At 47.9% G+C, this 56755-nt stretch overlaps 2 protein-coding genes across 2 annotated transcripts; both read right to left on the bottom strand.

Annotated features, from left to right (window-relative positions):
• Positions 1-39923: 39923 nt before the first annotated feature.
• LOC124697274 lies at positions 39924-40539 on the bottom strand. Its single transcript, XM_047229889.1, has one exon. The coding sequence runs from the start codon at positions 40537-40539 to the stop codon at positions 39985-39987; it is 555 nt and encodes a 184-aa protein (XP_047085845.1). The 3' UTR covers positions 39924-39984.
• A 6070-nt stretch (positions 40540-46609) lies between these two features.
• On the bottom strand, positions 46610-48019 carry LOC124697273 (UDP-glycosyltransferase 73C7-like). Its single transcript, XM_047229888.1, has one exon. It carries the CDS (start codon positions 48017-48019, stop codon positions 46610-46612), a length of 1410 nt encoding a protein of 469 aa, XP_047085844.1.
• Positions 48020-56755: the final 8736 nt, after the last annotated feature.

Genomic DNA, 56755 nt, shown 5'->3' with positions numbered 1-56755 from the left:
AGAATAATCAAAAGCGAGAAATCCGAAATGCGAGCTTTCTCCTTAGACCTTTGTACAGGCGGCATGGAGGTACCCCATTGTGACACTTGGTTAAAACATGTGCATTGCAAAGATCCGGTAGTCCAAGCTAATTAGGACAAGGTGCGGGCACTATTAGTATACTATGCATGAGGCTTGCAACTTGTAAGATATAACTTTCATAACTCATATGCTTTATTACTACCGTTGACAAAATTGTTTCATGTTTTCAAAATAAAAGCTCTAGCACAAATATAGCAATCGATGCTTTCCTCTTTGAAGGACCATTCTTTTTTACTTTTATGTTGAGTCAGTTCACCTATCTCTCTCCACCTCAAGAAGCAAACACTTGTGTGAACTGTGCATTGATTCCTACATACTTGCATATTGCACTTGTTATATTACTCTATGTTGACAAATATCCATGAGATATACATGTTATAAGTTGAAAGCAACCGCTGAAACTTCATCTTCCTTTGTGTTGCTTCAATACCTCTACTTTGAATTATTGCTTTATGAGTTAACTCTTATGCAAGACTTATTGATGCTTGTCTTGAAAGTACTATTCATGAAAAGTCTTTGCTTTATGATTCACTTGTTTACTCATGTCATTACCATTGTTTTGATCGCTGCATTCATTACATATGTTTACAATATAGATCAAGTTTATGATGGCATGTCACTTCAGAAATTATCTTTGTTATCGTTTTACCTGCTCGGGACGAGCAGAACTAAGCTTGGGGATGCTGATACGTCTCCGACGTATCGATAATTTCTTGTGTTCCATGCCATATTATTGATGATACCTACATGTTTTATGCACACTTTATGTCATATTCGTGCATTTTACGGAACTAACCTATTAACAAGATGCCGAAGTGCCGGTTCATGTTTTCTCGCTGTTTTTGGTTTCAGAAATCCTAGTAACGAAATATTCTCGGAATCGGACGAAATCAAGACCCGGGTTCCTATTTTCACCGGAAGCATCCGGAACACCGGGAAGGACCGGAGGGGGGCCACGGGCCCCCGGACCATAGGCCGGCGCGGCCCGAGGCCCTGGCCGCGCCGCCATATGGTGTGGCCACCCCTTCGACCCTCTCGCGCCGCCTCTTCGCCTATATAAAGCCTCCGTCGCGAAAACCACGATGCGAAGAACCACGATACGGAAAACCTTCCGGAGCCGCCGCCATCGCGAAGCCAAGATCCGGGGGACAGGAGTCTCTGTTCCGGCCCCTGTCGGAGCGGGGAAGGTGCCCCGGAAGGCTTCTCCATCGACACCGCTGCCATCTCCACCGCCATCTTCATCACCGCTCGCTGCTCCCATGAGGAGGGAGTAGTTCTCCATCGAGGCTCGGGGCTGTACCGGTAGCTATGTGGTTCATCTCTCTCCTATGTACTTCAATACAATAATCTCATGAGCTGCCTTACATGATTGAGATTCATATGATGATGCTTGTAATCTAGATGTCATTATGCTAGTCAAGTGAGTTTTACTTATGTGATCTCCGGAGACTCCTTGTCCCACGTGTGTAAAGGTGACAGTGTGTGCACCGTGTGGGTCTCTGTTGACCGCCAAAACCCACCGCCGGGCAGCGACAGTCAGCACTAGTAGAGCCGGGAAGAGCCTAGAGCTGCGGCTGGCTGAGACCCCTCCGAGCGACGGCCCGCAATGCTCTTCTGGTCACACGCGGCGATGCGAAGTGCAAGGGCGTGCCACCTGACCTATACCTGGTCGGGAAGGTGATGGGGAATGCCTCGCTTAGTTCCCGCATGGCATACACGTAAACGTTAAATACGAGCCTCGATCGGCTCTCGGGTTATCCCGTGAATCGGCTCAAAGAGCCGATCCACCCATGATCCGTGCGGGGTGCACGAATACTTGGTGATCTCGCTTGATCAAGATAAAGCTAATGAGATCTACGACGATTTAGGGTTTTCACCGCATAATCGGATCATCCTACTCCAGGTTGGGCCTCGCGACCACGCACGGTGCTCATAAGCCGATCCTAAACAAGGCCAAAGAACCAACAATGTAGTTGATCCACGGAACATCCTGTTTAGGACTTGCGAACGCCACCCTACGCGCCACTGGATCCTCCCCCTTTGTAGGGCCTAACTATTGCGAGATATTAAACTAATCCTTGCAGAGCAAGGAGCAATCGTAACGGATCAGATCTACTAAACGATGAACAAGCGGGGTGCCGCCCCCATGCACGAGATAGGCATGAGGACGGCTAGATATGCAAGGGTTGCACTACGTAAGCATGTTTATACGAAGAACAATGCTAACCCTAACACATCTATGATAACTACGTTGCCCGCCATCAAAGACGCTTCGATGCGGGCAACGCATGAACAACGTGGAGCTTGTCTTGCCTAGATCGCAAGATGCGATCTAGGCAGCATGTCGCTTACCTGATTGAAACCCTCGAGACGAAGGAGTTGGCGATGCGCCGAGATTGGTTTGTTTTGGGGTGAACGTTGTGTTGTTGTTATTCCATAAACCCTAGGTACATATTTATAGTCCGGGGGACTTTCTAAAGAGGGCGTGCACTAAATCGTGCACGAGTAAGATTCTATCTCTAAACTAAAACACGACCTAATATGTTACAGATACACGGGCAATCAAGCCCAACTTGGTAAAAAGGCCGATTCATGTAATTCTCCACATATATTTCCTTAAGCCCATCTTGACTGCGGCCCACCTCCGACGCGGTCAAATCTTGGTGATAACACATGCCCCCCTGGTTTTGGAATTGGTAATTCCAAAATCACTCTGCTTTCCTTCGTCGGGTCATGTCGTGGCAGAACCGTCGCAGTATCCCTTATGATGATGCCTTGCCTTCTCAACTTCTCCGCGTGACCTGGCAGTTTTTTTTCTTTTTAGGCACCACTTCCTCGGACAACTGCTGTGGCATTGAATTTCCACTATATCCTCCTTTGATTTAACCGCTCCGAACAGTTCTTCTTTGTATCTCCCCCGCATTAGCACTCCAAAAACCCTCCCAGCCACCATGTCTTCCTCCTCCTCTGACCCATCGGATCTTGCCAGCCAATCCTCCACGTCCCGTGAGCCGACGTCGGAGTACGACGCGGCGGCGGTCCACGCGGCCAAAACCCGCCACGCCATTGCGGCGGGGGAGGAATCAGACCACGATTTCTCCATCTGGTCCGAGGACGACCAGTCCTTGACGGACGGGGAGAGCGACCTGCGCTTCCTCGCCGTTGGGGAAACAGAAGAGGAGAGTGACGACGACAGCTTCTCCTGCGACTTCACCTCTTCCGGGAGGAGGAGGAACGAGGAAGGGGAGAAGGAGGACGACGACGAGAGCTCCTCCGACGAGCCGCCGGCCAAGCGGTTCTGCCCTTGGCCGGGCAATCTTAGCGACTTCGACAGCGATGATGACGACGCTGATGAAGAAGATGAAGGCAACGAGGGCCCGGTCGGCGGCCATTGGAGCGACGACGAGCCCGCCGGGAGCAGCGCCGATAGTGGCGACGACGGCGACGACGAGGGCAGTGATGGCCCATAGATAGGACCTCTAGAACAGGGCCAGTAGTAGTAGATGGGGCCGTGGATCCCCTAGTATTTCCCTTTTGAGAGCAATTAGCTCTTTATGTAAGAAATCTCATGAAGAATCTTTCCTCAATCTTGATTTTGCCGATTCCTTTTAATTGAGCCGATTCTCTCTTCTACTGACCTTGCCGATTCGTTCCCTTCGCCAATGCGTGATGAACCGATCGCACCGCATCGGTCCTTTGAAACTCACCCTTCTCTTCTTCAGCTGATGATTCTCTAAATCTGGTGGAAAACGCCGGATTCTCAGGAAAATCTTCGAACTTTTCCAACCAAACCCAATAATCCTTTTCAGTGCCCATCATCGTGAAAAAGGTTGCAATGAAGGATCAGCCGATGGTATCCTCATCGGCTCTTTAAACAGAGTATCCACTAGGCCTGCTGCCCCCCGAGCCTTATTCGAGGCGAGAATGTCAGAGAGAATGCGCCACAGCCGATCTTCTTTCTTCCTCCGACAGCCGATAATCCCCTGTTTCAGCCGAACTAGCCCCCCAAAGATTGGAAATCCTTGACGGAAAAAGGTTCAGGAACCCGGCTCGGCTCGAAGCAACTGGGGAAGTTCTCATTGTTTTTACTCCCTTGAGGCAATAGAAGGCACCGCCGTCGGACTGGATTTGGTGGAGACTCGATAAACATTGCGTAATTCCACTGAAGTCGATGGTTGCGCATCGGCTGTTATATCCTTAAGTCGATGCCTGCTGCATCGGCTATGCTTGAAAATTTTCGAATTTTCACTTTTTGTTTTTACGGCCGACCTGTGCATCGGCCCCCCATATTCCAATACCCATCACCAGAAGATGAGATGCTTCCGTTGCATATCCTCGTATTTTCATATACCTGGGTGCCCCCCGAGCCGATTCTGTCAAGAGAATTGATGGTATCGGCTCGTGTCGGATAACATGTTTGAAACCGAGGCGAGAATGGTGGTTGAGGATAATTTTGGCCGATTGCTTGCAATCGGCCTCCACGCTGCTTGCTCGTTGAAGGTTTTGTAAGTTCCCTTCCTAAGTTTTTTGGGGCCGATCACAAGGATCAGCCTCTCCTGGTTTGCTCATTGGTTTGATCTTGCTACTTGGTCGGGCTGGATAAAACCAACCCGACTTCGACTTGATGCGCTTGCTGTCGTCCACCTTGAGTGCTCCGTAGAGTCGTGGAGCGCTACGCTCCGTCGGCAAGACGAGTACCATGTTTGTGCCAGCCGATGTCTCATCATCGGCTTTCCTCTGTTTAGGGCGCCACTCCATTTTCACGTGGACGACCCTCTTCATCCGGGGTTCGCTGGACCTTTGCGGCCGGATCGGGCCGTGCTTTCCTTAGCGTATGCAGGTACAACCTCTCGGCTTCCTCTAGGCCGCGCAATCGCTGAACCCTGCGCTTTTGAGAACGGCTGAGTCCGTCAGGGCACCACCTTGGCCGGTGGTACCTATCTTCTTCCACTTCTCCCTCGTCTTCTAAATCTTCAAGATCTGCCCAACGAGGTGACTCAGCGCGTTTGCTTTGTGGCGGGAGAGGCCCTAGGCGCTCGAACACGGACACGTTGGCTGCCCCCTTCTTTTTCTGATTGCATTCTGGGCAATTGCCGATTGTGGGCAATCGGCTCATTCCTGAATCCCAGCAGTGTCTGAAGAAGGGGCAGTCCCAATGCCTGGCGTTGTCCTCTTGCTCCCTTGATGCTTCCGTGGCACAGCGCTCGTGCTCCTCCTCATCGCGATCCTGCCGACGATGTCTTCTGGCTTCTCTAGCCAAACGATCTCCTTCATCATCATAGTTGGACCGTCGGCGTTGGTCATACTGACTCACATATTTGTTGAGGAGGTGGTCAGAGAGAGGTCGTTGATATCTTATATTCTTCACTTCTCCCTCTGTGACGTAGCGCTTGCCATCATGATGGAGCCGATCGCGTGGAGCGGCCTCCTCTGTATCTTTGCTATGAGAGCAGCTGCCCTCATCTCCATCTTTGCCAGAGTGGTTCCCAGGTCCTACCATGTTGATGCTGAACGTGGGACCTGGCTGGCAGCCCTCGGGGTAGATGACTTCTACCATGTTAACGGCGGGAAAGGGCTGGGTGTCTACCTTCATGGCGTACTTGGTTGAAAATTAAACGCCCCTTCTCTATCGCCGCTTGGATGTGTTGACGCCACACCCTGCGGTCGTTGGTGGCATGGGAAAGCGAATTGTGGAATTTACGGTACGGCTTTCCGTTTAGCTCTTGCGCCGTGGGGAACTTGAGACCTTCGGGAATCGTCAAGCTGTTTCTCCTTGAGCGGGAGGTCGAAGATTTGTTCGGTCTTGGTCACGTCAAAATCAAATCCCACGGGCGGCCCTGGTGGCTTTACCCATTTGCGGGACACGGGGTTCCTCCCCGAGTCCACTCAGCCACTTGCTACTTCTTGGTCTCCCGCGGGCACTTCACTTTCCTCCGTATCGACCATGACTACTGCACGCTTGAACTTGTCTTGGTACGGATGCGGGTGGCGCTTGTTCATATGCTGATAGTTTCGAACCATGTGCGCCGGCGAGGATAATCTGCTTGGGAGGCCATGTCCTTGAGCTGTGTTGCAAGGCCGGCTACGCCAACTCGATCGCTTCCTTTTCGGTTATACGAACCGAATAACATCGGTTCCTAAGGTTCCTGAAGCGCTGGATGTACTATGTCACCGTTTCTCCGCGCTTCTGACGTAGTTGTGCTAGATCGGCAATGCTAGAATCGGAAGCTTCTGAATGATATTGCATATGGAACTGTTCTTCCAATTGCTTCCAAGACTGGGATGGAGTTTGCTGGCAAAGAGGTATACCATCCAAAAGCCGATCCCGTGAGGGACTGTGAAAAGAGCCTCACGCGTAGTTGATCCGACACCGAAGCCGGTCCTAGTTGCGCCAAATATCGGCCGATGTGCTCGATGGAGCTGGAGCCATCCGATCCACTGAATTTGGAGAAATAGGGAGCCGATATTTAGGTGGCAGCGGGATCATCTCGTACTCATCGGGGTACGGCTTGGAATAGCCGATTGCCCTCCTTTTCGGCATAATGCCGAACTGGTCTCTCAGTATGGTACTGATCTGATCCGCTGTGCTGGCTGCAGGAGATGCGCTCCGAAGATTCGCCGGGGTGGCGTACTTAGCCAGCCATGTTTGCTTTTCCAGCTACGAGCCAAGCTGCGGGAGCTGGGCTCGGGAGTTTCGTCGGGGTGGCGTACTTAGCTAGCCACGTCCGCTTCTCAAGCTCCGTCGGCTGACGTTCCTCCTGTTTGCGCCGGAGTCCACGACGTTGTGGCCTGGTTTGAGAGTGCCCGAGTTGCCACAATCCGGCACATACGTGCACGCGTATCCTTGAGGGATCTCCTTAGGCGCCTCAACCAAGAAGCTGGTAGTCATTAGGGTCACCACCGATCTTGTAGACGACGAATGCCGGTGTAGCCGGCACTTCAGCTGGTGCTGCCAACGCATATGGCAGCGGTGGACGGGACTGGAGTGGCAACTCTCCTTGGTGCGTCCCGAGGGCTGGTCCGGACGGCGAGTGCCGGTGGCTCATGATCTCCTGGATCACGCGCGAGCGAGACGCTCCAACACGTTGACCAAGTTTTCGAGTGGCGGTGTAGCGAGTGAGCCACCAAGTAGTTAATCTCCTGCCGCAGGGCCATGGTGCGTTCGTCCGACGGGGCGGAGAGATCTATCCCATCGAGTGCACCTTGTGGTGAGAATCCCTTCCATCTGATGCCATGGGTACGGGTTCTCTGAAAAGAGCCGATGAGGTCGGCTTCGAGGGTGGCCTTGATCTCGTCATGTTTCTTCTTGAGCTCAGCGGGCAGCTCCTCGTAGGTGACTGGCGTGCCGTCCGTCGCCATCTCAGATGTAGATGGCGATGTGGTTGATGTGATCGTCCCACCGAGCGTGCCAGAATGTGTTGACCGCCAAAACCCACCGCCGGGCGGCGACAGATCAGCACTAGTAGAGCCGGGAAGAGCCTAGAGCTGCGGCTGGCCGAGACCCCTCCGAGCGACGGCCCGCAATGCTCTTCCGGTCACACGCGGCGATGCGAAGTGCAAGGGCGTGCCACCTGACCTATACCTGGTCAGGAAGGTGATGGGGAATGCCTCGCTTAGTTCCTGCATGGCATACACGTAAACGTTAAATACGAGCCTCGATCGGCTCTCAGGTTATCCTGTGAATCGGCTCAAAGAGCCGATCCACCCATGATCCGTGCGGGGTGCACGAATACTTGGTGATCCTGCTTGATCAAGATAAAGCTAATGAGATCTACGACGATTTAGGGTTTTCACCGCATAATCGGATCATCCTACTCCAAGTTGGGCCTCGCGACCACGCACGGTGCTCATAAGCCGATCCTAAACAAGGCCAAAGAACCAACAATGTAGTTGATCCACGGAACATCCTGTTTAGGACTTGCGAACGCCACCCTACGCGCCACTGGATCCTCCCCCCCTTTGTAGGGCCTAACTATTGCGAGATATTAAACTAATCCTTGCGAGCAAGGAGCAATCGTAACGGATCAGATCTACTAAACGATGAACAAGCAGGTGCCGCCCCCATGCACGAGATAGGCATGAGGACGGCTAGATATGCAAGGGTTGCACTACGTAAGCATGTTTATACGAAGAACAATGCTAACCCTAACACATCTATGATAACTACGTTGCCCGCCATCAAAGACGCTTCGGTACGGGCAACGCATGAACAACGTGGAGCTTGTGCTTGCCTAGATCGCAAGATGCGATCTAGGCAGCATGTCGCTACCTGATTGAAACCCTCGAGACGAAGGAGTTGGCGATGCGCCGAGATTGGTTTGTTTTGGGGTGAACGTTGTGTTGTTGTTATTCCATAAACCCTAGGTACATATTTATAGTCCGGGGGACTTTCTAAAGAGGGCGTGCACTAAATCGTGCACGAGTAAGATTCTATCTCTAAACTAAAACACGACCTAATATGTTACAGATACACGGGCAATCAAGCCCAACTTGGTAAAAAGGCCGATTCATGTAATTCTCCACATATATTTCCTTAAGCCCATCTTGACTGCGGCCCACCTCCGACGCGGTCAAATCTTGGTGATAACAGTCTCTTAGGCTATATTTCACAGAATACTTATTCACTGTTGAATGGCATAGTGAGGTGCTTATTTATATCTCTTTATGATTGCAATGTGTTTGTATCACAATTTATCTATGTGCTACTCTAGCAATGTTATTAAAGTAGTTTTATTCCTCCCGCACGTGTGCAAAGGTGACAAGTGTGTGCACCGTGTTAGTACTTGGTTTATGCTATGATCATGATCTCTTGTAGATTGCGAAGTTAACTATTGCTATGATAATATTGATGTGATCTATTCCTCCTACATATGCATGAAGGTGACAGTGTGCATGCTATGCTAGTACTTGGTTTAGTCTTTTGATCTATCTTACACTAAAGGTTACTAAAATATGAGCATTATTGTGGAGCTTGTTAACTCCGGCATTGAGGGTTCGTGTAATCCTACGCAATGTGTTCATCATCCAACAAAAGTGTAGAGTATGCATTTATCTATTCTGTTATGTGATCAATGTTGAGAGTGTCCACTAGTGAAAGTGTAATCCCTAGGCCTTGTTCCTAGATATCGCTATCGCTGTTTGTTTACCGTTTTACTCGCGTTACTACCGTCTGCGTTACTACTGCTTGTTTACTCGTCCCGGGCAAAGCACTTTTCCGGGTGCCGTTGCTACTTGCTTATTCATACCACCTGTATTTCACTATCTCTTCGCCGAACTAGTGCACCTATTAGGTGTGTTGGGGACACAAGAGACTTCTTGCTTTGTGGTTGCGGGGTTGCATGAGAGGGATATCTTTGACCTCTTCCTCCCTGAGATCGATAAACCTTGGGTGATCCACTTAAGGGAAACTTGCTGCTGTTCTACAAACCTCTGCTCTTGGAGGCCCAACACTGTCTACAAGAATAGAAGCTCCCTTAGACATCACTCACCACCATCTATGGGCCACGCGGGCTTGCCGGATCTAGGCCATGCCGTTGATATACCCACAAAGTATACCCACAACAGTAGCCCCCGAAGTTCTCCGAGATTCATCATTCCTCCGACTTCATTCAGCTCGGATCCGAAGAGAATCTTGAAGAGCTTCAAAACTTTTACTTGATTCCGGAGATCCTTCTCCTTCAGATTAGGTATCGCAACGGAGATTCCACTTTTCCCGCGCACAACCTCCTGTTTTCCCGCGCTAATTTTTCGCAGATGCAAATCTTTAACCGGAAATTTCGGAAGCGCATGGTTAAGTTACCTCTACGTCGTTTTACCGCACTTGACCTAAGACACGTGCCATCCATCCAACGGTGCGACCGTTCCGTTTCCACCATCGGATCCGAATCCCGAATCTCCGCGCGTGGCCTATAAATACCCCGCGGCTCGGTAACTCTTCATTCTTTCACCGCTCCTCACCACTTCATCTTCTTCCTCGCGCCGTGCCGCCCGACAGATCTCAACTCCGGCGAGCCTTCCGCGCGGGAGCTTCACGTACCGCCGCCTCAAGCCCCTCCTCCAACCAAGATCGCTATGGTTGACCAGGAAATCAACTCCGCTGCTGATTCATGGTCATCGGAGGCTCGAAGCCGCCAGTTTGTTGACCTCTACTTCGCCGGAACTTCGCCGGACCGTCGCGCCATTGCCGGTACGTGCACCGGACTTGTAGAAGAAGAAGTAGCTGTAGTGTAGATTTTCCGGTTACTCAACTTAGCTCGCATGGGTGCAGCCGGAAGCATGCCTCACGGTTCTCCTCACTGTACTGGTAGTTCTCCGAGTAACCCGGATCCCAGTGCCGTGGAACCGATTTGCCCGGATCCCATTGCGTACCTACCACCATATGTTTCCGACGTTAGACTTGCTCAACCGTTCTCCGCCTCTTCCAGTACTTTACTAGGCCGGATCCCAACAGCCCAAGAGCTCGAAGAGGAGCTACAAGGCCAAGCTAGAATGGCAGCCAAGGTACAAGAGGTGGAAAACAAAAAGGCTTCCAAGGCCCGGAGCCGTGAAGGGGTGCGGGGTCAATGGTGGCCCTGCGAGACAACAGACGCGGAGCTCCGGGAACTCCAAAATGAGGGCATGATCTCCGAACATTGGAGTTTCACGCGCGACTCCGACGTTCTCAAGCCCGACGCGGATGAACGTGTCATGACAAAGGCGTGGGTCGAGCGCGGATTATCGCTCCCCTGCTCGGAATTCTTCCTTTCCGTCCTCGACACGTACGGACTTCAGCCCCACAACATCTGCCCCAACTCCTACCTTCTGCTCTCAAACTTCGCAACTCTTTGCGAGGGGCATCTCGGAATTCGTCCCGACATCAAACTATGGCAATTCTTTTTCCGCGTGAAGAAGGAGACGAAGGACAAGGCCATGCTAAACTGCGGAAGTATGACGTTCATGCTTCGCTCTGGTCGGATGTATCCTCCTCACGACTCCCACGAATCCGTCCGGTATTGGAACGCCGGATGGTTTTATGTGAAGAACGCGCCAGTTCTAGGCGTCCACGACGGACTCCCGCCCTTCAGCAACACGCCTCCGGAAGAATTGGCGAGTTGGAGCTTCATCCCCACACTTGCCCATACACCCATATTGGAGAAGGCCGCGCGGAGGATTTCCTGGTTAGTTCATGATGGACTAACCGGAGCCCAGCTCACCCTCAGCTGGTTCACGCGGAGGATCCAACCTTTGCGCTACAACGCACGTCTGATGTGCGCGTACACTGGGGCTGACGATCTCCTCCGAGTCACCCGTCACGATCTTCCGGCTGACTCCCTCAAGAGGAGGTTCAAAACGTTGGTGAAGATTGCTAGAGGCCAACAGGTCCCGGAACTGGTCAAGGATATCAACACACATGATAAATGTCCTCCGGTAAGCGCTTATACCTTTCGCATTCCTTTATCCTTTCACAATTTTCTAAGTGTTTAACTTGTTTTGCTCACTCTTTTCGCAGCTTGACTCTCTGGCGGAGGAAAACCTGCGCACCATACTCCGAGTTCCCGTTAGCGGTGGATCGGCGGAAGAGGATCCGGAGGACCCTGAAGAGGAAGAGGAACAAGCACCTCGAAAGGCTGCTCCTCGACCTACAAAGCGTTCCCGCGCCAAAGTCTCCGGCTCCGACGCTGGAGGCAGCGGCGAGGCTTCCGCCAAGAAACCCAGAGTGGTTAAACCACCTCCGCTTGATTCCAGGAAGGCGGAACGCCAACGCCTGAAGATGCTTTCGACAGCAGGAAAACCTTCACGCCCCTGCATTCCGGGTGCAACGTAAGTTTCCGAGTAATGTGCGTTATCTATATTGGTGAGCTGTGTTATGCATATTTTCCTTTTACTTGCTCACAGGAATCCGAACCCTACCACCACGCGGACCAACGTTCAGGAGCATATCACTAAGTATATGCAGAAGAAGTCTCCCGCCGTTGGTCCTTTGACGCCAACTCCGCCGAGCGCTCCACAAGCCCCCCTGCAGCCTTCTCCTCCTCCCGCGGACCAGTCTCCAGCTCCTGCCGCTCCCACTCCACCGAAAGTAATTCCGGTCAGCAGCGACAGAGCGGGCGGAGATGATTCCGGCGGCAAGGGTCCCATCAATGATGAATTTGAAGGACGAAGCCAAGGGGAAGCAGAAGAAATCTCCTCCGGCAAAGCTGAAGACACCACGGGCGATATGGTCGTTTTTCCCAAGAACTTTGGAGATCCGGCTGACCTTACCTCCACCCCAAAAGCCTATGCCACAAAGTTTTTTAACAAACTAACGGAGGCAGAGAAATGGGAGCTGGAGCAAGATTTGCTCAATGCTATGCTGAACAACGCCTGGGGCAAACCGGACGTTGAAACGTCGGAGATCCAGGACGCCAAGAAAAACATTGGCCAGTTCTTCGACAAGCTTGTTTGCAAGCAAAAGGTAACTCCCCAGTAGCCCCCAAGTATTTAGGCGGAAACTTTATTAGTTAGCGTCCGAATACTTTTAGAGAACTTAATCTGAAAGGAAATTTTAAAAGTCGTGGTAGCCCCCAAGCATGATGGCGGAAAAAATTTCCAGCCGCCATGCTTTAGAAAGACTTAAACCATGATGGTGGAACTTACTCCGTTTTCTGGCTGTGTTTACAGGAGCAAAAAGCCTTGCACTACGAGTTGCATAAAAATATTGCGCTGCAACGCCGTGTGACCATTAGCCAGGCGGAGAAGATCCAGCGCTTCCAAGCAGAGAATGCGGATTTGAAGAAACAACTGTCAGAAGCCCAAGGTTGGTTTCCGATTACTGACGATTGTGGGTTGTTCCGCATTTTTCCGGACTTGATACTTCATGTAATTATGAGCAGGTGCCTCCTCTTCTCTCGCTGCAGCTTCCTCTGAGTTGGAAACCCTGCGTGCTTCACAGAAAAATCTTGAAGCGAAGCTCGCAGAGGCAGAACAGAAAATTTCTGAGAAGAACTCGGAGCTTGCTCGTAAAGCTGGTGAGTTTGAGCTGAAAAGACAGACTGACAGCGACATCATCCAGAAGCAGCAAAAAGAAATTGGAGGTCTTCGCAAATATATGAAGACAGCAGAGAGCTGCTGGGACTTGCTCAATTCCGACGTCATGGGTGCGTCCTTGAAACTCATATGGCAGCAGACGTGTAACTTGCTGTTTTTAACAAAACTTGTATTTTCCAGATCCGCTTGGATATGATGAGGACCGTCGGAGCCAGTTCTCGCGCGATGACCTGCTACAACTGGCCGGAGAAGACTGCAAGGATCTCATCTCCGCCTCCAGGAAAATCTGTCACAACCTCAACATCAAGAAGAGCCGAACCTGCGAAGTGCGTAAGCTCATCAAGAGGATGGATTTGCTTCCGGAGCTGGTTGTGGATCTGCAATCTTCTTCGGCACGGGGCGCAGCTACCATGTCCTTGGCTATGTGCTTAGCGCATAATCCGAGTTTGGACCTAGACCGGGTGACTTCTGGCGTTCCTCCGGAAGCTGATGTCAATGCACTGCTTGACGCGGTTAGCGGCTATGATACACGCATCGCTCGGAGGATCCACCACGATGAATTCTATGAGAAGGTGGTTCTTCCTGCTGACGAGCCTCTCGAAGCTGAGCTTTTAAAGGATCGTGAAGCGGAAACTAGGCCTGCCCAATCCGGAAGCCAGTATACTTGGACGAGCTCAAAGAACCAAGGTGGCGCTGCTTCTCCGGCTGCAACTGGAGCGGAAGATGATGAAGATGTCTCTTCGCCCGCCAAAGACGCGGAGAAGGAAACTCCAACTGATGCCGGAGGAGCTGATGCCAATGTGGAAACTTCTCCGGCTAAGGAGAAGTAAAAACTTAGTCCTGCGGAAAAAACAATGCATCATTTTGGCCCCAGCGAGGGTTTGTAATAAGACTTTAAATTCTTAAGTAGCTAGGGACGAAACAACTATGCATGGGCGGAAACAACTTATCCTGCTATCCCTTAATATTATTCTGCATGTTTCGTTTTTGTTGGAAAGCAAGTGCTGATGTTGATGTTTTCCGGCTTACTCGCTTGACCTTTCGCGAGCCGGAAGACCTTTAGCCGGAAACACTCGCCTACGGCGACGAAGCCCAACGGCAATCCGTCAATAACCGCGGAAACAAGCCCCCAGCCGAGGTGCCGGAAATCGCTACTAGGAATCCACGAATTCGCAACGAAAACATTTCGACCGTAAAACTTAAGCTTACGTCCCGAGGGACGATTTTTGAAAATCACAACTTTCATACACGCCTAGGCGGAAATATCCAGCTCTGCGGTTTTAGTCGGAAAACATACACGATCTAAAAATGAACAAGTAAAGGAGGTAAATGACTCATAGAGTGAACCAAAAGCTTTATTTCATTGATCATGTATAGTATTGTTACAGGGTATGCAATTCTATGCTAAGTGTGGAAAGGACGTAGGCTGTGCGATGTTCCAGGGCGATCTGTTTCGTCGTAGATGTCCTCCGGATCCTCACGCTTGCGTTTCCGGCGCCAGCTAGCGTGTCATGTCCCTCAGCTCTCGGAAATCAACAAGGTAGTACGATCCATTATGAAGCACTTTGCTAACGACGAAGGGTCCTTCCCATGGAGATTGCAACTTGTGATCTTTCACCTGGCGAAGGCGGAGAACCGGGTCTCCGGCCATGAACGAGCGATTCCGGACTCGACGACTGTGATATCGTCGGAGCTTCTGCTGGTAGATGGCGGAGCGCTGGTTAGCTAAATTCCGAGCTTCTTCGATCAGGTCCACAGAAAGCTGTCTGGCCTCATCAGCTGTTTCTTCATTATAGGCGGAAACTCGCGGCGAATCGTGGATGATGTCGGAGGGAATCACGGCTTCGGATCCGTATACCAGGAAGAATGGGGTAAACCCTGTTGACCTGTTAGGGGTAGTTCGCAAACTCCACAAGACAGCGTCCAGCTCGTCAGCCCAAGCTCCGGCTGCTCGTCGCAGCGGTTCCTCGAGGCGTGGTTTGATTCCTGATAATATTAGACTGTTAGCCCTTTCAACTTGACCATTGGATTGTGGGGGAGCCACAGATGCGAGGTCCAATCGAATCCCCATTGTCTCACAATAATCCTTCAATTCTCCCTGAGCGAAGTTTGTGCCATTATCTGTGATTATGCTGTGTGGGATGCCGAATCTCATCACGAGGCTGCAGACAAATTTTAGTGTCGTAGCACCGTCGGCTTTTCTCACCGGCTTTGCCTCGATCCACTTGCTGAATTTGTCAACAGCGACCAATAGGTATTCAAAACCGCCGGGAGATGATCTTTTTAACTTACCAACCATATCGAGCCCCCGCACCGCAAATGGCCAGGTGATAGGTATGGTCTTCAGCTCTTGGGCTGGAGCGTTTGTTTGAGTAGCGTAGTACTGACAACCTCGGCAGGTCTTGACTATTTTGTCAGCATCTTCTTTAGCTGTGAGCCAGTAAAAGCCTAGACGAAAAGCTTTTGCAACGAGTGACCTGGGAGCGGCATGGTGCCCGCAATCCCCTGCGTGGATTTCTCTGAGGATTTCAATGCCATCTTGATTAGAGACGCATTTGAGAAACACCCCTGTTGCGCTTCGTTTGTAGATCTGCCCATCAACAATTGTGTAGGATCTTGCTCGTCTGATGATCTAGCGCGCGAGGACCTCGTCCTCCGGCAGCTTCTGATCGATGAGGTAGTCCAGGAAAGGCTGCGTCCAAGCCGGAATGATAGCCAACACCTCTTTGGCCGGAGACACTGCCACCTCTGGGTTTTCCGGGTTAGCGCCCTTCACCGAGGGTATCCGTAAATGCTCCAGGAAAATTCCAGGCGGAATTGGCTTCCTGCCGGATCCGAGCTTGGATAGCATATCTGCCGCTGCATTGTCGTCTCTCCGGACATACTTGACTTCGTATCCTAGAAAGCATTTGGCGATCTCGTCAACTTCGTCTCTGTAAGCCGCCATGACGGAATTTCTGGCGTTCCAGGTTCCGGCTACTTGCTGTGCCACCAGGTCAGAGTCTCCGCAACAGATGATGTGCTTGATCCCTATTTCCTTAGCGATGCGCAGTCCGTGTAGTAGAGCCTCGTACTCTGCCATGTTGTTTGTAGCTTCGAAGTGTATCTGCAAAACGTACTGCAGTTCTTCTCCGGTAGGGGACTTCAGGGTGACTCCGGCTCCTGAGCCTTGATGCTGCTTGGATCCATCGAAGTGCATAACCCATGTCTCTGGTTCCGGCTCCAGATTAGCATCCGGAGCTTCTGTCCAATCTGCAATGAAATCCGCCAAGACGTGTGATTTGACCGCAGTCCTGGCTTTGTAGCTGATATCGAAGGCGGATATATCAATGCCCCATTTTGCTATGTGTCCTGTTGCGTCAGCGTTGTTGAGAATCGTTGACAACGGAGCCTTGCTCACGACTGTTACTGGATGTTCTTGCAAGTAGTGTCTCAGCTTCCTACTGCCCAGGAATACTCCGTAGGCTAACTTCTGAAAGTGAGGGTAGCGCTGTTTGGATTCCGTAAGGACCTCGCTGATATAGTAGACTGGCCTTTGGACTCCATATTCGTGACCTTCTTCCTGTCGTTCCACCACGATGACGAGGCTGATGACCCCGTTGGTGGCTGCCGGGTAAAGGAGCATAGGCTCGACTCTCCTGGAGCTGCTAGGATAGGTGGGGAGGTAAGTATCTCCTTCAAACCTTGTAGTGCTGCATCTGCTGCCTCGTCCCAGACAAACTTGTATGTTTTCTTCAATAGCCTGTACAGGGGAAGTGCCTTCTCGCCAAGACGGCTAACAAACCTGCTGATTGCTGCGACACAACCAGTGAGCCGTTGCACATCTTTGAGACAAGTTGGCCTTTTTATGCACAAAATTGCCTTGATCTTTTCCGGGTTCACTTCGATGCCCCTGTTAGAGACAATGAAGCCAAGGAGTTTTCCGGCTGGTACGCCGAAGACACACTTCAGCGGATTCAACATCATCTTGTACCGACGGAGATTCTCAAAGGTTTCTGTGAGGTCGCTGATCAAGTCGGATCCTTTCCGGGTCATGACCGCGAAGTCGTCGACGTAGGCGTGTACGTTCCGGCCGATCTGGTCCTTCAAGCACCGCTGCATCGTACGTTGGTAGGTGGCACCTGCGTTTTTCAAGCCAAAGGGCATAGTAACATAGCAGTAAGTGCCAAACGGGGTGATGAATGAGGTCGCCTTTTGGTCAGACTCCTTCATCCGGATCTGGTGATACCCGGAATACGCATCAAGAAAACACAGAAGTTCCGCCCCTGCTGTCGAATCAATGACTTGGTCAATGCGCGGCAGGGGAAACGGATCCTTCGGGCAATGTTTGTTCAAGCCAGAGTAATCGATGCACATTCTTAGTATTTCAGTGTTCTTTTTGGGTACAAGGGCGGGATTTGCGACCCAATCAGTATGGATTACTTCTATTACAAAACCTGCCTCTAGTAACTTTGCTAATTCCATTCCTATGGCGCGGCGCTTCTTATCTCCAAAGCGTCGCATAGCTTGCTTCACCGGTTTAGCCCCCGGGTTTATGTTGAGGTAGTGCTCGGCGAGTTCCCTTGGTACTCCGGACATGTCGAAGGTTGCCATGCGAAGATATCCATGTTAGCGCGGAGAAACTCGACGAGCGCGTCTTCCTATTTGGGGTCCATGTTGGCTCCGATTGAGACTTGCTTGGTAGCATCATCTTCCTTGAAGTTGACCTTCTTGGTCTCTATCGCGGCCCTGAAGGAGTTTTTCTGTTCGGAGATCTGCTTCTTGGTGGTCTGCATCTCAGTCGGATCCACCGCGGCTCTGTAGCCTTTCAGCTCTTCTCCGGAAATGACAGACTCTGCGAAGGCGGCTTCGCCCAACTCGCACTCGTGAGCCTTTTTGTAGTCTCCGGTTATGGTGATCATACCGTTAGGACCCGGAATTTTGAGCTTGTTGTAGATGTAGCACGCTCTTGCGTGGAACTTGTGGTAGGTGGGCCTGCCGAAGATGACATGGTAGGAGCTCTTGAAGGGAACAACTTCAAACGTGATCTTTTCTTCGCGGAAATTGTGAACATCGCCGAAGGCCACGGGAAGTGTGATGCTGCCGAGGGAGTTCGCCTTCTTACCCGGAACCACGCCGTGAAACTCAGTGTTACTGTGTTTGAGCTATTCCTTGGTGAGGTTCATCCGCTCCAGAGTCTCCAGGTACATGATGTTCAAGCTGGCTCCACCATCCATGAGGCACTTGGAGAAGTCATACCCGTCTATGCGGGGACTTACAACCAAGGCGTAGTATTCTTTTGGCACAATGGCGGGATGATCCTCCCTCGTCAAATGTGCACGGAACTTCCGACCACTCGATATATCGCGGCACAGCCGGAACTCGTGGCGTTAGGATCCGGGTAGCCGACTTTGTAGCGCGGATCGTTGGGGTTCCGAGGAAGGTGTGGTAAGCCCCCACGCTCTTTTTCTCGAAGGGGTTGGATTTACTCGTGGATCCGGCTTTGGGATCCGGCGAGTTATCATCCTCGTCCATCGCCTCGGAACTCGTCCTCCTCCTTGTCTTTGTTCTTGCCCTTGCCTCCTTTGCCACGAGGGCGGTGCTTCCGGCTCGCTTGTATCCTCGCTTCCGGGTCGTTCTTTAGATCGTTGACCCACTTGCAGTTGCGGTTGGTGTGAGTGGACTTCCCTGTAGCCGGATCCAAGTGGGCCAGGCAGGGCATGTCTCTATACTCTTCGTAGGTTTGCGGGGCGCGGGATCCGCCAGCTGTGACCTCAGTGCCATGCTGCTGACCCCTGCCGGCTCCGCCTCCACGGCCGCGCCCTCTTCCGCCTCCTGAACCTCCACGTTGGAACGCCATGGCGACCATGTCGGATCCGCCACTCTTCTGGTCATCAGGGTTTTTGCGTTTATGGCCGCTATTGTTGCCGTTATCACGGTTCTTCTTTTGTTGGTGTAGGGGGATTGCTGTAGCTGCGATATCACCGCTGCGTCATCATCGGCGGCAGTATGGTCGCTGGCAATGGAGATCATCTCATCCAAAGTCAGTTTATTTGCGTTAGCCAAACAAGTGAGCTTATGCCTCAGCAATCCTCCTCTCTGCAGTCCACCAATGAAGGCGTACATGGCAGTGGTGTGGTCGACGTTTTCGCACTCGTTTCTGCATGCCAACCATCGTGTGAGGAAGTTTCTTGAGGATTCTCCCTTCTTCTGGATACAAGCTTGCAAGTCGCTTGCCGTGGCAGGTCTTTTATAGGTGCCCCTGAAGTGTTTCTCGAAAGCGGTCTTCAGGTCAAACCAGCAAAAGATGGAGTTCTTCTCGAGGTCGCTGAGCCAGATCCGGGCTGGACCTACAAGGTACAACTGGAGCATGCGGCAGGCGATATTAGGGGTTCCTCCGGCAAAGGTTACTGCATTATAGTACTCCTCAATCCAGGTATCCGGCCTTTCGGTGCCATCATAATGCTTCAGGTTTCCGGGTAACTTGAGGGAGCTCCTTGGCTTTGGTTCCTCTCGAATCATCCTGCAAAAGCACTTCGGTCCGATGTAGTCGGTTCTGTATTCGTTGAGGCGTTCCCGCGCGTCGCGCGAGCCGTGGCGGGGGGATTGTGAGCGAGAGCGAGATCTCCGGCCGCCGCCTCCGCCTCCACCTCCGCCGCCACCGCTAGGTGGTGGTGAGGGAGATCTGCGAGGGGGCCAATCCGACCTCTTGCTTCCGCCTTCAGATTCTCCCCGGCCCTCCCGGTGCTAGCTTCGGCTTCGGTGGCTGCCTTCGCCGTGGCGCTGGCTGCCCTGGTCGTTCCGGCTCCGGCGGGGCTCCGGGTCACGCTCCTCATTCCGGCTCCTCCTAGGCTCGGGCTCACGATCGTTGTTCTGATTCCGGCGAGGTTCCGGCGTGCGCTCCCTGTTTCTGTTTCTTGAGGGCAGCACGTTGTCGCGGATAACGATTCCACCATGCCCTGAGGCCTGGTGTTTCCGGCTGGACTACGGCGGCGAGGGGGACGCGGGTAACCATTAGGCGGAGGAGAGGGGTTGCGGTACTTGTCCCGTCCAGAGTACATTGCATCCTTTCCCTTTCTCGGATCCGACGGAGGCGTCTTTGATGGTACGGGGATCGGATTTGGGTGTTCTCTGGCTTGCCTTCGCGTTCCGAAGATCCGGTTCGCGATTCGTCATCTCGATGGCGATTGTCGTGGGCGTCCTTCTGCGCAGTGGAGACGCAATGCTCCGGGTTAGATTCCAACTTGCGCGAAGTGTCTGCCTTGCTCTGCTGCATCATTGCTGAAGCAACGAGCGTGCGAACGTAGTCAATGTCGATCTCCTCGTTCTTTTTCTTCAAGATCTCTGCAGCCTTCGTCATATTGTCCTTTGGGGTTGCTAACGGCTGCTGCTCTGTTGGAGTTGCGAAGGTGATCCTGCGAGGAGCTATCAACTCCCACCGGGCCTTTTCGACCTCATGATGAGCTTCCACGACCTTGTCCTCCCAATGCTTTCGGAGTTCCTTGACCTTTGCCAGTCCTTCGTCCACCTCGCGCTCGCGCTGGATGAAATCTTCCACAAAAACTGTGGCGTGTTTCCTTTCTTCCAGCATGGCGGCTGCGGTGTGCTTAAATTTTTTGGCTGTGGCCAGTAACTCCAATCTCTTAGCTTCTAATGCTTCGACGTCTTCGGGAGTGATGGGTTTGTTAAGAATATCCGAGCGATAGACCGCATCCATGCCTGCTTGTGCGACCATATCTTCAGGCGACAGGAGTTCCTTCGACGAAGAATCCTTGCGGGGCCGCTCCCGCGACATTGGAGATCCCTGGTGGGATGGCTGGGGGTCGGATTGGGTGCCTGCCTCTTCTGATCCATGTTCTCCAAGCGCCGCGACAGTCGCGAGTACCTGCTTCGGCTGGGCGGAGTCCACTTCGGGCTGATCACCGTATCCGTATTCCCTCACCTTGCGATCGAACTCTTCAGTGTCCATGGATTGGGTGTCTCCGGAAATTGGGCTTAGGTTGCCCAAGATCGACTCTTCAACCGGATCTCCGCTTTCTCCAACAGCCTCCTGCTGATCCGGAGCAGCGTTGTTTTCCGGGGCCACGACCTGCTCGGGACCAGCTCCGACTTCCTGAGGGGCGGTTCCGGCGGTGTGGGCCAAGAAGTGCACGAAGTGACACCTTTGCTTTTCTAACACCTGGGAGACCCAGGCGGATCTGCATTGGTCTTCCACCGTTATTTCCTGCTCAGGGACGGATTGGGTGGGTTTTGATTTCTCCAGATCTAAGGCGGAATCCTTGCTAGGAAGTTCCAGCGTCTCAGATCGGATCTTCGCGACTGCGTCCTGCTCAGCGGCGGTCGCGTCAGCGCTACTTACCAGTGGGTTTCCGTCGGAATCGACGGTTTCCCCGATGAAGATGTGTATGCCGCCAACCGGGACGATGGAGAGCTTGACGGGGTCGGTTTTAGCCGGAATCCAACACTCATCCGGAGGGACGATCGGCAGATTTCCGGCGTAAAGGACACGCCCCACAGCGATGGTGTCGTCGTAGCTTCCCATGGCGGAACCCTCCCGGTTCCGGCCTCCAGACGCCGCAGGCCCACGGTGGGCGCCAACTGTCGTTGCCTAATCGACGGTACCTCCGAGGAGGGGTCCTCACGAGGGGGAGAAGAAGTAGGGGCCATAGGGCGGAGTGCACACGGGACGGTGGTACGCGAGTTACCCAGCTTCGGAACACCTGCACAATGACAGGGCCTACTGCTGCTTGTTTGGAATTATCTGGGTGCTTTCGCGTTGTTACAATGAGTTGTGGTTGTGCCTCTAGGGCTCCCGGGATCCGGCTTATAAAGGCGCACGGATCTAGGGTTTACATGGAGAGTCCTAGCCGGAATACAAGTTGTCTAACTACGGTACAATGTCTTGCCGTGTACGTCAAGGATCCGCCTTCCTCCAAGTACGTGCTGGATCCGGATACTTCATGGGCCGTCACGGATCCGGCCTCCTTCGTAGGTCGGTAGAGATCCGGCTTCCTGTTCTCGGGCTGGACTTCATCCTTCAGGATCTACAGCAACTGGGCCGCCCGATGGGCCACATGCCTCACCACCATCTATGGGCCACCCGGGCTTGCCGGATCTAGGCCATGCCGTTGATATACCCACAAAGTATACCCACAACACACAACATACTGTTAGATATAAACTGTCTCCTGATCCTAAATTTGCCACATCTCCTTGATACGTCTCTGACGTATCGATAATTTCTGATGTTCCATGCCACATTATTGATGATATCTACATGTTTTATGCATACTTTATGTCATTATTATGCGTTTTCCGGAACTAACCTATTGACGAGATGCCGAAGGGCCAGTTGTTGTTTTCTGCTATTTTTGGTTTGAGAAATCCTAGTAAGGAAATATTCTCGGAATCGGACAAAATCAACGCCCAGCATCTTAGGATCACGCGAAGCTTCCAGAACACCCGAGAGAGGCCAGAGGGGGGCACTGGGCCCCCAGATGACAGGACGGCGCGGCCCTAGGGGGGGGGGCGCCCCCCTAGTGTGTCGTCGCCTCGTCGACCCTCCGACTCCGCCTCTTCGCCTATATAAAGGTCCCTGACCTAAAAACCTCGACACATTCGACGAAACCAGAGAAAACCTTCCAGAGCCGCCGCCATCGCGAAGCCAAGATCTGGGGGACAGGAGTCTCTGTTCCGGCACGCCGCCGGGACGGGGAAGTGCCCCCGGAAGGCTCCTCCATCCACACCACCGCCATCTTCATCAACGCTGCTGTCTCCCATGAGGAGGGAGTAGTTCTCCATCGAGGCTCGGGGCTGTACCGGTAGCTATGTGGTTAATCTCTCTCCTATGTGCTTCAATACAATAATCTCATGAGCTGCCCTACATGATTGAGATTCATATGATGATGCTTGCAATCTAGATGTCATTGTGCTAGTCAAGTGGGTTTTACTTATGTGATCTCCGGAGACTCCTTGTCCCACGTGTGTAAAGGTGACAGTGTGTGCACCATGTGGGTCTCTTAGGCTATATTTCACGGAATACTTATTCACTGTTATGAATGGCATAGTGAAGTGCTTATTTATATCTCTTTATGATTGCAATGTGTTTTGTATCACAATTTATCTGTGTGCTACTCTAGTGATGTTATTAAAGTAGTTTATTCCTCCTGCACGGTGTAATGGTGACAGTGTGTGCATCGTGTAGTACTTGGTGTGGGCTATGATTGTGATCTCTTGTAGACTATGAAGTTAACTATTGCTATGATAGTATTGATGTGATCTATTCCTCCTTTCGTAGTGTGAAGGTGACAGTGTGCATGCTATGTTAGTACTTGGTTTGGTTATATTGATCTGTCATGCACTCTAAGGTTATTTAAATATGAACATTGAATATTGTGGAGCTTGTTAACTCCGGCATTGAGGGTTCGTGTAATCCTACACAGTTAGTGGTGTTCATCATCCAACAAGAGGGTGTAGAGTCAAGCATCTATCTATTTATTCCGTTATGTGATCAATGTTGAGAGTGTCCACTAGTGAAAGTATGATCCCTAGGCCTTGTTCCTAAATACTGCTATCGCTGCTTGTTTACTGTTTACTGCATCTTTACTTCCTGCAATATTAATACCATCAACTGCATGTCAGCAAGCCCTTTTCTGGCGCCGATACTACTACTCATATTCATTCATACCACTTGTATTCACTATCTCTTCGCCGAACTAGTGCACCTATTAGGTGTGTTGGGGACACAAGAGACTTCTTGCTTTGTGGTTGCAGGGTTGCATGAGAGGGATATCTTTGACCTCTTCCTCCCTGAGTTCGATAAACCTTGGGTGATCCACTTAAGGGAAACTTGCTGCTGTTCTACAAACCTCTGCTCTTGGAGGCCCAACACTGTCTACAAGAATAGAAGCACCCGTGGACATCAAGCTATTTTCTGGCGCCGTTGCCGGGGAGGAAAGATAAAAGGCTCTCTTACTCCGGTTCCAGGTAAAGTACTTTTCTGGCGCCATTGTGTGTGTGCTCGAAGCTATTTCCTTTAGATCCTACAATTGCATCTTTTTGTTTCTTGTTTACACTAGTTAGGAATAATGGACAACAATGAGCTTCTTATTCTATTTCCTGATTTAAGAATGGATGGTTTGATGTGAAAATTAAAAAACCTATGGAACATATTAGTATGAACGCTTTGAACACCATTGTTGCTAATGATATGGAAAATTCTAAGCTTGGGGAAGCTGGCTTTGATGAGCATGATCTTTTTAGTCCCCCAAGCATTGAGGAGAAAATTTACTTTGACGATACTTTGCCTCCTATTTATGATGATTATAATGATATTGGTCTTTTAGTACCGCCTATTATGGAGGATAAATTTGATTATGATTACAATATGCCTCCTATATTTGATGATGAGAATAATAATGATAGCTACTTTGTTGAATTTGCTCCCACTACAACTAATAAAATTGATTATGCCTATGTGGAGAGTAATAATTTTATGCATGAGACTCATGATAAGAATGATTTATGTGATAGTTATATTGTTGAGTTTGCTCATGATGCTACTGAAAGTTATTATGAGAGAGGAAAATATGGTTGTAGAAATTTTCATGTTACTAAAATGCCTCTCTATGTGCTGAAATTTTTGAAGCTACACTTGTTCTATCTTCCTATGCTTGTCACTTTGCTCTTCATGAACTTGTTTATTTACAAGATTCCTATGCATAGGAAGCATGTTATACTTAAATGTGTTTTGAATTTTCCTCTTGATGCTCTCTTTTGCTTCAAATACTATTTCTTGCGAGTGCATCATTAAAACTGATGAGCCCATCTTAATGGCTATAAAGAAAGAACTTCTTGGGAGATAACCCATGTGTTTATTTTATTACAGTACTTTTATTTTGTATTTGTGTCTTGGAAGTTGTTACTACTGTAGCAACCTCTCCTTATCTTAGTTTTTTTGCATTGTTGTACCAAGTAAAGTCTTTGATAGTAAGGTTCATACTAGATTTGGATTACTGCGCAGAAACAGATTTCTTTGCTGTCACGAATTTCGACCTGCCTCTCTGTAGGTAGCTCAGAAAAATATGCCAATTTAGGTGCGTGATCCTCAGATATGTACGCAACTTTCATTCAATTTGGGCATTTTCATTTGAGCAAGTCTGGTGCCTCAATAAAATTCGTCTTTACGGACTGTTCTGTTTTGACAGATTCTGCCTTTTATTTCGCATTGCCTCTTTCGCTGTGTTGGATGGATTTCTTTGTTCCATTACCTTCCAGTAGCTTTGTGCAATGTCCAGAAGTGTTAAAAATGATTGTGTCACCTCTGAACATGTGAATTTTTGATTATGTACTAACCGTCTAATGAGTTTGTTTCGAGTTTGGTGTGGAGGAAGTTTTCAAGGGTCAAGAGAGGAGGATGATATACTACGATCAAGGAGAGTGAAAGCTCTAAGCTTGGGGATGCCCCCGTGGTTCATCCCTGCATATTTCAAGAAGACTCAAGCATCTAAGCTTGGGGATGCCCAAGGCATCCCCTTCTTCATCGACAAATTATCAGGTTCCTTCTCTTGAAACTATATTTTTATTCGGTCACATCATATGTACTTTACTTGGAGCGTCTGTTTGTTTTTGTTTTTGTTTTTGTTTGAATAAATTCTTGTGTGGGAGAGAGACACGCTCCGCTGGTTCATATGAACACATGTGTTCTTAGCTTTTAATGTTCATGGCGAAGGTTGAAACTGCTTCGTTCATTGTTATATGGTTGGAAACGGAAAATGCTACATGTAGTAATTGGTAAAATGTATTGGATAATGTGATACTTGGCAATTGTTGTGCTCATGTTTAAGCTCTTGCATCATATACTCTGCACCTATTAATGAAGAAATGCATAGAGCTTGCTAAAATTTGGTTTGCATAATTGGTCTCTCTAAAGTCTAGATAATTTCTAGTATTGAGTTTTGAACAACAAGGAAGACGGTGTAGAGTCTTATAATGTTTACAATATGTCTTTTATGTGAGTTTTGCTGCACCGGTCCATCCTTGTGTTTGTTTCAAATAACCTTGCTAGCCTAAACCTTGTATCGAGAGGGAATACTTCTCATGTATCCAAAATCCTTGAGCCAACCACTATGCCATTTGTGTCCACCATACCTACCTAATACATGGTATTTCTCCGCCATTCCAAAGTAAATTGCTTGAGTGCTACCTTTAAAATTTCCATTCTTTACCTTTGCAATATATAGCTCATGGGACAAATAGCTTAAAAACTATTGTGGTATTGAATATGTACTTATGCACTTTATCTCTTATTAAGTTGTTTGTTGTGCGATAACCATGTTTACGGGGACGCCATCAACTACTCTTTGTTGAATATCATGTGAGTTGCTATGCATGTCCGTCTTGTCCGAAGTAAGGGAGATTTACCACTCATTTAATGGTTAGAGCATGCATAATGTTAGAGAAGAACATTGGGCCGCTAACTAAAGCCATGAATCATGGTGGAAGTTTCAGTTTTGGACATATATCCTCAATCTCATATGAGAACATTAATTGTTGCTAATTGCTTATGCATTAAAGAGGAGTCCATTATCTCGTTGTCTATGTTGTCCCGGTATGGATGTCTAAGTTGAGAATAATCAAAAGCGAGAAATCCAAATGCGAGCTTTCTCCTTAGACCTTTGTACGAGCGGCATAGAGGTACCCCTTTGTGACACTTGGTTAAAACATGTGTATTGCGATGATAATCCCGGTAATCCGAGCTAATTAGGACAAGGTGCGGGCACTATTAGTATACTATGCATGAGGCTTGCAACTTGTAAGATATAATTTACATGATACATATGCTTTATTACTACCATTGACAAAATTGTTTTATGTTTTCAAAACCAAAGCTCTAGCACAAATATAGCAATCAATGCTTCCCTCTGCGAAGGGCCTTTCTTTTACTTTTATGTTGAGTCAGTTCACCTATCTCTCTCCACCTCAAGAAGCAAACACTTGTGTGAACTGTGCATTGATTCCTACATACTTGCATATTGCACTTGTTATATTACTTTACATTGACAATATCCATGAGATATACATGTTATAAGTTGAAAGCAACCGCTGAAACTTAATCTTCCTTTGTGTTGCTTCAATACCTTTACTTTGATTTATTGCTTTATGAGTTAACTCTTATGCAAGACTTATTGATGCTTGTCTTGAAGTACTATTCATGAAAAGTCTTTGCTTTACGATTCATTTGTTTACTCATGTCATTACCATTGTTTTGATCGCTGCATTCATTACATATGCTTACAATAGTATGATCAAGGTTATGATGGCATGTCACTCAAAATTATCTTTGTTATCGTTTACTGCTCGGGACGAGCGAAACTAAGCTTGGGGATGCTGATACGTCTCCGACGTATCGATAATTTCTTATGTTCCATGCCACATTATTGATGATATCTACATGTTTTATGCATACTTTATGTCATTATTATGCGTTTTCCGGAACTAACCTATTGACGAGATGCCGAAGGGCCAGTTGCTGTTTTCTGCTGTTTTTGGTTTTAGAAATCCTAGTAAGGAAATATTCTCGGAATCGGACGAAATCAACGCCCAGCATCTTAGGATCACGTGAAGCTTCCAGAACACCCGAGAGAGGCCAGAGGGGGGCCACTGGGCCCCCAGATGACAGGCCGGCGCGGCCCCAGGGGGCGCGCCCCCCTAGTGTGTTGTCGCCTCGTCGACCCTCCGACTCTGCCTCTTCGCCTATATAAAGGTCCCTGACCTAAAAACCTCGACACGTTCGACGAAACCAGAGAAAACCTTCCAGAGCCGCCGCCATCGCGAAGCCAAGATCTGGGGGACAGGAGTCTCTGTTCCGGCACGCCGCCGGGACGGGGAAGTGCCCCGGAAGGCTCCTCCATCGACACCACCGCCATCTTCATCAACGCTGCTGTCTCCCATGAGGAGGGAGTAGTTCTCCATCGAGGCTCGGGGCTGTACCGGTAGCTATGTGGTTAATCTCTCTCCTATGTGCTTCAATACAATAATCTCATGAGCTGCCTTACATGATTGAGATTCATATGATGATGCTTGCAATCTAGATGTCATTGTGCTAGTCAAGTGGGTTTTACTTATGTGATCTCCGGAGACTCCTTGTCCCACGTGTGTAAAGGTGACAGTGTGTGCACCGTGTGGGTATCTTAGGCTATATTTCACAGAATACTTATTCACTGTTATGAATGGCATAGTGAAGTGCTTATTTATATCTCTTTATGATTGCAATGTGTTTTGTATCACAATTTATCTGTGTGCTACTCTAGTGATGTTATTAAAGTAGTTTATTCCTCCTGCACGGTGTAATGGTGACAGTGTGTGCATCGTGTAGTACTTGGTGTGGGCTATGATTGTGATCTCTTGTAGATTATGAAGTTAACTATTGCTACGATAGTATTGATGTGATCTATTCCTCCTTTCGTAGTGTGAAGGTAACAGTGTGCATGCTATGTTAGTACTTGGTTTGGTTATGTTGATCTGTCATGCACTCTAAGGTTATTTAAATATGAACATTGAATATTGTGGAGCTTGTTAACTCCGGCATTGAGGGTTCGTGTAATCCTACACGATTAGTGGTGCTCATCATCCAACAAGAGGGTGTAGAGTCTAGCATCTATCTATTTATTCTGTTATGTGATCAATGTTGAGAGTGTCCACTAGTGAAAGTATGATCCCTAGGCCTTGTTCCTAAATACTGCTATCGCTGCTTGTTTACTGTTTACTGCATCTTTACTTCCTGCAATATTAATACCATCAACACGTCAGCAAGCACTTTTCTGGCGCCGATACTACTACTCATATTCGTTCATACCACTTGTATTTCACTATCTCTTCGCCGAACTAGTGCACCTATTAGGTGTGTTGGGGACACAAGAAACTTCTTGCTTTGTGGTTGCAGGGTTGCATGAGAGGGATATCTTTGACCTCTTCCTCCCTGAGTTCGATAAACCTTGGGTGATCCACTTAAGGGAAACTTGCTGCTGTTCTACAAACCTCTGCTCTTGGAGGCCCAACACTGTCTACAAGAATAGAAGCACCCGTAGACATCACTCCTATAAACATTAAGGATAAGGATTATGATTTTTCTCTTGATTTGTCTCATATATCTATTGTTGAGAAAACACCTTTTTGTGGTACTGAAAAAGAAAGTGATGTAGAACACATGATTGAGCTATCTACTATGAGTAGCTTGTTTTCTGATGATGTTAAGAAGCGTACTTATTTCGTTGCTAAAATTTTCCCTTTCTCATTAAAGGATGATGCTAAAACTTGGTATAATAGTTTGCCACCTGATTCTATTAATAGTCCAAAAGAATTGCTTGATGTTTTCTTCCGGAAATACTTTCCTGCTAGTGCTCAACATATTGCTTTGCAGAGAATTTATAATTTTGATTAGGAAGATGGAGATAAATTGCCTGAGGCTTGGGCTAGATTTTGCTCTCTTATTAGAGCTCGGCCTGAACATGATTTGGAAAAGCATGATTTACTTGATATATTTTATAGTGGACTAACCATTGAGTCTAGGGCATACCTGTATAGTTGTGCTGGTTGTGTTTTCAGGAAAAGAACTCCAGACGACGTTGAAGAATTATTGGCTAGAATAGGCCAGAATCATGATGATTGGTCTACACCTGAACCAACCCCGACACCGATATTGAAGAAGAGAGGGATGATTAAATTAAATGATGAAGATATGAGGGAAGCCAAGAAATCTCTGAAAGAGAAAGGTATTAAATCCGAAGATGTGAAGAATTTACCTCCCATAGAAGATTTATGCAAGATTACTCCCCCTTCATCCATGATTGAGGTACACTCTCTTGAACGCTTTACTAGGGAAGATATTCCGTATTCAAAACCTCCTGCTCAATGCTTAGATGAGTTTGATAATTATATTGTTAAGCAAAATAATTTTAATATGAGAGTAGAGAATCATTTAATGGAAAATTCTCGAGCTATTAGTGAATTGCATGGTATTGTGGAGAGAACCTCCAATGATGTTAAGATACTTTGTAAACATTTTCATATGGTTCAAACTCAAATTGATCAACTCACTAAAGTGCAAAATGACTTGTTAAAAAATAATTCTAAAGAAAAACATGCTTATGAAGTAACAACTAGAGGCGGTGTTTCTACCTAGGATCCTCTATATCCTGAAGGGCATCCCAAAAGAGTTGAACAAGATTCTCAACGAACTGAAACTAGTGCTCCATCTAAGAAAAAGAAAAAGAAACATAAAGCTGTTGTAGAATCCTCCGAGCACTGTTAATGATCCTAATAGTATTTCTATTTCGATCTCTGAAGCTGAAAGTGGTAATCAACATGATAAAGATAATGATAAGAATGATGCTTCGATAAAGAAGAGGTTGAAGAAGAACACTGAAAAGCATGCTAAAAATAAAAAGTATACTAAAGAAGATTTTATTGCTAAGAAACATGGTAATGAAAGAGAACCTTGGGTTCAAAAGCAAATGCCTTTTCCTGATAAGAAATTAAAATCAAAGGAAGAAGAACATTATAATAAATTTTGCGATTGGATGAAACCTTTATTCCTACAAATCCCTTTGACTGATGCTATTAAATTGCCTCCTTATTCAAAGTATATGAAAGATATTGTCTCTAACAAAAGGAAAATTCCTAATGAGGAGATTTCCACTATGCTTGCTAATTACTCTTTCAATGGTAAGGTTCCAAAGAAGCTTGGCAAACCAGGTATACCGACTATTCCCTGTTAAATTAAGAATAATTATGTTAGAACTACTCTATGTGATTTGGGAGCAGGTGTTAATGTTATGCCTTTTTCTCTTTATAAGAGACTTTATTTAGATAAGTTGATACCAACTGATATATCTTTGCAAACGGATGATAAATCTACTGCTATTCCTGTTGGTATATGTGAGGATGTTCCTGTTCAAGTTACTAATAATTGCTTGATATTAACTGATTTTGTTGTGTTGGAAATGCACGAAGATGATAATATGTCTATTATTCTTGGGAGACCTTTTCTTAACACCGCGAGGGGCTGTTATTGATTGCAATAAAGGAAAAGTTACTTTCAATGTCGATGACAAGGAGCATACCGTTTATTTTCCCAAGAGGATTGATAAAGTATGTGGAGTTAATACAATTTCTAATGTGAGAACCATCAAAGTGGGAACTATTGATTGTCCTATATATGAGCCTAAAGAAGAATATCAAACTCTTGTGATTGGATCCATATCAATACAATACAAGGTAACATGATTGATTTGAGGTTTAATTCTTCTTATGCTATGTAAAATTTATTTGGTGGCAAGACTTGATCAACCTTGTTAACAAATTCATTTTATATGCATAGAGGAGCTAAACAACATCTCTTTCTTCCTCCACTTGATCTACTTGCTGTAGCATTTTTGTTTTGCAAAGTTCTTTAGTTATATAGAGATTTCAAAATCTTTTTCTGCCCAGTAATAATAAATTTAATACCCAGAAATGTGCATTTTTCAAAGTCTTCAAAAATTCACAAAAATTATACCGTTGGTCTTATTTTTCAAAGAGGCACCATGGGATTGATCTCCACTTAGGCCAAAAGCCTAAGCTTGGGGGGAGGTATACCGGCATCACTCATTCTTTGCATATTATAGTTGCTGGATACTTGTACATACTTGTTTAGCTTCTTAAAGTGGTTTTCTAATAAGAGGGAGATGATTTTTGGGGAAGTGCTGATTGAAAACAGATTCTGGACTGATACCAAAAATATTTTCAAAAACAGCCAGAACGTTATTTTGCGAAGCCAATTTTTGTGCATGTTCCCCAGGTTATTATATAACTTTCATTAGTTGAACACTTTTCGAGCTGAGCAGCGGAAGAATTTCTTAAAAATCTATTACTATACTGCTGTCAAGATTGACGAATTTCTGCTGCTTTGTGTTTATGTAACTCTTTTAGTTTTCATCTTCTTGTTTTTGCTTTGTTCCTTTCCTAAAACACAAAAAGACCAAAAATATTTCTATTGTTTCTCTTTACCTTTTGTTTATCTTGGTTTCTTGCTTTTATTTTGCTTTATTTGCTATCGTTGGTTTGCTATAAGATAATCCAAAAAGATTTTGCTTTGTTTGATTGTCTCCTTTTGTTCTTGTCTCTAATTCGAAAACACCAAAAATATTTGTTGTTCTTCTTTGGTTTTGTAAAGTTCATTATGAGTTCAATGGTCTTCGGTGGCTGGAGCGTGGTTTTCATTCCATATTATTCAAGCTACACAAGTGAAAAGGCAATAATGACGATCTATGACAATCCGATTGTGGTGAGAGGCTGGTATGAACTCTATTTGTTTTCATTTTTTTACATATACTCATCCACGTGAGCATGCTTAGTAGGTTCATGTGAGGTATATGTCATTTAAGAAAGTCTAGTAGTTCAAGATCTCTCATGATTAGCTCCAATTTATTAATATGCGTAGCATATCATAAATATTTGCTTGCATTGCTTTATTCATAGATAGGTATGACATTGTGGTATCCTCCTCTGAATAATTCACTTGAATCAACTTGGCACATGCTCACGCATGCATATGACTGAACAAAAAGTCAATTAAGCCTCGATGATTTACTTTACCTCGGAGTTCTTGTATCACTTTTATGCCTCCGTTAATTTATTTTGTCGCAAGCATGATTATGACGGTTACTGCTCTCTTGATTGTCGCTTCCCGGTCTATCGCTAACCTTCACTTGTACTGAGCGGGAACGCTGCTCGTGCTTCCAAACCCCTGAAAACCAAGTTATTCCAAAGTGTCCACCATAAATACCTATGCATGGCATTTCAAACCATTCCAAGTAAATTCTCATGTGCTACCTTCAAACCTTCAAAATGCTTCTCAATTAGTGTCAATGTTTTATAGCTCATGAGGAAATATGTGGTGTTTATCTTTCAATCTTGTCATTTACTCCTGAAAGACTTTCATAATGGACTAGTGGCACATCCGCTTATCCAATAATTTTGCAAAAAGAGCTGGCAACGGCGTTCCCAGCCCCAATTAATCAACTTTCATTAATAATTCTCTTCACATGTTTTGCCCTGATTTATCAGTAAGCAACTTAAATTGCAAATAGACACTCCTCCATGGTATGTGATCGATGGAAGGCACCCGAGGATTCGGTTAGCCATGGCTTGTGTAAGCAAAGGTTGGGGGAGTGTCATCCATAATGAAACTAAAGTACGTGTGTAAACAAAAGAGAAGAGGGATGATTTACCTTGCTTGGTAGAGATAACGTCCTTCATGGGATCCGCTCTTGAAAGTCTGGTTGACGAGGTAGTTAGAGTACCCACTATCATTCGTTGACAACAACAAACACCTCTCAAAATAATTTTATTCCTGTTTTACAAATGAAAAGCTCTAGCACATGTTAATCCCTGCTTCCCTCTGCGAAGGGTCAATCTTTTACTTTTACATTAAGTCTTCATCCTTTCTTTGAGCACTTTCTTGAGAGCACAATTGTCATTCTTAGTATAATATGCTTGTCCCAAAATGTGATTAATTGTGGTATAACTTTGATGATTTTATCTTTGATAATCTCTACTTCCAGTCTTCCCATGAACTTCAAAGGTGCCCGAGCATTTATGTTTTGCTGTAAAAATACGGGCAAGCGAGATACCACTTTATCATATCATTCTATGAACATTGCAATCCTGCTGATAGACATGATTCATGATGCTCATTATTAATTTGTTGGTACCTTTTCCATGATTGACATAGCTATTAGATGATTTTATTTGCATGTACCCTATTATGAATTGCTTAAGTACTTGCCATATCATGAGAATATTTACATCATATGAACAAATGTGTTCGTGAAAGTTCTTTTATCGCACTTAGTTGTTAACTGAATTGCTTGAGGACAAGCAATAACCTAAGCTTGGGGGGAGTTGATACGTCCAAAACGTATCTACTTTCCCGAACACTTTTGCTATTGTTTTGCCTCTAATTTGTGTATTTTGGATGCAACTAACACGGACTAACGCTGTTTTCAGTAGAATTGCTCTGGTGTCTCGTTTTTGTGCAGAAATCCAACTTTTAGGAAAATCCTCGGAATTTATGCAAAAGGTCTTATTTTCCCAGAAGAATTACGGAGCCAGAAGGGCAAGCCAGGTGGAGGCCCGAGGCCCCCACACACTAGGTCGGCGCGGCCCAGGAGGGGGGCGCGCCGCCCTGTTGTGTGGCCGCCTCGGCTGGCCCCCGACGCCCTCCTCTGGACTACTTAACGTCTTCGACCTAAAAACGCACGGGGGTCAGAAAAAATCGCTAGAAGAGATCCAGTACACCGCCACCGTCGCGAAACTTCGTCTCGGGACCAGAAACTCCGTTCTGGCACTCCGCCGGGACGGGGAATTGGAGGAGATCATCGCCATCATCACCACCGACGCCTCTCCATCGACCATCCATGTTTCCCCCATCCATGTGTGAGTAATTCCCCCGCTGTAGGATGAAGGGGATGGTAGGGATTGGATGAGATTGGTCATGTAATAGCATAAGATTGTTAGGGCATAGTGCCTAGTGTCACGTAATTGGTACTTTTATGATATTGTTGCAACTTGTTATGCTTAATGCTTGTCACTAGGGCCCGAGTGCCATGATCTCGGATCTGAACATGTTATCAATTCATGATGATATTCATTGCTTTATGATCTTACCTGCAAGTTGTATACACGTATTGCTTGTCCGGAACCCGAGGCCCCAAAGTGATAGAAATTGGGACAACCGAAGGGGAAGGCGGTGATATGAGGATCACATGTGTTCACGGAGTGTTAATGCTTTGCTCCGGTGCTCTATTAAAAGGAGTACCTTAATTTCCGATAGATTCCCTAGAAGCCCGGCTGCCACCGGCTGGTAGGACAAAAGATGTTGTGCAAGTTTCTCATTGCGAGCACGTACGACTAAATATGGAACACATGCCTATTGATTGATTAGTACTTGGATACCGTTTTATTATTATCTACAAATGCACTGCTTTGATTGTTACATGAGTTTCTCTCATCCATGCAACGCCCGTTCATCCATCCCTGTGCCTACAGTATTTTAATCCTGCTTGTTTACCATAATCACTACTGCTTGTCTTTGTTACTCTCGTTGCTATTATTTCACTATTGCTACTTCTATAAAGCTGTTACCTACTTGATAAACTCTTGCGAGCAAGTACTGTTTCCAGGTGCAGCTGAATTGACAACTCCGCTGTTAAGGCTTTCAAGTATTCTTTGTCTCCCCTTGTGTCGAATCAATAAATTGGGTTTTACTTCCCGCGAAGACTGTTGCGATCCCCTATACTTGTGGGTCATCAAGAGCCTCATCACTATCTTTTATCTTTTTACTATCAAGTAGTGTCATATCATGAGTAGGGAAGTTATCATATAAGATGGTTGCAGTGTGGAAGTATCTCTCTTTACTTGGTTATCTATGTATCCCTTGGTGCGAGTTATCGTTATGGAATATTAATGAGAAGTTTTATCATTTACATATTGCACACCTTATTTTAGTTTGCAATCTCTATTATATGATTGATCTTGTTGTTAGTATTGGTATCACTTTGGGAGCATTGAGTAAATCTATTTGGTTTTGGCAAACTTAGCATTGGTCAATAGCAACAACACTTTGAGTTTAAGTAGAAAAGAGGAAATACATATAGATATGTTATTTCATTATCTTTCTTTCTTGTTAGCTATGAGCTTAGTATTCAGAAGTTAAAATTATTTGTGCTTACAAGAAAGATGCATGATTGTTTCTATCATATGTATATTTGTTTGTTTCCTTCAAATCTTATGCTTGCTAACCAACCTTGCTAGCCAAAGACCTGTACTGAGAGGGAATGCTTCTCGTGCATCCAAACCCTTAAACCAAACCTATGCCATCAGTGTCCACCATAACTACCTACTATGTGGTATTTCCCTGCCATTTCAAGTAAATACTTCATGTGCTACCTTTAAACAATTCAAAAGTTATCATCCCTTATTTGTGTCAATGTTTTATAGCTCATGAGGAAGTATGTGGTGTTTTACCTTTCAGTCTTGTTGGGAAGATTTTCACCAATGGACTAGTGGCACATCCGCTTATCCAATAATTTTGCAAAAAGAGCTGGCAACGGGGTTCCCAGCCCCAATTAATTAACTTTCATTAATAATTCTCTTCACTTGTTTTGCCCTGATTCATCAGTAAGCAACTTAATTTTGCAATAGACACTCCTCCATGGTATGTGAAATGTTGGAAGGCACCCAATGATTCGGTTAGCCATGGCTTGTGAAAGCAAAGGTTGGGAGGAGTGTCATCCTTAAATAAACTAAAGTACATGTGTAAACAAAAGAGAAGATGGATGATCTACCTTGCTGGTAGAGATAACGTCCTTCATGGGAGCCGCTCTTTGGAAGTTTGTTTGGCAAGGGGGTTAGAGTACCCACTACCATTCGTTGACAACAACAAACACCTCTCAAACTTTACTTTTATGCTCTCTATATGATTTCAAAACTTAAAAAGCTCTAGCACATGATTTAATCCCTGCTTCCCTCTGCGAATGGCCTATCTTTTGCTTTATGTTGAGTCAGTAAACCTATTTCCCTCTATCCTAAGCAAGCAATTGAGTTGTTGTGATCCAACCATTTATATTGTGATCCATTTAATCATGTCTTTTATTCTTCCTTGTTTAGTACAAGTTTTATCCGAATGAATATAGCTTTGAAAGTTATCAATGATTATGAGGAAATTATTATGATTGAGTATGCAAGTTTTGCCGTATAATATTTAATATAAGAGCGCTGCTCGACAGATAAGTACAATCTGTTAATTGTTCTTTGACCAAGAACGAAGTTTGCCATCACCAACTATGATTTCCTATGCACCTTTATTTCTGATTTCATTCTACTTGTTTCAAGTTGAATTATATGAGGAAGTTGTTCACTAGAATGTCTTGTGTGAATTAATGTGATGCTTCTTGTCCGTATTTTATTTATCGACTCTTCACTCCATAAACATGTGGTCTTGTTTACTGAGTTCAGTTTCGCTTGGGGACAAGCGAAGTCTAAGCTTGGGGGAGTTGATACGTCCATTTTGCATCACTAATTTATATCATAATTTACTGTTATTCATTGATATATTTCATATTTAGAGATGATACTTATGTTATTTTACCTATTTTGCATGTTTCATGATTATTGGAGAATCACTCACCGGAGTCAGGATTCTGCTGAAAAAGCACCGTCAGAATGCAATATTTATGAAGATCAACAACTGACAGAAATTACACCGAAGGTCTTATTTCTCTAGAAGAAGGAGCCAGCCAAAAGGAGGGGCCGAGGAGGGCCTCCATGGCCCCCCCATAGGCCGGCGCGGGCTCCACCCTGGCCGCGCCGCCTTGTGGGGAGGGGGCCCACAGCCCCCCTCGGCCGCCTCTCTTTCGCGTACTTCATCTACCCGAAAACCTAAGGTACGGGGGATAATCGAGAATAGACACAGCCGCCTCTGCGGGGCGGAAAACACCAGAGAGAAAAGAGCTCACCGGCAGGCTGAAATCCCCGGGGAAATTCCCTCCCGGAGGGGGAAATCGACGCCATCGTCACCGTCATCGAGCTGGACTTCATTGGGATCATCATCACCATCATCTCCACCGCCGACACCATCATCTCCATCGCTGCACCTCGTCTCCGCTGTAACATCTAGGGTTGAATCTTGATAACTTCATAGGGGAAACTCTCCCGGTATTGATTACTCCTTGTTATTGATGCTATTGAGTGAAACCATTGAACCAAGGTTTATGTTCAGATTGTTATTCATCATCATATCACCTCTGATCATGTTCCATATGATGTCTCGTGAGTAGTTCCTTTAGTTCTTGAGGACATGGGTGAAGTCTAAATGTTAGTAGTGAACTATGTTGAGTAATATTTAATGGTTTGATATTTAAGTTGTGGTGTTATTCTTCTAGTGGTGTCATGTGAACTTCGACTACATGATACTTCACCTTTATGGTCCTAGGGGAATGCATCTTGTATTCGTTTGCTAATTGTGGGTTGCCGGAGTGACAACAACCTGAACCCCCGTTGGTATATCGATGCAGGAGGGATAACAGGATCTCAGAGTTTAAGGCTGTGGTTAGATTTATCTTAATTACTTTCTTGTATTTGCGGATGCTTGCAAGGGGTATAATCACAAGTATGTATTAGTCCTAGGAAGGGCGATGCATTAGCATAGGTTCACCCACACAACACTTATCAAAACAATGAAGATTAATCAACTATATGAAGCAAAAGCACTAGACTAAATTCCCGTGTGTCCTCAAGAACGTTTGGTCATCATAAGTAAACAAACCGGCTTGTCCTTTGTGCTAAAAAGGATTGGGCCACTCGCTGCAACTATTACTCTCACATTTTATTTACTTGTACTTTATTTATCTGCTATATCAAAACCCCCTGAATACTTGTCTGTGAGCATTTACAGTGAATCCTTCATCGAAACTGCTTGTCAACACCTTCTGCTCCTCGTTAGGTTCGACACTCTTATTTATCGAAAGTACTACGATACACCCCCTATACTTGTGGGTCATCAATCCCCGTCGCCGCCATCTGACGATCGGGCGGCCTCCTACAATGGGGTCGGGGTGAATGGGGTGGCACACGAGTGGCTCCTAAGGTGGTGGTGGTAGCAGTGCCTCTGGAGTCGCCTTTGTCGGCTCGGGAGGCTAGGGTTACCGTTTCACCGCCATCATCAACCACAGAGACACAACTGAAACCTCTTAACCCACGATATCTGTGAGCAATAAGATAGGGAGATCCTTGAGGCAGTGGTTGAGTTAGTTGCCAAACATATAAGCATAAACGAACTAGAAATTGAATGGAGAAAATGACCAACACCAACCTCACCATCGAGACTCGCGAACAATCCACATGCCTTCCAAGAAACGGACACGAATGATGGTCATAAACGAGAAAAAAAACAACGTGAGCGAATGTATACTTGCAGTGAGCAAGATAGGAAAACGTCGTTATTGGCAACAACACATGTAGAACAGAGAAAGAAAATATCGCATACTATGCAAAGGTAACAAACTAAGAAACACCCACCCACATGAACCAATTAAAAGATCACAAATTGTTAGGAGAGAAGTATAGCAGCCACACAGACACCCTGAAACCCCAGATCCAATTCCGATTGGGCAGCGACAGTACTTTGGCACCATGCCCTTGCTTAAGACGTCGCTTTGGAGCCTACATACCTCCTTCTGTTTTGGTGGTGGTGGCGAGATTTTTTCCGGGTGTTTTGAGGTGGGATGAGCATCTCAGCTAGGGGGGATGCATCGTCGTCCCGGGCAGTGCGAGCTCTAGTGTGAGCTCCTACCTGCCGAAGATAACCTGCTGAAAAAGGGTTATCTTGTCTTCAAGATAGGGTTAATTCATGTTGAATTTTTTAGATGAGGTCATTTTTTGACGTTTACACCTCGATTTCTCTCGAGGAGCACATCAACATGTACTCAGTTGTGTTGGGGGATAACACACGCAACCCTCCTTACTTTGTACTCCTGTTCTTGCAAGACCAGAGAAATGGCTGTAAACGTTGTTGACTGAAATTAGGTGTGTAGCAGACATTCGTCTTCAACACGTTGTTTTTTCTTCTCAACTTTCGCACGCGGGAATGTGGACACGTAGGCACTGAGAATGCTTGCACTTTGCAAATTACAGCATGCGTAAGCAAAGCGCGCATACGCAGCTTTCATTCCACAAGCAACCAACTTTGTAAGGCCAACGGAAATCCACGTCATTAGTTTTACCGCGTAGTCGAATCGAAGAAAAGAAGAAAAAAAAAGGAAAAAAGACAACGACGACGACAAGTCGAACGACACGCGGACGGAGACCCGGCCACCCTAGCTAGTAGAACCCCTGCACCGGCCACCGGCGCTCGCGGTCCGGCAGCCACGACGACCGCTTCTTACCCTTCTCCTCCTTCTTGCCCTCCTCGCCGGCGCCCTCCTCCCCTTCCTTCTCGCCGTCGGAGCTCCTGGAGTCGCCGTCCGACGAGCCGCACCCGCCGGGCACGCCGGACTTGTTCCTGGACCGCACGTACTCGATCAGCCTCCACGCCGCCGGCTTCTTCTGCGGCCGCGGCATCGGCGGCGGCGGCGGGGGCGGGGACGCGACCCGGTACTCCGGCAGCAGCGGGTTCTTGGGGTCGGGGTCCTGCGGGAGGCGCGCCGACTGGGACAGCCGCTCGTACTCCGGCAGCGGCACGATCTCCTGCTCCTCCGACGCGCCGTCCCCCTCCACGCCGCCGTTACCGTTGCCGTTGCCGTTGCCGACGCTGTCCATGAGCAGCAGCTGGTGGTGGCTCTTGGACCTCGGCTTCTGCCACCTGCAGCCGAACCTGCTGCCGCTGCCGTAGTAGCTCCGCTCTTCCTCGTCCTCAGAGTGATCCAGGATGTCCATATTTAACCTCTGCCACACGAGCACGATGCGCTCGTTCTCTCTCTCTCTATATCTCTCTCTTGATCTCGCGTCGGGATTATAAACTTTGCGCAGAGCGAGGAGGCCTATGCGCTACGGGAAGCGGGAGTGTCTGCCAACTGCCCGTGGATGAAGGAAGCAGGCAGCAGGTGCCAGGAAGGACGATAGGGAATTTTCAATAGGCGGGTAGACAAGTTTGACAAGCGTTGCTCGCTCGAGCCTGGCAATGGCGAATCGGGATGGGAGATGGAATTTTTGTACTAATGGAATTATCGCAATTGACTTCTGGAAGTCGGGTCACGTCGTGGCCTCGTGCTCGCCTCGCTCTTAGGATGGGGGTCCCCGCCGCAAAGCATGGCCCGTAGACGGATTTTGACGGCTCTCCAACCGGATAGACACGGTTGCATTTTCATTCCAACTCGACTGCTACCCAACAGAATCATACAACTCTGACTCATTTTTCACCAATCACACACCAGACCCGAGTCTTGATGTGACATCTTTTTAAGGTCACTTATTCATGTTCAAACTTGTCATCATCTACAATATTTGCCTCCACGAATAATTGAGATGGCATCATCTACAATGAGTAATCTTCAGCCCTTCATTCGACACAAGATCATCTTCCCAACGATAATGGTGATGTTGAGAGATTAAACTTCTATAGTTACGGTCTTTCAGGCCTAGCTTCGCAATATCAAATTTGGAATTTCTATCAAGGTCATGAAGAGGAGGATGGTCCTCGCAATTTTTATCCCGGATGATACGTATTTGACAATGGTGGTTCGTATAATTGTCTTCCAGCAACGCTAACAAGGCAGTTCGGTTAATGTTGCTTGAAATATTGGTGTTGGTACTCCTCGCGATGTTGGTTGATTACTTCAATGACTGCATGTGTGCATGTAGCCTTAGTATTGCGGCTCAAATTAAATTATGGGAGAACCTTCATTGATATTTACATGTATTTTCTTTGGTATCTATGGTACGCTGCCCTTACAATAATGCAAGATTATATCATGGAAGAAGAAAGAGTTCGAAGACCTAAAATATTTGCTCGGTTCATTTCGACTTTATTTGTAGTGGCTAGAGATAACTTGTGAGTCTCTACTCTCTACCATGTACTACTCGCTACTATACATGTATCGTGGTATTAATTGTCAAAGAAAACCATGAAAAATCCTATAACACTATTTTCACGCAACAAATATGACTATATATGTTTTTTTTTGCGAAAATGTTCTTGCATGCAGGATATCTATGTAGTCCCCAAAACCCATTGTCTTTAGAGATGCCGCCTCCGGGAGGACTAAAAAGAATATAGTAGTATCGTGATGATACCAATTACACTGAGCCTCTGCTGCACCAAGAAGATGCCTAATTCCATCAAGATGCACACATCCGAAAAATAAAAAAACAAGAGAAAAGGAAGAAAAACACCATGTCATAGTGATCAAATACACTCAACATCAGAACTCTAACCACCACAAAAGATAACACCAAGGCTATAAAAGAGATTATCCAAAAGCAACGTCTCCAAGGACAAAACAACACCTAAGCGTTGTTGTCGCTTGATCGAATATCTTAGGTTTTCACCCTGAAGAAAGTCTAAGTTTTCAAAACAGTCATTTCACCAAAGTCATTGCTAGATACAACTAATAAACGTCACACATTTGGTTTTCGCCAAAAATCTCGACTCGGTACCCAAGTAGCACCAGCAAAAAATGCAGTCCTCTTATGCAGCCACCATCTCTTGTAGGCCGTTGCTGCAACTCATCAAACACCAAACACACATGAGCATATGCATGTCCGGAATGAAGAAGGACATCGCCTCGCCAGCCATAACCGTATAAACTGTGCAACATAGTTTTCATCCCATCCAATACAACCCGCTGCCATAACTTCAAAACCTCCAATCATAGCCACCATGACTTTTACCAGCTCCGTCAGTACCATGCAAATCTATACTTAGACACTCCCATGATATCGATAAGGAAGCGAAGCTTCGCGCCACGCTTGCATTTGGCCGCACTGGCTGAAAATATAGGCTCACACGGCCTAATCATTTCGGATCTAGATGTTCGGGGGTGCCATATACATCCATTAGTGGAGAGACTGGCAGAAAAGACTAAAATTCGCAGCGGCCAAATCGAGGAGGCTAACGTCAAGGAGAGTGACGATTTGGCGCTAGAATAGCACTAGCGTCAATCCACCATTATTAGGTTCACGCGAGCAGTGTGACACGTCTATATATATATAAAGAAGCAATTTATGAAGAAGCGCAGTGGCGGAGTCAGGATTGAAGCAAACCCCGGGCCAAAAACTAAGCGCAAATAAATTTTTTTAAACCCCATATTATAGCACAAAATTTTGATAAGATTTAAAGTTATAATATTAACTCAATTTTTAATAATTTAGAAAGTACAAATGAATTCACAAAAAGGCATGAAATCAATAGAAATAATTGTATCATCCATGTTTGCTACTTCTGAAATCGATATAGAAGGGGTGCCGCAGCTGAGTCATAAGTGAAACCTGGACTAAAGAGGAAGAAGTGAACAGCTGCAACGCTCCATGCTCCAGCACGGAAGCACTCAGCGGCCCCAGCCAGTAGTCACGCGGAGGAGGGTATAGTCCAGGGAGGGCTGGTCAGCGGCGGGCATGGAGTGTGCGGCCCGGGTCAGCTAGCCGGACGACCGATGATGAAGTGGCGGCGCGCGTCCAGCCGCAGCCATCGAGGGGACGAAGCCAGGCGGAGTCGCTCATTTTCCAGATAGTTTCGGCCACGCTAGGTATGTTGGGTCCGAAAATACGGGCAAGTACTGGGCTCTACCCAGGGCCAAATACAAAATCCTTATGGCTAACTGGCCGAAAAATTGCCTGAGCCCCGGGCCATGGCCCTGGTTGCCCGGGGTGTAGCTCCGCCCCTGAAGAAGCGGAAGAAACTTTTTTTGCACACAAAAAATCAATCTCTCCATGTATATCTCCATATACATTTTTTTTTTGCCTACAAGTCATGCCGGTGATGCTTCTTCAATACAAAAAACAAGAATAGATATATATGACCTGCATTATTGTTGATTAGGTGTACACAAAAGTGGAATACTCCATACATAGCAGATTCCAGAGAAGTTCGCATTTTATCCGCACGGTTTCAAAGATATCATTTAAAAGGTTTAATGGTTAGCATTCGCAAAAAAAAAAGGTTTAATGGTTATGAAGCTCTAAAATTCTAAAAGGTATTAGTAACCAAAAGTTCTGAAATTTATCTTTACTTATGTCTATATAGAAGTCTTTAGTGAAAGAATAACACACTCATGATCTAGTCATTCTAGTTTTAAACTCCATACATAGCAGATTCCTATAATTAAGCTGAATATATATACTGTCAATATTATACTGTCAATATAACAGACGACTATCCTCGATCCCGAACTGGTTTCACATGGCGGTCACGGTCTCCCGAGACGCCTCGCTTAGCTAAACCTGCTTTTGGACCAGCAGCGCAGTCCTCAATGCTAATTCGTTGTTACATTACTGTTGTTAGTACCGTGATTGGGATTTACGCGGCGAGTCGGCGTCGGTACATGGACGGCGTGCGCGCAACAAGTGGGCTCATAGGACTGGCAAGTGGGAACATCGATCCATGTTATGGGTGTCTCAATTTTTCAGATACGGACGTATCTAGAGTGAAATGGTGTCTAGATATATCTGAATCTAGAGATATTTATTTCTTGAACAGATGTAGTATCAACTTCGTTCCAAATATAAGATTTTTCAGAAAGCACATATTTTTTTGATAAAGAAAATATGTTAGTATCGAGAGATACCAATTACATTCAATCTCTGCAACAACGCAATACCCGAATAGCATTACCGGTGAACATAGCTTAAAATAGTAAAAAAATCTAACAAATTAAATGTCCCGCTACGGTATTCCAGCTCTAGCAGCAACAATATATTCACCACCAAGACAACAGCTGAATTCCAAACTCTCCAAAAGCGACGCCTCCGAGAAGAAAAGAGTGCATAAGCGTCGCCGTCGTCGTCCGACTAGAAGATCTTAGGTTTTCACCCTAAAGATAGTCTACACTCTCAAAACAATGTCTTCAACAAGGTCAATGCTAGGCCCAACCAATTAAGGCCAGACCTTGGATTTTCACCCTAAAAGGTAAAACTCTAAACTTCACCTGTGTTGCCACCTCCACTTGCATATTGTTAGTGCGAAACCCAGAACACCAAGCAAGTACCTCAACAACACAAAGACTCGAACCTCCATTGTTAGTCCTCCAATACGGCCTTCATGATATTCTCCGCCTCCGATTTACCACGGACCATAATGTCATCTGATGGTAACACAGAAAAGATCTTCGTGCCGCTCCCTCCAGAACCAAACGGTCAGAATAAAGGTATAGGTGCGTACGACCGAATACCAACAATCCAGCAAACTCAAGGCATAAGGTGCACTGTTACATTCGCCGGCAGAGCCTTCCAGAACTCAACACTCCGGACAGATCAAGAAGGACCGGCCTCAGGAAGGTCTTCATCTTCGCACAGGAAGAATCCTAGGACAACCACCTTTATTCAAAACCGCACCAGCAGCCCCGACGCCACCGTTCGGCGGCCGAGGAGGATAGGAACCGACAAAAAGCCGAACAGAGAGCACTCGGCCGCCAGACACAGAGCAGATCATTAGAAGGCAGAGGCACAACCCGAAGCCTAGGCCCAGTCGCGTCGTCGCCACCAGGGCTCCACCTTCAGCTTGAGGAGCCTGAGCGTCGCCCTGGGATCTCGATGCCCATCGCCGCCTTGCCTCGTGGCCAGCCCGGAACGAATCTAGATCAGCTTGCCCCGCACAGACGTCGACAACACCCCTCGTCGCGTCTAGCCGCACCACCGCGCTACCACAGCCTGCTCCTCGCCTCGCCCCCCTCCTCCGCCTCAAGCACACGCGGAGATGGCGCTGCCCCCTCTGCCCATATACCCTTTAATTATCATAATGTACAATTTTCTATACAATTAATATACTCTTTTTACCGGTTTGTAAGCCTATTATATAGAAAAACTTTAACCCCTCGATCCTTAAAATTGTACGAGAAAAGTAACAATATTTATGGTACAAATTTAGTATCACTAGATCCATCTTGAGATGTAGTTTCATATTATACAGATATTATGTCATATATGTTGCTACTTTTTCAATAAAGTTGGTCAAAGATTACAAAATTGACTTACTCTAAAAGCTAGAAGCACACTTAATTATCTAAGAACAAATGGGCTAAAGAGAGTATATGCCACAAAAATCATATCATTGGATTTCGATGGTACAATTTTTCTGACATATATCTTATATTTTACTTTCTAGAGCAAATTAATGGTAACAGTTTTTCTCGAAGAACATAGTAGACTTATAAAGCGTGGATAAAGTACTGCATTTTCAAGTGCATTCCCCGTATAGGACATGGTGTTTTGGCTCCTCTATGCATATTCTTCCATTATTAAAAAATAAAAATGCATTTTATCATATTTAAATATGTTAAAAATCCAAAATAAAATGTTGTGGGCATATCTCCACATTTTATGTTCTCACAAACTTATTTCAGCAAAAGCTGACTTTTTTTGCAACTTGTGTAAAAAGACAAATTTCTTTGCTAAAGTAAATCTTTTTTTGAAACATTTTTTGTCTTTTTCCACAGGGCACATAAAATATCGGTTTTCAACGAATAATTACGTGCGCTCGTATAATATGGAGATATACAAGTATTTATTATTTTTCAGGATTTTCTAATAATTAAAAGTTTGATTTCAATAAAAGGAGCATATACGCAACCAAGATCAGAAGTGCGCCATTGTCACTCCATCCCATTTTGCAGGAACTGGAACTAAAATGTACATAGAAAATAAGTACTCCATTTTGGAGTAATAGGATTAGTGGTGTATTTAGCTCTCTCTTACGGAGTATTATCGATCTATAGCTTCCATGTCCAGGCACGTTCTACACATCATGCTTCGGGCGGCACTAACCGGCCATCACTTGCCAGTCCGTGCACCATTGTCATTTGTACCCGTGTAACGCCCTGAGCTCACCCACAAGCCGTGCCCAGTCACTGCACGACGACCCACCTTCAGCCATGGCAGCACGCGCCGCGACGCCGAGCTCCCGCACCCTCGCCCTCCTAGCCGCCGCCTCATCATCCTCACTGTCACCGACAAGCTTTCCCACGGCGGTCGCCACCGCGTCGGCCGGCACCACTGCCTCCACGTCCTCCTTGCTGGCCACCTCCCTCACCCGGACGCCGACGCGGAGCACGTCCACGAGGAACGCCTCGTTCAGGAACTGCTCGGCGCGCAGCGGCCACGTCGCGAGCGGCACGCCGGCGCAGACGGCGTCCAGCACCGAGTTCCACCCGCAGTGGCTCACAAAGCCGCCCACCGCGCGGTGCGCCAGGATCTCCGCCTGCGGCGCCCACCGCCCGGCCACCACCATGCCGTGCCCGGACGCGCGCTCCTCCATGCCGATACCCTCCGTCGGCGTCGGGATCACCCAGAGGAACGGCACGCCGGACGCGTGCAGCCCGGCGCCCAGCTCCTTGAGCTGGTCCGCGCTCAGGCCGCACGTGCTGCCGAAGCAGGCGTACACCACCGACCCGGCTTCCTGGTCGTCCAGCCACCGCAGGATGGGGTCTCGCTCTGCGCCGGCGGCGGCAGCGGCTTCGCTGCGCGGGGTGCCGGGGCGTCTGGGACCGACGAGGAACACCTTCTTGGAAGAGCCATCGACAGTTCGATAGTATTCGGCGAAGTCGGCCTCGAGCGCCGCGAAGCTGTTGAAGGCGACGGCGTAGCTCTTGGCCTCGGCCGCGCGGAAGAGGGGGAGGTGCGCCAGAGCCTCCTCGTTGACGTGGACCCCGCGGAGGCTCACGGGTACGGGGAAGCCGCCGGGGACGACGGCGGGGTCAGATAAGGCCTCGGGGCCGTGGAGGTGTACCGCGAGCATGGACGCCGCCGCGAATGCCCCGATGGTGTGGAACGTCACGTGCGGGACGCCGCACCGGCGGGCGACGCGGGGCGCCCAGTGGAGCACGGCGTCCGAGACGACGGCCACGGGCCTGTATGTGTTGTTGAGGATGGTCTCCGCGAGAGCCGGCGCCAGTGCGGCCTCCGCGGCGGCGAAGAACGCCGCCGCAGATGCTTCGTCCGGGAGCAGGGAGAAGTCCGCGTGTCCGCCCGGGAAGCGGAGCGGCACCATGCGGACCAGAACGGAGGGCGGCGCGAGGGCCGCGAAGTAGGGCGTGGTGACGATGACCGCGCTGGTGGTGCCATTGCCGCCGCATGTGGCCGCGGCGGCGGCGGCGGCGGCCGCCAGCGGGGCGAAGTGGCTGCGCGCGAGGAACGGCACGAAGACGAGGTGCAGGGGCGCCGCCGCGTCTGGGCGCGAGCGAGACGCGGTAGCGGTTTTGGCCCGCATCGCGTCTGCGGCTATGGGCTGGTTTGGATGCGCGGGGAGTGGGAAATGGCAGCTTACATGGGCTTCTTATTTGGGTGGGCAAGGCTAACGAGAGATCCGTATAGAATTCAGTCCAGGAACTAGGGCTCACGACATACGCGTGCATGGGTTTGTTTCAGGAATTTTTTTTTTTGTTTCAGGAATTCTTGGTCACACACGTTTGTGCGTGATTCGCCTGCTAGTGCTAGTCAACAGGCATATGAAATTAGATCTAACGGTATCTCCAGCGGAGCGATGGAAATGGACATTTTTCGTCCGTTTGCGTCTGCGCGGACAAAAAAAGCCTTCCAGCGGAGCGACGCAAAACGTCCGCAGTGTCCGTCCTGACGCAAACGTGGACCAAATACAGGAATGCGTCTCTGCGACGCGTCCGCGCGTTCGTTTATGTCCGGTTGGGCTGCATGCAGCCCTCTCTCTTTTCCTTTAATCACGCATGCGCTTATTCCTAGCCACACAAACAGAATGTTTCCCTCTCTCCTCTCTAATCACGCATGCGGTCAAATAAATGCGTCTCTGCCGCTGGAGAAAGGACAGACGTATGCGGACAGACGCATGCGGACATGCGGACGTTTTTTTGTGTCCGTGCCCGACGCAAACGGACATAAATATGCGTCGCCCCGCTGGAGATGCCCTAATCATCTTTGTTGTGTTGTTGTGTGAGTGGTGGCTCTTTTTGGATCGAGTCGTGCTACACTCATTGCTCGCAATGAGAGGTATTGTCTTTGTATTTAAACATTTACCTTTTATAAAAGTATGATACGTTCTTGGTATTCTCTGGAAGAAAAAACTAACAATCTGAAAGCAGCTTCTTTTTTAGATGTCACAAATCAGCAAAAGTTGAATCTAATTTTTCCATACGAAACAATCATGCTTGAGATTCCACTATCAGAGAGAACGGAACAGAGCCCTCGGGGCAAAAACAAAACAGATAAAAGGAATGGCTTTCTCTAAGCACCTCCAAATTTGCACCTAGCAATAACAAAAACTAGACCGCAAACATCATCCTGAGCACGAAAGGCTCCAGACTACCATAACCTCCAGCAGCAATGGACAAGGTGGAAACTGCAGCAAGCACCTCCTCTGAAGATACTCCGATTTTCAGTGGTAAATCATCATCCGCCGAACATTCCTGATCAACAGTGCGAAGTGTCGATGTAGCCACAGCTCCTCAATGCGAATCCAACGCTGTGGCCGGAATTTTTTTAAACGAAAAAGTCCACTAATCTATTCATAATCCTAATCCTCAACAACAGTATAAGAAAATCCAAAGAAATAATATTGTAAATAGGTCTTTGCATCACTTAACGACGACTACAAGCACCCGAACGAGCCAAAGGCGAGCCGTCGTTCTTGCCTCACTCTTATAGGAGTCATAAACTTGCCACACTAGAGCTTGTTGTAGTAGAGTTAGGAAGTCGTCGTGCTAAGTGATGTGGGCATTACTTTCAGGTAACCGATATTAGTCTACCTCCTCTGGTCCACCAGGGGCCCATGTTGATCACTCTGGCCCGTGAAGGACCAGTACGTCGGTTGCAGTGGTGAGAATAAGGAAGGAGACGAACCATTGACGGACAAGGAAAGGAGTCATCGTTTAAATGAAAGATAGATTAGATCTTGTTGTAATTTAGTCGGATCTGTGCAGGACTCTCGGGACCTGGCCTCCTATAGAATCGCACATACACTAAACCCTAGTAATCTTGCCTCACGTCGAGACCACCTCCACGAAATCTATCGGCTGCCCCATTGTAATCTTTTTCATCGATAATCAAGATCAGACAAGCAGGAGTAAGGATTTTACCTCATCGAGGGCCCCAAACATGGGTAAAATCCCGCCTTCTGTTCGTTTGGTATCTGATGTCTCATGCTAACCTGCAGGATTCTATCAACCCTAAGCTCCTCATGGTGGGCATTGCCGAAGAGCCCCCTCGACACTAAGCCTCCACGGAACTAGCGCACGAAAGAAGCAACCATCACCAATGAAGAGAAGTGTTGATCAGAAGGAACAAAGAACAAATCCAGCGAGATTCGCTGAAGACAAAACCTCCACACACTCTCCACTGATGCTAGACGCATCACCGTGACATGCGCTATTAGGGAAAAATTTATTCCATCTTCAGAGAGTTGACCACGTCTTTCTGAGTAAGACACAAACCCTAAACAGACAAATAAGAACAACAATAAATGGATCCCTCGCGTCCCCCTCCAGACGACCAACGGGACGAAATCCTTGCCCCGGCACCGCAGCTTCCTTCCCTTCATCCTCCCTTTCTCGTCGCCCCGGAGACGCCACCGGTCAAAGGGCGTGACGCTGGTGAAGGGGCGGCGGGGATTTGAGTTTCTTGCTCCTCGTGCAGTGATAGGTGGAGGAGCACCACTTGGGGCTTGCCAGTGTCGGGGTGGACGTTTGGTGAGCGCCTCATGCATCGATTTGCTCCTGCCGGAGCGGCCTCGAGTAAGTGTGGTGTCGACCGGCGCTTTCCCCTGTGGGGGCCCAAGCATCTGACATGGTGGCCTTTGCAAGGTGAGGGCGGCGCGGTCCCTGGCAGTGGGGGGCGTTGGTCGGTGATGCAGACTATTTCCTCGGTCGCGTGGGTGACATGGAGGTGGTGGAGGGAGCTCGCGTCGCGGTGGTCGTCTCGTCGACCCCGTGTTAGATCTTAAGACGACGGCCTGCTTCCGCGAGGTACCCACCCCAAGGGCCATGGAACTTGGCATCCTCGTTGTTTCCACTGATTTTATTGGGGTGGCGAGTTCGGGGGCTCTGTTCAGGAGAGATGTTTGGCCGCCGGTGGTGGTCACAGTGTTGGTGACGTTTCGGGCACTATCTTCCTCCTTGGAGGCAAAGTTGATCTACATCCCCCTTCCCTCCTTTCTCTGCGCCCGGGTGAAAACCAAAAATCTCCAGATTGATGCTCGAGCGTCGTGCTCTCCTTGGAGGTGCCGCCTTGGGACTGCGGAAGGTGGTGCTGTTGCGTGTGTTTCATGGTTTGCAGGTAGCGGAGTTTCCTGGGATGAAGTGTTGTTGTGTTCGGCTAGTGTTGTAGCGTGTCGGCGGGTTGGCGCCCTAGGCCTGGGCGAGAGGGGAAAGTTTTCCCCTTTCCGGCAACAAGTGGTGCTTCGGCCAGTCAGGACGACATGGATGCCCCTTCTTTTAGTGTCTTCTTCGGCGATCTCCGTCCTGAAGCTGAAGTCTTATGGGTGGTCGGTGCGATGGCCGGTGGCGATGCTCGTGATTTTCCGCATGTGGTGCTCGTTCTTTCTTCTGGTCCTTAGCATGCTGCCCCAGGTGTTTATGTGGGCTTTTAGGATAGCTTCTCTGCCTGCCGACGGTTTGGGACCCTATGATCTAGGGCGAGAAAGTTGGGACATTCTTTAGACGTGGAGGCGAATAACATGTTGGCTGCGATGCGTTAGGACTTGACTATGGCAGGATTCTCTCGTGGTGAGCTTGAGGGTGTTTCCTCTCTTCCGCTATGTTCATTCCGTTAGATGGCGTCATTAAAGACCAAACCGTGCTATTTTGTATTTCTTGTTTGTTTCTTGATGTTTGTAAGTTGTTCTTTTAGCACCTTGTAACTCCAGCGTTGTGTTTTCATTAAGTTAAAGCTAGGTCTTATGTTTAAAAAAATCCTGTCACTCCGACTGTAAAAAGAAACTCATGTCACTCTTCTGTTGCCAATCCGTGTCAGTTTTCTCCACCTAAAATCTTCCGGACACATACACGAGAAGTGCAGCCTCAACTAACGGATGAGAAAAATCCACGTTGCTAGCTACTGTTTCAGTACGGTTGGACCATGTCACCCTGACGACGCAAGATCTGACCAGCGCAACATTCACCTAAATGTTCTGTAGATCTTAAGTAGATTCAGCTGCGTTGCAGGTTGCAACTGGTTGAAAATAATATGTACAGTATAACTAATAGGAAAGCTACATTTGCAATTTATGGAATGCGGCATGTTGTTATCATTGCTGCAAGGGAAAGGGAAACAATAGAAACATGTTGTACTACATGAGTTTGTTGAACGTAGACATCAGATCGGCATGGAACAAATATCTACGGTCCAGAATCCACTGGGTACTTTCCCCTCTCCCCCCTCTCAAGGCGCTACAGTAACCGACTGCTTTGAGAATCCGTCGTTTGTCGCCTCCGTCGCCGGCCCGACCCAGAATCTGCTCCATCGGCGCTGCTGGCCGGAGTAGAGGATGGAGAGGTGCCTGGATATAGTAGCCTAGTTTTTCTTCAAAGCTTACCCTTGTGGAGTATGCGAGTAGGAGGCTGGATCCCCTCGGCCAGATCCAGCCCATCCTCGTCTTCCTCCTTGCGGCTGTTCTTCTCCGGTGGCAGGAGGAGCGGCAGGCGGCGATGAGGAGGCGTGGCATCTCAGCAAATAAGGCCCGCTCTTTTCTCCCTTGTCATCTGATCAGGCTGTGTCGGAGCAGCAGCCAGATTTTGGTGATTCTGCTTCTGGAGGCTCGTCCATGGTGGACGGTTGAAGGAAGGGGAAGATCCAGGGATGGCTTCCTCAATAAGCTCTCCCGGGTTCACCGACGCCGCCATCTTCAACGCCCGCCTCCCCGAGTCCGTGGCAGGCCCTTCGGGTTTGACGGCGGGCCGATCTCTCCGTCGTGGCTTTGGTATGGCCCTGCCACTTCTTCAACCTTGCCTCCTCTTCTTCTCTCCCGAGATCTAGGCGTCATGGTGGCGTCAGGCAAAGGAGGGTGCAGAGTGGTGGTGCTGAGGAGGTGGCACCGGAGTTCTTCAGAAGCATCCTCTTGGAGCACCACATCGGCGGCACACATGCCGGCCGTTATCCATGCCAGTGAAGCCTGGCAAATATTCAACCTCCACCGGAGGCCCCTTCCGAGGTTGGCGGTCGCATCCCACGGCGTCTTTGAAGCAAGTGGTTTAGTCCCCGCTTTGAAGCTCGACGGCGACATGGCTGACCTCCTGCTCGTCGGTGGGGAAAGAAAAGGGCTTGATTGCTTTCTCCTTTCTTTTAGTGAGGCCCTTTCTGCAAATATCAGGGACCTATGTGTAATTTTCTATTTTATGGGGTCCTTTGTAATGTATTGTACACCCACCGTTTATTTTTAATGAAGCTTCTATGCCCTTCGGGGCGCTCCGTGTTCAAAAAAAAAAGATCGGCATGGAACTTCAGAAGTATATATATAGACGCTACATTTATAGACCGAGGAGATGGTTGATTGTGATAGCATGTTTTAGAGCATCTCCAGTCGCGTTCCCAAAGCGACCCTTAAAACGCGTCGGATTGATCGAATGAGACACACCGTGGGACACCGGCGCCTCGTGCTCCATTTGGGGCACGCCCATTCCCAGCCGTGTCCTCTAAAACCACCCCCAAATATAAATTCAAATAGTTCATATTTAAAAGCAAATGTTTCGATCCAAATCATCGCGATCAAAGTACTGGACATGATATTATAGATCATATTATAGACCTGGGTACGAAGTAAACATAACTAGAAGCAGCAGTTCATCGTCGACGAGGACACATCCTGCGTCAACCTCGATGACCTCCTCTGCTTCTCCGGCATCCTGCACCTCGTCTTCCTCCTCGCCGTCCTCCTCATCATCCTCGTCGTCGTCCGCCTCCCCGTCCTCCCCGCCCTCCCCTTCATCCTCGCGTGCTGCCCCCTCTTCCCTGTCCGCTGGCATTTCGTCGAACGAATTACCGGTGGCCTTGAATTGGAGGGTACTCCTGCGACCAGTGAAGGCAACGTCGTTCGCACCGTTGCCTTGCCAACGCTGCTTGTCGTATGTCGGGGAGAACATGACGTTTGGGTTGAAGCTGTCGTGCACCAGAACATCCTCGTTCTACGGTGACAAGCGCGGTGTCAGGCACCTGGGCGTCGCCGATGCGGCCTCGAAGAAATCGGGGGCCGACGGGACGCCACTCCCGCTATGTACGCGCTCATCGAACAACTACATGGGCTCGCGGAAGTTACACTGGCACATGCGGCCAGCACGGCCTTCTGCTGCACAAGCGACGCCACTGTCTTCCTCGCTTGCTCCACCACCCGTCGGTCCCTCCTCTCCGCCACCGACAACCTGCACTACAGGTAGTCTTCCTGCCAACGGTCTTCGGTCCACGACTCCAGCTTCACCTGCTGCATCGGTGCCTTCCGCGGCTTCGCGAAGGGCGCCTTCGGCCCTATCTTTGCTTTCACCTTGCGCGGTGGCTTGGCAGCCGATTTCTTGGACATTTTTGGGAATTCCCGTCGCCATGACTACGATTGGCAACGGTTGTCTGGCTGGGAGAGAGTAGCGGTGGTGGGAGGGAAAAATGAATCAGCGGGAGTGGGGAAAATGAAATATTTGGGTCGGGGAGAGAAATGTTTACTCCATGGGCTTGAGGCGGGAAGTGGCGGGTGGGCACGAAATGGCGCAAGACTAATTAAATTTCCTTCATGTGTCAATGACGCGTTGGGTCCGCCAGCCGCGACACATTTCAGCACTCTGTCCGGCACACCCGCAGCGTCGTTTGTGGACCGGAGATGGTCTTGGGACGTCGGACACCGTATTGGCCCACGCCGGGCAGAAAGACCCTTTGTGGCACGCGACTAGCACTACTAGGAAAAGACCTATAGCTGAATCGTGTACTGCTGGCGCACCAAATAAATGGTGCGCCAGCGATACACGGTTACCCCCGGTGCATCTTTATTTTTATTCGCCTGTGATAGATGCATGTCTGGTTACACACCATGCGGTCACATACCATGGGATGTATCGCTGGCGTACCAATATTTTGCTCCGCCGACAGTGTAATGTGCAGATCCACTTTCTCTCTCTTCTTCTACAACTAACCCTACCACCAGTACCACCACACACTATCCCATCCCCCCTCCCCTACCGCCGCCACACACACGCAACCATGCCCACACGCCATCCTCCCCATTTTTTCTCTGTCTGCCGTGAGAACGAGAGCTCGTCGGCGGGATGCTGCTGCGGAGATTGTCCTCAACACTGCTCAACGCGGCGTGCGTGCTAGCCGCGGCCCCGAAGCACGTAGGTGGTCACCTCGCAGTGGTGTCGGCGGCGGGGCACCGGCAGGGGCCGCCAAATCCTCACCCGCCATGCCGTCTTCATCGAGGAGGATCGGGACTCGCTGCAGGAGGAGGACGTCTTCCGTCGGCTGCTGTTAAGGGCGGGCTAGACTTGGACGCCACCGTGGGGCAATGGCGACGCCCTCGCGGTGGTCAAGCCCGCCCACTTCCGTCTCCTGGTTACGTCACGGCGCCATTTCAGCCTACCCCCGAGGACCTCACGCGGGTCTCTGTGCGTCCCCGCCACCAGCAGCAGCCATCGGCTAGCCATCCAGGGCCATCGCGTCGAGCAGGGATCGCCATCCAGGATCGTCCCGTCCAGGATCCGATTGCTTTTCTAAAATTTTATTAGGGTGTTTTGTGCAAAGTTCATGGCTAGTTGTAATAAAGTTTGTTTCTTTTAACTGGTGCTCTCTGTAAATGTAACGATGAAGGAATAATGGACAGGCACGTGGTGGGGTGATGGGGCGGTGGTGGGTGGGCCTTTTTTTTTTGTTCCGTATTCGTACTACTGCCGGCCAACACATCAAGTGCGCCGGTGCTATATGGATGTACTCCTGGCGAATGGTTTACTACGCCGGCCGGAGGTAGGCAAATATCACCGGCAACACTAGCAGGCTCTGGTGTGCCGGGAATAAGCTAATTTGATGCGCCAATAGTAGGGGTTTTCCTAGTAATATAGGGCCGGTTATATATCCGGCGCGCCACAAAAAGTTTTGGGGTGCTTTAGGGATGCGACTGGAGATTCTCTTAATCGCTAGAGTAGAAAAGATCTAGCTAATCCCTCCGTTCTAATTGTAAGACGTATAATAAGTGGAAGTCTTTAAAGTTTGATCGGAAATCCGCTTTTTTTATAATTTTGACCTAGTATTTGATCATATGAATTTAATCACCACAATACCAAATAAAATAAGTAGATCCACCGCGAGTGTTTCGTAATATATTTATTCAATATATTTTAGATGTTTGAATTTCTCTTCTATATATATGATTAAACTAAGAAAATTTTAACTTTTGATAAAACTTATGATAGCTATATTCTAGAATGGATGGCGGTGAGAATTGAAGTTGTACTCGGAGAAGGATCGAGACCAACCAAGGTGCCACTACTCGAGTACTTAAGGATTAGGAGCCCCAATAGGGAAGGACAAGTTAGTCTAGTAGAAGACAAGCGAGTTGATTCAGATTGCAAAAGTCACATATTGATAAACAAAAAAATGCAGATCTCGGCAAGTCTTAGCTCTAATCTACTTAGCAAGATCTACTCCCATTGGAATAGGTCAATGCTCCATTTGACATTTTTTCAAGATCAGCCCCATCCATAGTCGTTCGTCTAAGAGCATCATTAGCAGTGCCCTCAAACTGGTAACCTTAAAGCCAGTTTGAGGGCCGAGAAAACGCGAATTTGAAGGTCCAAATTAAATGGCCGGCGCAGATCAGGGCCCTCAAACTATTTGAGGGCACTCATCTGCGCGCTGGCCTTCAATCCTTCAAAACAAGATTTCCTCAAAAATGACAGCAACATACAATATTTGCAAATGGATATTAGCAAAACACAATCATGAAACACACATATCATATCATGAAACAAACTTGCAAATGATTATAAATGATGTGTGGTTCATAGTTTTA

This window comes from Lolium rigidum, chromosome 3, assembly GCF_022539505.1.
Source record: "Lolium rigidum isolate FL_2022 chromosome 3, APGP_CSIRO_Lrig_0.1, whole genome shotgun sequence".
In the NCBI taxonomy this organism is placed as follows: domain Eukaryota; kingdom Viridiplantae; phylum Streptophyta; class Magnoliopsida; order Poales; family Poaceae; genus Lolium; species Lolium rigidum.
This window is presented reverse-complemented; position numbering and strand designations above follow the sequence as displayed.

Coding starts and splice junctions, on each gene's coding strand:
- LOC124697274 (XM_047229889.1), bottom strand. CDS start 40,539: ATGGACATCCTGGATCACTCTGAGGACGAGGAAGAGCGGAGCTACTAC.
- LOC124697273 (XM_047229888.1), bottom strand. CDS start 48,019: ATGCGGGCCAAAACCGCTACCGCGTCTCGCTCGCGCCCAGACGCGGCG.